General features: G+C 31.4%; 1 protein-coding gene across 1 annotated transcript; it reads left to right on the top strand.

The window, feature by feature from the left end:
- Nucleotides 1-23,574: 23,574 nt before the first annotated feature.
- LOC148605225 (receptor-type tyrosine-protein phosphatase kappa-like) lies at nucleotides 23,575-68,275 on the top strand. Its single transcript, XM_088548004.1, has 24 exons — nucleotides 23,575-23,683; nucleotides 39,720-39,956; nucleotides 41,263-41,508; nucleotides 48,131-48,328; nucleotides 50,511-50,681; nucleotides 51,163-51,363; nucleotides 52,431-52,545; nucleotides 53,939-54,036; nucleotides 54,295-54,512; nucleotides 55,380-55,467; nucleotides 56,516-56,589; nucleotides 57,150-57,186; nucleotides 57,401-57,498; nucleotides 57,882-58,007; nucleotides 59,755-59,903; nucleotides 60,167-60,302; nucleotides 60,689-60,838; nucleotides 61,435-61,534; nucleotides 61,816-61,889; nucleotides 63,136-63,267; nucleotides 63,909-64,031; nucleotides 64,765-64,916; nucleotides 65,936-66,071; nucleotides 66,791-68,275. The coding sequence occupies exons 1-24, from the start codon at nucleotides 23,626-23,628 to the stop codon at nucleotides 66,863-66,865; spliced, it is 3,192 nt and encodes a 1,063-aa protein (XP_088404130.1). The 5' UTR covers nucleotides 23,575-23,625; the 3' UTR covers nucleotides 66,866-68,275.
- The last annotated feature ends 1,803 nt before the right edge of the window (nucleotides 68,276-70,078 follow it).

The raw sequence follows: 70,078 nt of genomic DNA, 5'->3' as shown, positions 1-70,078 counted from the left end.
GGTCAAAGATCAGACATTGAAAACAAACACATACAACAAAGAACATAAAGTAACTAAAATCATACATACAAAGTAACAAAAGTAAATGAGTAACTCGGACTCCACTGAAAACTGGGAGCGTGAACCAGGTGCAACGGCAGGGCAAGCGTCCTCTGCTTTTCTAGAAACACCCGTCGAGTTGCTCATAAAAAGTAAAATCCGGTGTAGACAAACGTGGAAAGGAAAAACTATGGCCCGTTGAATAAATCAGTTTTTTTTATGGTGCTGATGGATACACTATAATGATCCAAGAGTTCATGATGACGACCATACAACTTCTGTAGTGATGACTTCACCTTGTAGCAACATAACCCTGTTCCAGAAGCCTATTTGTTAGAGTTCTAGCGCGATACAGAAAGTCTACGTAGTTTTGGCCAGCTCTGGCATAACGTATGAGTTGTGATATGAACACTCCATACGCAGGAGCTGAAGGGATGTTGCCACAGATGAAAGGAAAGTTGACAATTCTGAATGAAAAGTCATCACGTTTGTCGTAAAGTTTGGTCAATAGTTTTCCTTTACCATCGATTTCTAAGTGTAGGTCAAGATATGAGGCTGACTTCACAGTGTCTGTAGTATCCCTTATCTCAAGTTATTTTGGGTAGATGCGATGTATCAAATTCAGATTGTTTAGAGATAATATGTAATCTATATAGCGGAAACTGAGATTGAAGGATCTAGCCACACGATATTCTTTCTTTTTTGATCAGATCAGCAATAAAGCTCGCCTCATACAAGTGAAGGAATAGGTCAGCAAGTAAAGGAGCACAATTTGTTCCCATTGGAATGCCGACCGTTTGTTGAAAAACACGTCCACCACACTGGACAAATATGTTGTCGATTACAAATCCCAGCATTTTGTAAACATCTTCCTCTATATATTTGGAAGATGATGTGGAATTATTTCTTACAAAGTATGAGGAATCTCTACCAAGAACTATATATTTGTGTCTAGGTGTACCATCTTTTTTTTTTTGAAAAAACAACGATGTATAATCTTTTTTAGTCGTGATTTTAACTGAGGATAGGGAATAGAAGTATTAAACTCAGATAATAGTCTTGAACTGATTGTGCCCAATAGATCTTTCGAATTTATCAGGATCCACATTGAATTAATACACCTACGGGAGTAACAAGTGTTGTGGTAGGACTGCCGACCCTCTTTGACAGTTGTTAGTATAGAAGTTAAAAGTTTTGAAAGAGGTTTGGTGGTACATTTTGCAGATTCAGCTATGAAACGTTGTTTTTATTGATTCTTGTGAAGTTTAGGAATCCAGTACATAGACGGTAAATCACAATCATCGTCCTTTGGTAGAGAAACCAAAAATGAATAGCACAGATTTATGGTTTTCCACAATCTCTTCTCTGGTGGATCAGAATAAATATTCACATTATAAATTTTACCTTTCTGCTGTCTAAACTGATATCTGTACTTTTTCTCACGAGACACCAATTTGTATAGAAAAAAATCAGATACTACTTTGTTACCGTTAATTGAATATGAAACTACTGTATTTGATCAATAAATTTCTTTTTCCTCACACAAAGATCTAGGGATCCACGATTAAAACTGAAATCTTAAAATGAATATAACCATATCTTATGTATATGCTTGCATCAAACATACTACCATTGGTTTAAATGACATGCTTCGGAAGACCAATATCAAAATGATTTGGATTGCACATGTATTAGTATTAGCCAGGAAATTTAACCGTTTCACAAGGACGTTTTTAACAAAACTTGGAGCATGAACCAGGTGCACCGGTAGGGGTAAGCGTCATTTGCTTTTCTAGAAAACTCGCCGAGTTGCTCATAAAAAGTCAAGTCCGGGTAAATAATATATCACATAGTCGATTCTATGTGGTTTATAACACAATTGTGTGTACATTTTATTTTTTGTCAATATATCCCCTGGAACACCTCATTGATAGTTTTCAAGATGAGTTATGTTTGGTATTGTGTGACAAGTCTTGAAGATTGTTTTTATAAGAAATAAACTATAAACTTAACATAATCTATAATTTCAATAATAATAACACCTTTTTTTTAATTTTGTGAAGATTTTAAGGTATTTGATTTATAATTAAAACAACATCGTTCTTTTTTTTTCAATAACGAATATATTTAGAAATGCAGTGAATCATAATATTTAAATTCGTTATTGTTTCTTCCTACAGGTGAGGTTTTTAATTTAAGCTACAAGTGCTGTATATGTAAACGTTGGCTAATATATAGAATAAATTTCAAACAGTATGAATCTGCTCGTCTTTTAATGAATCGGTATATGAGTCTCGTTCTAGTAATCGTTTTTCTTACGGCAATTTCCAGTGCAGAACGTATTAAAATCCATGACAGCATTTTAGTGCTTTACTTTATGGATCTCCAAACGTTGTTTTATAATGCAAAGTTTTCTCGTTTATGCTTTCGATTTTTGCGAAACACTTGTATCAGGAGGTAATAAATAGTTTTGGTTTTAACACCAAAAGTTGTTGTCTTTAAATACTGAATTCAATGTTCTGAATATGACAAATATTCATGCATTGTAATGAAACTATATGACCCCTTTATCCGAAACAACAGAGTCACATTAAGATACTTCCATCTCCAATTTTAAGAGTGAAATGTCCAAACTAAAATGTTACATGTATTACTTGAAAAGGTGCTCGGGGATATTGTTAAAACAGTGATTTGTTTTTTTTTTTTTGTTATCTTATTTTTTTTATTTTATTTAATTTTTTTTTATTTATTTTTTTTTTGTTCACCAGAATTATCGTGTTTGTCTTTTTTTATACTTTATTTCATGTACAGTTTTTTTTTTTTAATATACCGCATACATTGGTGTTTAATTAGGTGTTGAGTGTCATAAATTTCGTTTCAACATTCAGATGTACAAATCCTGACCAAACGACGGTTCCCAGAGCAAATAAATATATCATGTGATGTTAGTCACTATTTAAATGGAGTTACAGAAATTAGTATTTAATGTGCAGAATCTGGCAAATGGAGTAAACAACTAATATGAGATGGTGAGTTCATAGTTTGCTTTGCTGATTTAAATAGACAATAACCAAATAATAGTTTTGCAATACCAGCTTAAATTTTTATATTTACCTATTTCTACCTAAATGCTTTATCAATTTTATGAATCGAATCATGTTTCTGAGTTCAAGTTATCTATTATGTAAAACTAAAATTCAAATGGAAATAAATGTATACATACAAGTTTGTTTGTTTGTTTGTTTGTTTGTTTGCTGGCTTTTCAGTGTCTGTAGTATCCTTTATCTCAAGTTCTTTGGGGTAGAAGCGATGTATCAAATCCCCAAAATTAGGTTTGTTTAAAGATAATACGTCACCTATATAGCGAAAACTGAGATTAAAGGATCTAGATAAACAATTTTTTTTTTCTTTCGGATCAGATCAGCTATAAGTTCAGCCTAAATAAGAGAGAAGGAATAGGTCCGCAAGAAGAGGAGCACAATGTGTTTCCATTGAAATGCCTACTGTTTGTTGAAAAACACGTCCACCACACTGGACAAATATGTTGTCGATTTAAAAAAATGTGAAACTTAAATGTAATTTAAGCTTGAATAAAAAATGTTTGCAAAATGTATACTTCGTTTGTTTTTAGCAATCTTACACCCATGACCCTCAAACATTAAGGTTTATGGTGTATTTTCAATATACGAGTGTAGGTAATTTGAATAAAACGCAACCAGTGTGCGAGGATGAGTTTATATATTTACTCTTTTTAACCCTTATTTATTTTATTTATTTATAATTCAAATTGTTCCAAAACAAAAGTGCTATCCAAACGATGATTGAAATTGCACCAAAACGAAGATCTACAAAATCTAAATATGTTATTATGCTGGTCGATCCCTTCAGCGAAAACCTTTTCAAATTCTTTTGTTTTTTAATATATATTTTATTTTGCTTTGTTTGTTAGGTTTTTTATATTTTACCGTGTCTTGTTTTCTATTTGGTTGGTTGTTTTTTTTTTATACTTTTTTAAGGGGGATGTTTTTTCTATGGTTTGTTTTTTGTTTTTTGTTTTCTTCTTTTTTAGTTTTTGGTTTTTTTTTTAAGTTTGGTGTGTATGCGTGTGTGTATGTGCACCATTAACCGTAATGTATATAACTGTCCTAATAATTTTTCCTGATGTTATCAAGGGTCTGATGAGGTTTGATTCTGAAAAGAAGTAGCATAAGTTACACGTCAAATATGATGTAAATACTGGAAAATTTGACATAAAAAATCTATTTTAAAACGTCGTGTATAAAATAAATTAGTTAATCCCATTATATGAGATGATATAAAAACCGACGTAAGTTAAATATGTCGTCTAAAGACATGTTATTTGATTAAACCACTAACGAGAGTGTAGGACGAGATCTAGATAATATACATACACGGAATAGCGCACAAACGTAAACCCTTTTTTAACCCATTATGTGTTGCTTTATTTCAAATTATAGCTGCTGACATCACTCCTCCAGAGATTTGACGACGATGATTTTTAGAAAAGACGAAAATGCTGAAAACAAGAAAAAGAATAGATACAATGATATAATTTAGACAAGACATTATTTTTTTAACTGAGGTGATTATTTGCAGTTTGCTTAACAGCTAGTATTATATTGGTTTATCCTTTTTTTTTCGGGAGGAGTATAAAATTAATTATGTCAACCTTGTTTGCAACTTGCACTTTAAAAGCTGCTATTCACCTATACTAAATATAAGCTAAACTTTGCACCTTTTAAATACAAAACATTTTTCCATAAAATGAAAATTAAATATTAATTTGAGCTATAATGATATTAATGATATCAGAAATGCCACATTCGATTTCATCTGTTGAATGGCACAATGAGTAAGTTAACGGTGTTTTCTTTCCTGTGTACCTACATATGCATTTAGATTAAAACACACCTTCTTAGATATGCATTTTGAGTCACTGTTTCAACCCTTATTCGTTTTATTATTATTACTGACCCTAAATCACACCACAAACATATAACACATTTCAAGTAACATTCAAATATACGATATTATGATATGGATATGGGATTATCTGTATCACTTGCCGTATTTACCATCCACCTACACTGTGGTAATAAAGGAGCAAAATGATAGAGAATATGATCCATATTTTGGCATGTTATATTCAGTATATAAAGCGCTTATAAATCGGTCAATCTATATTTATCTATATTTTTTTTACAAATATTTAATGACATGATAATGTCATTTAGTTCTTCCAATCTTTCATCGCAGCAGAATCAATAAAATATGGGGTTTTTTTAAATTGCATTGACAGTAATGATAATGCTAAATTTATTTTGTTTTCTTAAAGGACCTTTGTAGATAGGATTTATGTTAAAATATACAAAAATAAATCTAGTAATTACGTAAATATTTGTAGAAATAAGAATACACGAAAAAGTATAATAGTGTTTGATTAATTATTTATAATGGTATTGTTTGTTTTAGCAAATAAAGATATAGGAGTCCTCGTATTCACATATGAAGTTTAGCTTCATTGGAATTAATGTATTTTATGAAAGAATAATCAAGGAAATAAAATAACACTAAAATTAAAACCAAACATAACACGCCATGCAACTAAATTGATATATTAATGCATCAAATACCAAAACTTTTCAGATCATCTCATAATTATAAAATATGCAGATAGGACAAAAGCCAGTTCTTTTGATTTCGGTAGATCTTTTAAGTATACAATGATTAAAATAAGTATATTATCTTATCACTTATGTTTTTTCCTGTCTGACATGACAATAATAAAACACATCAAAACCGACAACACAAAAATTAATTAAGACGAGATTATTAACTCTTAATTGAAACCAATGCCAATATGAATATGAACATATTCCACGTATGTTTCTGTTGCTGATTGGGTGCAAAGACTTCACTAAAAACTGGGACCATGGACGAGGTGCACCGGTAGAGTAAGCGTCCTCTGCTTTTCTAGAAACACCCACCGAGCTGCTCAAAAAAAGTCAAGTCATTGAAAGAGGAAAGGAAAACTATGACTTATAAAGTCCTCTGCATATTTACTCAGGGTACAAGTAATTAGTGTATTTACCAGAATAAAAAAGAACATTTTTTTTCAGATGTTATTTAGCCTCAAAATCAGCATAATTTACTGTCTAAAATAACTCACCATGCAGTTGCTAATACTTCTGGTTTTAATTATGTCTACAACGTGAACAAACCTTCAAAATCATGGAATGTTTCTTTGATTACGTGACCAAGAAAAGAAACGCACTTATCAGTTTTAGCGCAAAACACGAGTAAGAATTCTCAAGGGAAGTATAATTCTAGATTCTAGTAACTGAATAATTCCCTCGGATTTAAGGTGGCGTATTTCATAATTGATTTATGGTTTAAACTAATCTAACTCTGCAATACATCTCTCCCTTTTAACACTTTGATTAGCCAATTATATGTACCATTTCACCTAAGAATGTCATATCAAAACGAAAAAGAATTCATACTTTCTTTTAGAATAAACAAAATGAAGGTGAACAGTATCAGCAATGTTTGTTTTCCTAGTATGCCAAGGAGCAACGTACAATTTTGTTAGCCTCTACACATATTATTTGCACCAGAAATAAAGGCACGTGTACATATTTGCTCTATTTTAAAGACTGAACAATAAAAATATAAATTTAAATCCAGACCTGGATACTTTTTAAGGAACAGAAAAGTGTGACCCTTTTCCAGCAAATGTTTTGGAATGACAAAAGAACCGTACCGGACGACATCAGAGATCTGTTCTCCTTTATAACTGTCATAGAAGAGGTACATGGAAGGTAAAGTAAAGAAGGGCCCCTACTTGTGCATTGCATGTAAATTAACAAGAATTCAATGTGTGTCTGGAACTGAACTTCAAATTTAAAGCACACTTACAAATTTAAAAAGACAAAAGTTTATTTTATTTTCTGTTTTTAATACTTTAGATGAAATTATATATAAAAAAAAACAAAACATATTAAATCAGCAACATCAGAAATAAGGATAGTAAACTGGAAACAGTGAATAACCACAATATTATCAGGACTGCAAAGGAAGGCTTAGATTCAACGAGCGACAAGTTATCTCTTAAATGCATTCTTTGCGCCAGTGATTATATTTTGATTATTCACTAATTCCAAGTTACTATCCTTATTTCTTGATAGACAAGTTTGTAGTATAACAAATTTAAAAATACCTAAAACACCATGGCTTCATTCCTTGTTTTGAAAAATGTAGAACATCTCGGTGATTGATTTAGCTTCCTATTTCGGTAGTTTGGGTACTTCTAGTTTACAATCAAGTGTTGGATTAAGATCTTTCTATATATTTGATTTGAATTCTGCTGATGAGAGTAGTCTCCTTTTAAGGCACAGACAGTATATCGAAATAATTTGCAATATATATCATTGGTTTCTTTTATCAACTTCTTCATTATTTGAAGGAACCCAATACCTGACATGACCCATGTGGTTGCCAAAGAATAAATGAACTGTTCATATCTTATTTGGCTCTTCTTAAACCTAATTGCATTCACATAAAATTGTGCTGTGTTTTAGTTCTTATGACTTTCTTGTTCTTCGCAAATTAACACGAAATATCATGCTAATTTAGACACAATTATATTTAAAATTATTTCTTTATATCGAAAATTGTTCTGCTAATATATTCATTCCTTTGTAGTAACAGTATTTTTTCCTGTCTGAAGCTGTCATTGATTAACTAAAACAGCTCAATACCTTCGTCAGGTTCAGTTAGCAATTTTCTAATAACAAATAATGAAAAAAAAAGACACTGCAGTTAACATAAAGAATAAAAGCTTATCATTATCGACTCATTATTAACTTTTAGCAATTAAAATATATATTAACCAGAAGACTCACTTATTTATGGCAACATGTCATAATAACTTGTGTTCACGTTTGTGGCACCTACTTAGATTTATGTTTTTGAAATGTATATCCCATCATTTTTGCCGCTATAGTATTGTAGCGGATATGCATGCAAAAAGGGATTTTAAAAATGTATGTAGGATATGATTAAAATAGAGGGCATGTTTTTTTTTTTACGTGTACCATCACATAGTAAAGCAACGTAGCATCTAAAATAGTTGTTTCAAGTCAGCAGTATTTCGTTACTTGTTCTCCATATAGTCCGTAATTCCTCTTAATTATCGGAAATAATAATCATGAAAACCAAGGTTTTAGCGGTAATAAAAAAGGATGTAATCCAGGTAAAAAGACCAGACATAAAAAAACATACATAACAAAGAACACAAAGTGACTAAAATCATATATAACAAATCATATATAAAGTAACAAAAACAAATGAGAAACTCGGACTCCACAAAAACCTGTGAGCAATGACCAGGTGCACCGGCAGGATAAGCATCCTTTGTTGTTCTAGAAACACCCGCCAAATTTCTCATAAGAAGTCAAGTTGGGGTAGTCGACGGAGAAAACGAAAACTATGACACGTTGAAAAAATCAGTTTTTCTAGCGTGGCTGGATACACCGTAACGATCCACGAGTTCATGATGACGAACATAAGACTTCCGTTGTAATGACTTCAATCTTGTAGCAACATAACCCTGTTCCAGAAGCCTATTCGATAGAATTCTAGCGCGATACAAATGGTCAGCGTAGTTTCGGCAAGCTCTGACATAACGTATGAGTTGTGTAATGAACACTCAATGCGCATGTGCTAAAGGGATGTTTCCACAGATGAAAAGAAAGCTGACAATTCTGAATGAAAAAATCTCCACGTTTGTCGTAAAATAATAAATTGATTTCATAATTATGCTTCTTCTAATTTTCAGTTTTCAACTTAAGATTGCAAAAGGAAAGGTATAATCTGATTTTATGACTAAACACATTTTGTACATTTAAACATTTTCAATATATGTTAGAAGGTCAGTGATGAATGAACCCCGGCCAAGCCAGTCCCGCACATAGTTACAACCGTCTTTTATCAAAACAAAGATAACTTAAAGTAAAACGCACCCAAATTTGGAGAATTGGTTTACAAGTAACATGTATGATTTCAGAATCCATCGATGATTGAAGTGTAATGTCTCAGTAAATGCAAGCATGACGTCTCATTTGTTTACTACAGATCCTCTGATGTTTCAAGCTTCTCTGTGACGTCAAAATCGATACCAAAAAAAAAATGTTGCCAGTTGTGTTCTGTTGTGCTTCTTTATCAAAATGTAGGATTATTCAATCGATAATGTCATATATTAAAAGAACTGAGGTTTTTTGTATTTTGTATGTTTTGCTAAACTGATATGAAATGCATCTAGTGGAAGTGTGTTAACAATTATGATGATTATGAGTATGAGTAAAAGTTATCTGTCATCTTCCGAAGTATAGGTACTTACATTAACAGAGATGTAAATAATCGGGGAATCTGATAATCAAATATCTTTAAAAGTTCGCATTCAGTTCCACCTTACAACAAATATGACTGATTATTGTTGTTTTGACATTGTTTTTTTTCTTGTTTTTTATTTGTTTTTTTTTATTTTTTTTTGTTTATTTGTTTGTTTGTTTGTATGTTTTTTTTTTGTTTTTGTTTTTTTTTCTTGTTTTTTGTTTTTTTGTTTTTTTTTGGGAGGGGGTGTTATACATTGGGAACTTATTAAGATAAGAAAAAAAAAGAACCAAAATCTTGTATTGTTTTCATATACAATACTAACTTTGTTTTAAGTAAACGTAGCTTATTGACCTACCAATCTTGTAAAAGTCGTCAACACTTCAATTTGGTAAAAAACTTTTTTTATATGTTGGTGTACAGTGTACTTTGAATCTGAAATTGACGGTTTATAACTTTTACTGCAAATGCTGATCGCAATAAAGGCATATTGACGATATATTCTCTACAAAAAAAAATTGTGTTATAGGACATATCGAATAAACTTGTACAGCATCATCTCATCAGACATGCTAAAAAATGCTATTTTATATTAAAATAAATCGTGGTAGTATATTAGTATAGCGCTGTCGTTGTCTTCCGTGTCGTCGTCCCTGGAAATAGAACACAACTAGATGTACATATATATAGTAAAAGTATAGATAATTTATAAAATTACATGTATCTATACCACATAGGTCAAACTGGTATTTATTGTTGGGATTTTATAACTTCAGGGCCAAGGCGGGTGGCAGATACATGCATTGTTTCCTGATATCCAGATAATAACTTGACTACTAGTGAATTAATAGCTTTGTATTTGAACCTCAAATGCTATACTTTAAAGGATGATTTGGATTGATTTGGGAGGTTTCGATTTCAACTATTTAGGAATATGGTTTTAAAAAATCTGGTCAATTCTGAACCTGAGTCAAAAATCTAATCAAGACCAAAATTCAACGCTACATCAAGCTTGAAAGGTGTTTCCGTACTTGCCCTAACTGTTTAGGGTTCACACTCTGTGGTCGTATTAATTACTTTTTTGATAAAAGTTAAATCAACCAGAATAATGTCTTTAACTGTTTGAACCATGATATAGTGTAATTGTACGTACATATGTGCTCAACTGTTTTATTTTAAGAAAAACGAGAAAAAAACACCACTATATATCAATCTAAGGCCCTGTGGTAGATGGTTATTTCTTTGCTTCAACGAGGACATTGGAGTACCAATATAGCTGGAATGGGTGTGGGGAAGTTAATGTGTCCATTGTTTGTATCTTCGGAATGTTTTCTAAAACATCTAAGACTTTTGTGTTATCTAGAAGTTGTACAGGTTCGTTAACAATTCAACTCATTCAAAAACATATTCTTATGAAACGATTTAGTGATGACAAAATTTGCCTAATATGTACTTGATTCATTCCATTTTTTCAAAAAAAGTAGATAACCTGGATGCAGTACGTTTAGTTTGGAATCGTACTTGGTTGCCTATAGTTTGCCTTCCAATGGGCTGTCACTTGATATTAAAAAATCCCATGTACATATACACGCATAATATGTTTCAATTTGTAGTTGAACTTCTATTTGTGATCCTGATATTATGCCAAAAAATATTCAAATTTGTGTTAATTTGTTTTTAAAACTCGATCACCATTTTATAAAGTGCCTATCTACAAATGCTCCTTAACAGCTTAGCTTGAACCGTCGATGGTATGTAAAGTAGGGTTGTCTCCAACCACTCTCGCCATCTCTGTGTCTGTTTCTTTTTCTTATCTTTTGTTTCCTCATAATAATTCATGAACTTCTGCTCATAACTTATAGACAAAATATACCCATCAATATAAAATAGAAAATGCATTTCCCAAACATTTACAAAATGTAGAGGTACAAATGCATATTTCACCGAGATTTCTCATATATCCATGGCAGCACCTCCTCAATGTCCCCGGACAACAATTCTACTAAAGAAAATAAAAAAAAATGGACGAAAAAGAACGTCTTAAACATCATCTTCCGTTATACAAGCTACTTAATTAGGGAATATATAGGCTATTGTAGAAATTTCCTTAAAAAAAACTTCCATTTAAGAAATAAATCACGGAAACTCACTTTTTCTTTGCTTTACCATGGACTGGCAATGTTGCATTGTTTTACCGCGATAAATAACGACATAAATGGCTAGCTCATGGTAAAAATGATAATATGGAGTTCCCGCCATTTATTTCTGTTTTAATATGGCTTGTTTCTTTATATTGTTTTGATAGATGCAGCCTGTGTATTGCAAGAAATGTTGATCATGTGTTAATCACTTTTTTTAACATGGCGGTAAACAATACCTGTCAAGCACATTATATTATAAATAATGCTTTCTCGATAATAAGTACAGTGGATAAATACTAGATCTTAATCAGAGCCATACGCATTTTTATGCGCGTTTCACACATGATTATACATTTAACCGAATATACATGTACATCAACGCCATTAATAGTCTTCGTTTAATTATTATTTACTAAGATGTATGCCAACTAGACTCACCGTGTTTCAACAATGGCACATATGTATCGAATAACAGTGACACTATTAGATATTTATGTATGAATGGATTCAGTGGTGACAGGTGTGAGTAAAGGGAAGACGAATCGAATTAAGTCAAAACTTTACCTGGTAAACTCTATTCAGTATTGTGTACAATTACACTGATCTTAACTATCAGAAATGGAAATGAGCTTTTTATCAATGGATATTTTCCCAGTAAATCCATATCTCATAACATGTTCAAATGTCTTTAAATGGGTGTATATTATTCAAATTACCATTTTGTATTCTATCAAGTATTTGTTTGGTTCTTTGTTTTGTTTTGTTTTGCTTTGGTTTTGTTTTTTCATTGTCGATTTGATTTTCGCGCATTTATCATCTGATTTCAATTTAGGAGCTGAAGCTAACTCTGGTGTCTTTATTGTAATCACATTTGTAGCTGTTATTCTAATCGGATGTGTATTAGCAGTAAGCATAATATATGTACGGCGAAATAATAAGTTATCAATCATATATAAACAAAGTCAGTTAAGTTCTGCAACCAAAATTACTACGACAAACCCATATTTGAAGAAAGTTGAAAATAAGCAAATTGTAATGGTGACTAGTTTTTTGTTATGAAATGTTCAATAATTATATCATGCTCACAGTTTTGTGTCCGGGTTGCTCATTTACTCCTGTTTCTTTGTACATGACATTTTGGTTATTTAATGTTTTTTTTCTGCGTAACTGTTTTCCGTGTGTATTTGTTGTCTTTGAATTGTGTTAACTTAGTTACATCACCGTTAATCTAAATAAAGGAAGAACTGTGAGTACATGTATATCGAAAACAAATGTTAAAATTGACTGTATGTAAAGCACACAAAATACAAGTATGATACAAAGAAATTATATAATCAATTGAAGTATTTCGTTAGAGCAAATTAATTTTCCATGAATTGAATAATAGCGTCTAATGGTTTGGCGATGTTTGTCGTGTTTTCGTCTATATATTATTGTGTACTTGGTTATCTTGCGAAAGTTTGAAAATTAGTTTTTTTAGTCAAAAACATTACAACATTCAATGCTAAAAAGAAGATTAGAGCAGAGTTGTGCTGTAGTGGCTACAGTCGCAAATGGTTGCATTCCATCAATTTAATTTTATAGATTGTAAGTGTTTTTACAATCTATGAAATTGTTATATATGGTTATATATCAAAATGGCTATACTGGGTATAATTTCCTAGAATATGGTTTAGAATTAAAAAAAACACAAAATTCTCGTTTATTTTGTTCTTGGGATATTGTATTTAAGGTAGATGACCTGAGATAAAGGTGGTTATCCAAATATTAAAAAAAATGTGTAGTCACTAGATCGTTTGAATGACTCCCGATATTCAACTTTCAAAGTGATACTGATATAAAAGACAATAACTCCAACTTCTAGGACAAGTGTTTTAGCCTTCAGCAACTTTGTACTCTGCTAAGTAGGAAATTGATGTATTGGATTAAATGTTTCAAATACATACATTGAGGAATATATATTTCATAAGGTGGGAAAATGTTTGGAATAACACCATCTATTACAAGATTCCTATAGATAACATTTTCAAATTAAAGTATAAAATCTTAACTAGGTATAATGAATTAGATAGTACGGCTAACAAATAATATTGCCAATTTTATGACTTCATAACTTTTTTAGAGTTACTATTATATAACTTATGGGATTGCAAGCTTTCCGCTTTCATTATGTATCTGCGTACTATTTTCTAGCATACAAATGTGTCCAACGCACAAGTTTGTCCCATTGTGCCGTGAAAGCTTTTTTTGGGACATTATTTTTATCATTTTGTGCACTTGACAATGCTCTTTATTTAATATAAAACATTACAACTTGATACATGGTTTAAGCTTTATTGTCCCCCGCCGCAACGAGGAGCGGGGACATAGAAATGCTGGTGTCCGTCCGTCCGTCCCAAGCTTGTGGACGCAACTCCTCCGAAACGGCTGAACGGAATTTGACCAAATTTTGTAAGATTGTTTGTCACCATATGTAGTTTACCATACTTAACTACTATTTTTATTCGACAATTTTATGTGAGTTATGGGACTTTGTTCATTTTTCACATAATTCACAGTATGAACACCTTGTGGATGCAACTCCTCTGGAACCACTGAACGGAATTTGACTGAATTTTGTAGGATGGTTTGTCACCATACGTAGTTGAATATACTCAACTGCCATTTTAATTAGGCATTTTTATGGGATTTATGGGAGTCCTTCAATTCGTACCCTAACTTAATTTGATTCAATAATATACATTAACCTTGAATCGCCACATGGACTTATGAAAGTACATAAGTTTTGAATCTGCTATATGACTACGCGTAGCATTCTTTTATTTGACTGATAAAGACATTTTTCCAATGCTGTACCCCATGATAATTTAAACAATTAAAATTGTATTTTCGGTTTCGTACATACATATAAATCATTTTTTTTTTATGACAATCAAACAATAGGTTTTTGCAAAATAGAGGTTTGGTAACATAGAAGCCGGTCACTGTTATACAAGATAATTAAAATTAAAAAAAAAAACCTTATTCAATTTTAAATATAGATCCCTTTTCAGTGAATTAATCCTAATGTTTGGTTGTTTGTTGAAATATTCTGTAAAAAATACCCTAAAATACCAGATATGGTTCAGTTTGGCTAGTGATTTACATATTTAAAATAGCAATCCATTATTTTTTTCAGTCCTTACTATTTAAAATCTGCATGGTAATGTTTCTTTCATATGTTCTACATTTAGTGTTATATTGTGTACAAATTTAAAGAAAATTGGATTATGGGAAAATTTACTACCTTAAGTTCTACACCATGAAAAATGATTTATTCAACGGATATTAATGGAGTCTACATAGTCATTAGGAAGATATCTTTTTTTGTGTGTCACTTGTTTTAAAAAAAAATCACATATTTTTAAGGAAGTCAAAAGAAAGATGGAATCTCTGATATAGAAAACTTGAAGAAAAAAATCCCAGAACCATATGAATACGTTGTATTGTAAGTTATTTTGACCTACACTTAGAAATCGATGGTAAAGGAAAACTATTGACCAAACTTTACGACAAACGTGATGACTTTTCATTCAGAATTGTCAATTTTCCTTTCATCTGTGGCAACATCCCTTCGGCTCCTGCGTATGCAGTGTTCATATCACAACTCATACGTTATGCCAGAGCTTGCCAAAACTACGTAGACTTTTTTGTATCGCGCTAGAGCTCTAACAAATAGGCTTCTGGAACAGGGTTATGTTGCTACAAGATTGAAGACATCACTATAGAAATTTTATGGTAGTCATCATGAACTCGTGGATTGTTTTTATGTATCCATCAGCACCATGAAAACTGATTTATTCAACGGGTCATAGTTTACATTTTCTCGTTTTCTACTCCGGACTTGACTTTTTATTAGCAACTCGGCGGGTGTTTCTAGAAACGCAGAGGACGCTTACCCTACCGGTGCACCTGGTCCATGCTCCCAGTTTTTAGTGGAGTCCGAGTTGGTCATTTGCTTTTGTTACTTTGTATGTATGAATTTAGTAACTTTATGTTCTTTGTTGTATATATCTCTTTTCCATGTCTGCTCTTTGTCCCTGGAATACATTCTTTTGATTACCGTTATAACCTTGGTTCCCTTGATTACTCTTTTAATAAGTCTTAATATAATGTTCATAACAGTTCTATTGGGTGGACAACCAAAATAATAAGCATTTTCTGACCAAAATTTGCTATATTTTACTTGCATGCAGTATTGTGCTTGATATACCAATTCCTTTACTAGAAACTTACTGGACTTTTATCAGCAACATTAACAATCGTCCATGTCTGAAATATCTATACAAACTACTAACCAAATTTGAAATCTATCCATCTAGTGGGAGTTGAGGTTTTGTGATTAAAAATGTCATTCCATAAACATGAAAAAATGGGTAAAAGACAGAAATGGTTGCATTTTGTATAATAGGAAGTAGATGTCTGATAGATTTTAAACGATATCGGACCTATACCTGATGCTGGATACCAAATATCAAGAGGTTGGGATTAGTAAGTTGCTGAAGGAAGTTATACAAAAATTACTCTATAGTCAATAGCCCAACCAACATTCACTATGACACATCCCAATTTTCACTATTTGAAATTCAGCCAAACAGGAAAATCCCCATTAAACAGGGAATAAACATAAAACAACAATTGAAACTGTTTTCATGGAATGCCCAATCCATAAAACTCCAGTTCAAGCCAATGTTTTTATTTTAGACGGACATAATGTTTTGAGTTGACCACACACTGGTTAAGTAGGATTATAATATTCCTCATTGAAACAAGCTACATTCTAAATTCTTTAAAGTGTTTGGAATTCTATTCCAAATGGGAATTTTCATGTACATTATATGCTTATATATTTGTATAACAGAAAAACACACAATGGCTTTTGTTACTGGGTTTGATAAGAAAAACATATACTAAAACTTTGTCTTTATAAACAATCAATTAGTACATTAGTTACCTGTGCACAATGCAATGGCTCCTACAATTTTTTTGTCAACATGTTTTAGCAATTATATTTTTAAAAGCACGGAAATTCATCTCTCTTTGTAAATAATAGTTATAGTCATGGTAAGTACAAAAATGAAATAACCTTGGAAAAAGACTGCTATATAAATTAAGTACAAGACAGAAAAAATGAAACAATTATTGACTTTTACTACAAGTACACGATGTAGGACCCAACACTACTTTTTTTTAAATTCATCATATGTGTGATAACTACAGGATCATAAACGTATAACTGTATTTACCTTTTTTAAGCTGAAGCTGTAAGGAAAGAATGTCACTTCCCTTATAAGAAAGTGGCAGATGGCGAGGTTAAAATCACAGGTGTTCCAACTAAGTTGCTTCCAATCAGGGCCATGTCAGGATATGGTAGAGATAAGTTTCTCAAGTTGATGTCTGTTAATTATATTACAGTAGACATGTGAGGCCTTAATAATACAAACACATTTTATACTTTTGTACAACTGACATATGTATTCAGTAATCATGCATGACTTTTGAATTTGCCACTCTACATGTGTAAAAAGAATCTCCCCTACATTTCTACATGTTTGTGTATTTTGGTTACTGTCAAGACTTTCACTTAGTAATCTTTGGAATGTCCTAAGAGTTGGTTTATTGTATATAAATGTATATGTACCTGACACCAAGCAGTTAATAACATGTACTACTGTATAGTAAAACATCAATTTCTTTAATCATCATTGTCTGAAATAAGTCAATTTTTACATACTTAATGCACTTTAACGATTGTCCTCACAATAAATTTACTAATATTTCTTTTAATGATTGAAGATTTGTTAAATACATGTACCTCTACTTCCAGACAAACCCTTTCTCCATCCCCCCCCCAAAAAAAAAGAAAACAGACTAATTTCGTTAGTTAGCTCTCGAAGGTAATACATTCATCGAAATATAAAGCATTCGGGCTTGGAGGAATATATATTAATTGACATTATCACAGTTGTTGTACTCCATATTATTTGGTTACGACTGAAAAATAAAAAGAGAACAATTAAAATATCAGAAAATATATAAAGAATGAATATGTTAATCAATCTGTATTTAATCTACTGCTTATGCAATCAATGATTTAAGCTAGAGAGCCTATAGAATGAGACTCCCATTTAGCAAATAGTTAATTGTACGAGGGTCATATGGCATTATATTGACTGGTATGTCGGCCCGAAATAAATAAATGGACCAAAGCGGAGCTGAGGACAATATAATTTTTAAGGACGACATAGCTGTCCAGATAGTGCCATCTGACCTTCCGTACAATTAACTATTAGCTATGTCATACTTTTCCAGTTAACAAGCTTCATCCAAAAGGTACTCAACAGCACTTTGTGATGCTGAATATATCGTTTGTCTACAACATGCATGCTAAATTTGTTTGGAATCTTTTGACTCCTGTATAGCCTTCAATGCATCTTCATCTAACAAAGCAAATCCGCCACACAACATTTTTGTTTCGATTGAAAATCCAATAATGGAATCGAATCTGGAACAAGACTGTCAATGAAAATAAGCCACGCCTACCGGTCCAATATAATTTCCATCCGGCATATATAGCATTGTATGGACTTACACAGTTTAAATACGGAAATAGACAAATAATTTCTTAAAAGTATTGCATTATAATTTAATATGTTCTCATTATACTTTTGGATTTTCATTTTTTTTACTCAGTCAGATGTATGTTTATCAACTGGTCCATATAAGTTATACGGACCATAATATGGACCACCTAACTATCAAATAAAGAGTATTACATCATTATTTATGAAGTTGTTTTTCTCTTTCCTTCTACAAAAATCATATCTGAAAGGTGTAATATAGCAATTAGCTATGACAAGTTACTTTGGGTCAAATTACAATATTGGAGAGTTCACCAACCTCATTAGTGATGTCATATTCACTTTATTTCTGATTGCATCCCATTAGATGTCAAATTGACTGGCAAATGAACAACATAATAAACACATGTTTTTTTTTCGGGGCGACTAACCAGCCAATATATATTGCCATATGACCTTCAGCAGCCTGAACTATTTGTCATTAAGTTATTGTTTTCCTCCAGTATACAATATTTATATTAAAAACTGCTCTTTCAATTTCTATGGCAATTGTTTTTTAAATAGAAAATGGTCATTAAGTTTTTAGTTTGAAGTGTGTTAAATCATATGCTTTGTACCAGTATATTTAATGCTTGAAATAAGCTTTCCAATTTCAGATCTGACATCATAACACTTACCCAAGAAGAATACATGTAAGTAAAATGAGTTGTCAAAGTCTATTGCTTTTGTCAAGTACATACCGGTAATTTTCAAAATTGTAAGATGATTTTGTTATGACAGCAGAAATATGTCCATGTGTGCTAAAACATATAAATCTATAGATTTGTATAAATATTATAACAACTATAATCTAAGTGTTTATCATTTCAGGTCCTTACAGAAACAAGATGATTTTGTAATGGTAGAATTACCAAATGATTTTGGTAATTTTTAGTTTTTGTTTAACCATTTTACATTCACTATTATTTTAATGAAACCTACACATCATGTATAAATCATATCTTGTCAACAATTATAATAAAAATTATGAATTATACAAATACAACAGACAAAATTGTATGTAATGATTGCTTGAAAATGAAAACCATTTCATTTTCGGATCAAATGGAATGAAAAATGTATAGCATTTAAAAAAAAATAAATATTTGAAGAATAAAAACATGAAAACAAGAAACTAGATTTTGAGCACATTAAGGATTTCAGATGTCAGATCATTGGGTTCCTCTAATATCGCTTCCTTTCTTTTCCATAAGCAAGATTATTTCAAGTTGTTTTATCGGAGTTACATGTACATATGTGGAATACTATTATATTTTCAGAACTGCTAACATATATAATAATGCCAATTCCAACAGAGTAAACTACAAATACTGGAGTTCACACACTAGAAAACCAACCAAAGCCAACACAAAAAGCAAACATTACAATGAAAGCTCTAAAATCCAAACAATTAAAACCACCAGTAACACATACTTCAGCAAAACCTTAAGACACACTTACAGCTATAAAACCTGCATTAAGCACATACTCAACAATAAAGTATCCACATACACACACAACTTCCCAAGCAACACAAAGACCAATAACTGTACTACATTTTACACATTTACAAACAATAACAAAATTGATTTATTTGTTCAAAGTAATGTTTCTGTTATATGTATGGGAAATAGTAAAAGCGTCAGTGGATGGCTCAGAAAACGATTTGAATGTTCTCTTAAAAAAAAAATATTGTGCATACAAAGTTATCTCCCTTTTTCAAAGAACTTCAATGCTTTATAAGTATTTTTCTCTATAACCGTTGCATGTAAAAAAAAGACCAACATTCAACATTAAGAATTTTTAAACAATTTTTATATGAATATGACGAACATTTTTGAAAAAAAAAATTGTCATGGATTTAGCATGCACACACTTTTAAATAGATCATTCAGGAAAAAAACATAGAAAACAAACTTACGACGCTTTCGTGACGAATTTTTAAAAGCAACATAACTAAATCAAATATTTGTTATTACCTCATGTTTCCCAGACTGACAGTTGTTAATTTTACGTCATATAATTTATCAATTTTTCGTCCTGAATATGTATACACGATTGTTTATTATAAAAAATAGTAATGTTTTATATGTCTATAACATATTTTATTAAAATATCACAAATCAAGTATGTAATACAGGCATTATTTTCGTTACATGTCTGTTTATTTTCTGCCTCCAGGGTTGGAGGACAGATTACAAGGCCTCTTATGAGCTTCACTTACATCAAATGCGTCCAGACGTTCAAACCTTCTTCTCCTTTTACTGCTAATCGGGTAACGTCGAAGTCTAATTGGCGTAGCGTTTGACAAATGAACTATGAACGTTTGGTATGAAATAAAAAGAGCAGGAAAGCACGTATCCGGGAGCAAATTATGGGAAAAAACAATAGGTTTTTCGTAAAAGATCACCGAGAAAAGTCAAATGTAGCAGAAGGATAAAGAATCAGCACTGACAAGCACGCAATGCAACAACGATCTATGTACGATTGTTAAAAAAAAAAAAAAAAAAAAAAAAAAAAAAAAAAAAAAAAAAAAAAAAACAATTGGCCAAATATTTAAATTGGTGTAAACCTAGAATATTTATAGAATAAACAGATTGATAGATGGCCCTTTTCATATTGCTTTTGTTACATGCATTATCCCCTCATTTAATGAATGAAATGGATATTGATATGAAGAGTAGAATGATATTTCTCTGAAGCAAAGTTGTACTGGTTATGAACAAAAATATGTTATATGATGATATTTGTTACTTAAGCAAATTCAACACTTAATGTTGCCAAAGAAAATTATGTGTACTTTCTTGTTTTCCAAACATTTTCTTAAATTGTATGCATCCTCCGTAACAAGGACAAGGATGTATTTATTAGTGCAATATACATACAGTTTATATTCAACAAGTTGGTCGTAACGAAATGTCATACCACTCTTCTATCATTCACTATCCAAGCATACAATTGAAAGGGGCTATGATTTGTATAATCAATTGTGTGTTTATATGTTTCAGTTCATGTCGGCATGTTGCTTTTTTTTTTTTTGTTTTTCTTTTTGGAGCATGCACATGTATTGTGGAGTAAAAAAGAATATTCAACATTTTAACTATTATTTTTTATTAAATAAAATACATTTTTCATATCCATAAATACTTCAAAATATATTTTTCCATCATCCCCTTTCAAAATCCCATTGCTAATTACACTATTCCCCCATTTTCCATTCCCAATGTACCATATAATGGGACGATTTCCTGATACGGTTTATGGCTCCTTTAATGGGTTATATGTCAGAAGTATTGACTTCCTGAGACATATCAAAAACAGAGTGATCTTTGTGTCTTTGTGTCCTGTTACACATATGTAATGTCTACTACATAAGTGCTGTTGTGTGGTCAATCATATAATTCAGCACTTAATATACATGTAATTTCGGGTGAGTGAAACCACACAATACGTATTCATCACATTTACACATTGACTACACCGATCAGCATTACTGTTAAAGCGTACAAAAAGAGTAAGCAAGGGTCCAAAATTCGAGCTTAAATCGAGGGCACACAATCTAGGGACTAATACCAAGCAACAAAATGCAAACCATAACAGAAATAATGCGTACGAAAACATATGGAATACAAAGTCGTAGCATCAAATTGTTTTTTTTTTTTTTCAACTAGTTATTTGGTGCATTTTTTATTTAGCAATATGAATATAAATAAAAAATATTTTTCATCATTTCCAAAATTCTGGGAACAATTTTCTCGGAGAAAAGCTAGTGACTTGTTTATTTTGTGTAAATCGATTACCAAAAAAAAAGGAATACATTTTAAATGATGTAAAGGACTATTTACAGTGTTTCTGGTTAAGACTGATATATAGACACATGCCACAATAAAAGTTGTTCCACCGGCAGTTTTTATAAACACTCGTTGGCCTTTTTTTCAAATAAGTATGAAATTCATATGCAATTCCAATTCCTCATTCTCAACTATATCAAAAAAAAATGTAGTTTTTTATCAGTAAAAAGTTATTCAACCAACAGTCTTTATATACACTCGTTTGCTTTTTTCTAATACTTATGAATTTATTTGTTTAAGACAAGGAAGAAACGATACGAGCCATATATTACAAGTTTTTTAGTCTGTTTAGTCACGGAACAAATTTTGTTTTAAACGGTCTTGCCTTCCAAATTCAAGTTGTTGTTTACCCTCCCATCAACATATTTTCAGCACTGAAGGTAAATTCCCTGAACACTGAAACGTGTCTTTTTCCTGAATACCTACATCAGATGGTGCATCTTAGATTGTAAAGTGACTTACTATAATTACTAAATTTAACGTTTACATGCCCATCATTTCACATGAGAAAAATTGTCTACTTTCACAATTGATATGCAATTCCCATTCTTAATTCTATATATACACATGTAAATGAAAAATTAACCGAACACAAATACTTTAATCTATCTGTTTATATTTTGTATCATTGAAATTTAACTGTCGTGTTACGTCTCTTAGGCACTAAAAGGGCGCTCAAATATACTTAAGATATGAAGGTATGTTTATTTGATTATCTTAATTGAATATAACTCTCTCATGTCTACACCTTCCGACGAGAGAGAAGAATTTTTTGTTTAGATCTGTCTTGGTAACATTTCAATCATGTACTTATCTTAAAGTTATCATGACTATATAATTCCTTCTGATTTTTTAAACTGAGGATTTAACATCAATCGTTTTATTGTGTGCATGTATCATACATCCTTCCCGTTGAGTATAGCATGTTGATGACACTTCCTTTATGCGGTTTATGTAACACAATTCTCGTGTTATGGTTGTACACGTAACCGCAATCACCATAGATCATAACTGATTTTTGTATACATTAAATTTGACAATTACGACTTTTATAATATCGCACAAATTCTCTTAAATAAAAAAAGGTAAATCGGTTACTTATTATCAAGTAGACCAAACAGGAAAAATACTTAAGCCAAAATGATAGGTCAGGCTGACATTGTGAAATATATTGTATTTGAGTTATAATGTCTTACTGTTTTTTTTTGTTTTTTTGTTTTTTTTGTTTTTTTTTTTTTTTTGTTGTTGTTTTTTTTTACTTTATTTTCTTTATTCAGGTATTACTTTCTTTAAACGAATTTCATTTCATTTCTATTTTGTATTACAGCAAACCGTCCGAAATCCCTTTGGTCGTATGTATATGTATCAGATACCTTATTTAAACAGTGTTATCTTAAATTCAATATTTACTGACGGATTGGGTGTTATCTACAAAAACAAATATCCGAAAGGCCTCCATTTCCTTGTATTATCTTTTAGATAAATGTGGGGTCTTACATGAACTGATTCGATGGAATAACAATGCTAACACATTTTGTGATATTTATATTGAATGCTGGACTACTCACAGCAGCTGAAGGTAAGATCTGAATATAGTATGAAACGATTGCACTTATTATGAGTGAACAATTTGAAACAGCTGATGTACTTTCATTTAGCGCTTATACAACACTGTCATTAACTGTACTGCATCACTAGCAGGTCGATGAAATACACATGTACAGACATATCAATATAAATAAAAATATAAATAATGGTAAGTCCTATAATCTTCTTGCATTTTCGAACGTTACTAAATAAAAACATTTTAATATAAAAAAGTCAGGTCATTCATTAATGGAAATAGTGTAATGTAATACGTTTTAAATTAAATTGTATGTTTAATGTCTTCTAATGAAAGGTGTTTTACTTGGTAGTAAAAAGTCCAGTCAAATATACAACAACTACGCAGGTTATTCGAAGTACTTCCGGGAAAAATATGATGGAATTTACGGGTCACTTTAAACCTCTCTTATTTCTACCACAAGATAAATATGTTTCAGTAAAAGTTGTGATATAAGAAAACAAACGACCAAAATTACTTTATGCATTGTTTCTATATTAAGAATCGAAAGTAAGCATGTCAAATGACACTTAAAGACATAAGGACGAAGTTCACATAAAACCGAAAAGTCCTGCGTGATAATCCCAATAGATCCATATAACCAATACATTATAAAATGCGGTGTTAAATGTAGTTTTAGAAAAGTGCTATGCCTGCGATTGTTAACAAGTTTTAATATTTTATTTTTTGATAAAATTCATAGAAAAAATCGAAAATTTTGACTTTCCCGCTGTTCAATTCGCTCTGCAGACTTTATACTTGGTTAATATCCATAGGCATAGCAGTTTTTTAATTGCCATATTATCGGGGATTATTGGAACATGATGAAAGAGTTAATCTTTAGGGCTTATTACCCAGGAATTTTTACTTTCATTCATTAAGGTGGCAAAAAATCGTCCTTCCATATTTTGCCAAGCGCACAGGTGATCATTTTCTAATATCGGATCTCGATATGAAATAACTACGATATATGACATAGTACCATATCCGGCGTATCTCTTCAATTTGTTGAAATAAATGTTCACTTTTTAAATAACTAAATTTTTAATACAAACTCATTAAAACACGAAGGCAGAAATAGGATAATAATTAAGTTCTAAATGAAATCAAAGCGCTCATTTACTGAATCAATTTATGTTGCTTGTTCGAAATTTTACTGCAGAATAAAAAAGAGATAAGATATACAGAAGAAACCGGAATCAACGCATCAGAACACAAATTTGTTGTATTAAATTAATAAAACCCACTGATTAAATATCACCATGATGCTCAGCATTTTAAAATCCCTTTACACTCGTGTACAGCTCTATTCACTTATAATCCAAGTTACATCTAGTTTTAAAATAACTTAACGTTTAAAAAAATGAGGCCAAATAAAGAAATATAATAATAATTACAAGTTATAATAACACAAAACCGCAGACTTACACAATTCGTTGAAAAATTGCATTATTAAAGTAACCAAACCACTCGTTTATTTGTTATTAGTCTCCGACTCCCGATGTCATGGATCGATAACTGTCCTCCAATTGCTTAAAATTGAGATCAGTTTCAACTTAACTGTCTGCTTTAAGTTTGTTTAAACTGGCGTGTTTTTATTTGTCGTTACTTTTTTTTTGTTTGTTTTATTTTCCTTCTGAGGGATACAGGGATATGGCAATGGCAGATCGGGGCAGGGCGTGCGGACCCCTCCTGGTTTTATTATTATTTTTAATGAATTTAATCGCGAAAAAATGTAAGTACAGACCTAGCATCCCCCTTTTCTAAGGAACCCCTGCTGGCAACCCTCCTTTTAAAGAGTCAGGACCCGTCCCTGTATGATATAAGAATGTTTTCTGTGTCTTCCATTGCTAAATAATAGGGGAAAAAAACATTCCAGCATAACGGTCGAATACAACGAAATACTCCCCATTTTCATAAATGCTGAGCACTGTTCTAAAATGTGAGAAACTGTGATGGCTTCGGATGTTGGGTCACCCTTTTATTAGTACGCATTAGTAGAATGTTGTCAAAAGGAGGAAATGGATCACAGCCTCCTTTTTGTCAACATGAGGATAAACTTCTGCATGAAATGAGAAGAAAGTTCATTCGATTGTCGTACAGTATCACTCTTAAGTCATCATTGTTCCTTTAGGACTAGTGAAATGGTGCAATCTAATAGGATTTCTTTGTCTAGTTAAACATCAGATGGCTTTGTATGTGTCCAACATTTATAGACAACTTGAATATCGAAAGTAGTGTAGTCATGCAAATACATGTAATTAGAAATGAGCAACTGGTACTGATAAGAGGTTATACATCAAGTGCTTTTTATTAAAATCTTATTAATTCAAACCAAATAATATGCTATTCCATGGGCGGATAGAGATGGTCCAATGTGGATATCTGTTGTGATAAAATTATCGAGATATTAAGTTTTAATCTAAAACAGCCAAAATCTACCCTTGACAACCCATGCTTGGCAAATTATATGGGAGAGGCGCATGCCCGGCACGCCCCGCCTGAATCCACTACTCTGCTATTCAGATTAACAGGTTTTCTGTTATGTTATTTTTTTTTTATTCCGGTAAAAAATGCGGAATCTTGTTTGATTTTTTTTTTAATATAGGGATCTATTTTCTTGCAGCGGTGTAAGAGATAATTTCATGTGCTAACAAGCTTTACATATCTTCAGGTTCTGGTGATTGCTTTATCATTTCTGATTTTCAATCTAAATTGATAAAATGATAGAGCTTGTGCGACCTAAACATGCCTCGAATTTTATGACACATGTAGGAAAATCTAACTGTGAATAAATGATAATCATTAAACTGGTGTATTGATTATTTTGTTCTCTTTCAATAAACTTAGACACCCTGTATGGTTATAGATAAGCTTCGTCGCAAGGCACTGATAGCATGCTTAACTAGTAATATTTATAGTTTGTATAGTTACAGTAACTACTATTCCCTTTACATTTACATACATGTATGTAACAATCAGACAAACCAGTTTCCAATACATGGTTTCACTGAGGAGTTTACAATTATTTGGAGTGAAAACTATGTAACTTTTGAAGAAAACTGATTTGTTAATTTGTAATGATAATAGTGATTGAACTAGTATACAAATAAGAAAAAGATCATACTTAGAAAATTAAAATCAATTAGTTCATTATTACATGTTTGATATACATGTATTTAAAGGAATCATACCTCTAGTAAATCTTCCTTTTGCCATATTGGAAGACACCCATTCTGGCTTTTGTAAGTACATGCAGTAAATAAGATGTACATGTGTTGTTGTCTATAAATAAGTGCAAGTGTCTTCTTTAACATTGCCTCTTTAAGCCTCATTCCTCCTCATACTTTGTTCTAGTTTCAAAACATGAAAATTTCACTTCATGTGCATCAACAAACAACACTGTGAAAAAATATCTAGCATCATTTGTTACATGGATTTTTATATATGTACATATTTACATATATATTCTTAATCCCATGTTATGCCATGTGGCCAAGACAACTCTCAAGAGTCAGTAGAAGCAAGCTATTATTCTATTGACCTATCCAACATCATGGCATCACATAATGAATGGTTGGAGTTATCAGCTTGAACTCAACAATTTACTTTGGCGCATCCTGAAATATATAAATATACATAATATAGTTATTCATCTATACTTAGACTTTCACTGTAATGGATTACATGCTATGATTGGCATGTCATCTTATATACAGCATATATCAGGGTTCTCTAAAGGTCATTACAATCTTTATATTAAGCTATTAACTATTTTCAATTCATAAAACCATGTCCACACATCATGGTATAATTATGGACCAAATATTTAACAATTAAGCTAACAAAAATGCATGCAACACTATTACCAGAAAGACAAGATGATTGTAATTGCGCTTGTATATTTGTAAGAAGGGTACATGCCTTATAAATTGGGTAACCAGTACATCCCACTATTTACAAATTTGCTAAAATCAAAAAAATGAAACAATTGAAGACACAGCTAACTATTTAAAACAAAAATCCCATTGTATATTTCTTCACCAGGTAATACATGTATGTACATTGTACATGTTAGTTGTAGTCTTATTTACTACTGGTACCTAGATACATGTATTAAGAAGATGTTATCATAGAAATATTAATAGACAGTGCTACAATTCATCATCACCCATATACACTTGTGTGTGTCAGTGAACATGTAAAATGCACTTTGCATTATGAAATATATCAAACCATCTGGTTGTACTGGCAAATGTCGTTCATATTTGGTCATCTTCTACATCATTTGGATAATGCATACATACATACATTTATGTGTATGTATATAATCCTTGTTACAGAGTTGAGTTACAGTCCTTGATCTGCTTGAGGATAGCTCCGACAAAAATTGATTAATTACAAATTCAATTGAGTGTTGTTTATCCAGATTTTCTCTGGAAGTTCCTAAGACATTAACGTTTACATGTAAATGCATTTTGATACATTAGAAGGCAGTATTCTGATTGTAAAATAACTTTTTTCGTTGAACAAAACAACAATAACAAACATGGCGGCGTCCTATTCTGATGTTGCGAGAACAGACACTAACGCTAGTGGTGATAAAAAAGTTGATGACGACCCTAATTCTGTGAAACCAATTTTCGTAAAAGACAGTGATATATTTGGTTCTGTAATTCCCAAAAAAGAATCATTTGTCACACATGTTGAAATATACAAGGCTATCGGCGAAGTAGTAGACCCATGTACAATCAAAGGTATCCAACGTATTCGTCGTATGTGGCGTATATATATGGACAACCAGGAAGGTCGTTTGTCGTTGTTAACAAAGGGCATTGCGCTGAGGGGTAAGCAAATAAACATTCACACACACAATCCAAACAACCCTTTGACTTCAAACCTGGCCATAATGAAAGTTGTAGTGAAAGGGATCCCTCTTAGTGCTGATGATGGCATTATTAAAAGAACAATAGAACTTAAAGGGGTAAAAGTGGATTCCATAACAAGAGCACATATCAGAGTTGATGGGAGACTCACTAACTGTGAAAATGGAGACAGGATCCTATTGTGTAAAACCTTTATAGAACCTCTACCTAAATTCATGAAAATGGGGAGATACAGTGCTATAGTCTTACACAGTGGCCAGCCTACAGACAGTTATTCAAATGAGTCAAATGTTAAAACATGCAATAAATGCTTTGAAACTGGGCATATGATTCTAGAATGTCCAAATGATTGGAAATGTAAAAGGTGTAATGAATCAGGGCACAGACAAATGGATTGTCCAGAAGCATTAACACCAGAAATGTTTAGTGACAATGAAGGTAAAGATGATGATGATGATGTTGAATTAAGTGAAAATGAAAATGATGATAATGATAGTACAAAAACTGATGAGCCTGAGGTACAACAAGAACAATGTGAACAACAAAAACAGACAATAAAACAACAACAGACAATAAAACAACAACAGACAATGAAACAACAGCAGAAAGAAAAAAGGGGTCAACAGTCAAATGGACAGGCCTTTGGGCAATCTGACAAGACACCCCATCAACAAGAAAAACCAAGAACTTGGAGAAATCAAAACACTTCCAAAAAAAATGAAAAGTCTGTTTCTTTTGTTAAATCTCAAGGTACAATCGACGCTTCTGTAAACACACCAGAAAGTAGAAATCAACATGGTAAGGGTAGAAACAAAAATCAACACACTCCTCCAACACCTGAGGAGAGGGACAAAGGTAAAAAAAGCAAATAAAGGTTAATTACTATGTAAAAGTGTAATTTTAATTAAACCCCAAAAAAAAAAACTTTAAAAAAAAGATAAAAATGGTATGTAAAAACAAGCTCTTCAAAAGAGTAAACATTGAATTGTGTTTTTTTTTTTGAAAAGATATTGATTCTTTTCTTAAAGTTTGTTGTATTGAATTTAATTGTGATGTATATTTCACATAGAGATGATATTAATATTTGTGTGAAGGATTCTAATATAAAGAAAATCAAAACTTGTTTTAGTTTTTCTTTTGTATGCAATACATCTTTAATGTTGTGTAACATTATAATTAAGTTGTACCGTACAGGCACTTACTTTATTAAGTTGTTACAAACTATGAAAAAATGTAAAACAATACAAGGTTCTGATGTAAAATCAAAATATTTAATAGAAAGTGGTAATAAGAGAGTTGCCAAAATAGAGTTAATTATGTCAAACTATGTAGCTGATTTAATTTACAAAAACTGTGAAATGAGTTTTACCAACAATAGCTTATTGAATAATTCGTTTACAAACAAAAACGAAAGAATAAAATATGTCAAGATCACATATCCTAGTTATGTTTACAAACGTTTATTAAAACAGCTGAAGTTTGTTTACGTTTTATTTTGGATTTTACCTATTCTATTTTTAGCACTAGACAAACTATATTTGGGTTTTTGTCTATACCGTTTTATAGTATGTATGTACGACACTGTCCATTTAAATTCTGATTTAAGACCAAATTTTGGAAATTTACTTATCACTTCATATTTCATCCGATCTAGAAGTGGTTACAATATTTGTCTCAATCGGTGTTTTCATAACATCTTATACGTGTACTTGCATATGTTACACGATGTCTGCAAAAAATATTTGCTAGCTTATACTGAAGAAACTTATAAAATCGAGAAATACTCACAGTATTTTATCCGTTTGTGTCTCGAGCTCCACGTCTTTGTAGGGTTTGCTGTCTCGGTGCGTTTCAAAGAACACATTAATTATTTGTATCTCGTTTTGAGTAAGGAAACACTTGTTCAATCCGATTTCATCACATTTTGTTCCAAAGTTTTCATCTTACAGCTATCTTTCACAAAATACGCAATTGTCACAACTTACATTTTTTATATTTCTCAGGCTAATACCCATTGTCACTTCAGAACAATAATTTTTCCACTTTTTACGGATGTTAATGTTATTTTAGATGAAAAAAGTGAATATCCAGGTAAAATAGCACACGCTCTCGACCACATGTTTTTTGTCTATCATTATAAAGCTTTGACCCAGACAAGGTCAATAGGTGCTATCAGGTCACGTACACTTTACCCAATGTTTGTACCCGTTTTAAGTGTGTTGTGTAACTATATCTGTGTCATCGTTTGTGTAAAGTTTTTTGTTTGTGTAAATGTTAATAAATGTTATATTGATATATACGTATTTAATATAAATATTATTATCACTATTTACAATGGGATCTGAAAATGTATTAAATCTAAATACTTTAAATGTAAACGGTTTGAAATGTAGAAATAAACGGAATAGAGTTTTTGAATGGATTAAATCACAAAAGTGTTCGATTTGCTTTTTACAGGAAACACATTTTGATATTAATATTGAAAAAGAAATGTTGAAATACGACGAATTTAAAGTTTATTGCAATAATGCAACAACAAACAGATGTGGTGTTGCAATAGTAATTAAAAAATCATTAAAACATAACATTATTGATACATTTTCAGATGAGGAAGGTAGGATCATTTTGATTAATATTGAAATAGATAATTGTATATTCTCTTTATTATGTTTATATGCGCCTAATTGTAAAACTAGTAGAAATGCATTTTTTAAAAAAGTAAATAGTATGCTTAAAGAACATGGGATTGGAATTCCTATATTGGGGGGGGGGTGATTTTAACGATAATTTCAAAAGTATTGATAGGAAAAGTACTAGAGTAGGGACACAAAATAACCAACCAGTTAATAGTCTTAAAGTTTTAATAAAAGAAAATAAGTTAACTGATATCTGGAGACTTTTAAATGAAAATAAACAACAATTTACTTGGCGGAGAAAGGATAAGTCTCAAGCGAGTCGCATAGATATGATATTGATCGGAAAAGATTTTATCCCGTATGTAGAATGTTGTAAAATTAAGCCAGCTGTCATTAATTATACAGATCATCAGAGCATATTTTTAAAGTTTAAGACCTTTGCGTCAGAAAAAGGGAGGGGTTATTGGAAGATAAATAAATCGGTTTTAAATGATGATGTTTATGTAAATACGATTAATCTATTAATCGATAAGTGTTTTAAAGATAAACAAAATACTAATGATATACAATTGGCATGGGATGTTTTCAAAATTGAGGTAAGGGAGATAACTGTTGAATATTGCAGAAATAAAGCAAAAACAACTAGGGAAAATTTGAAACTTCTTGAGAAAAAATTGGAACATAAGTTGAAGGTAAGGGATGAACAAGACGTAGATTCAGATATTACAGATAAGGAAATTAATAATCTTGAAATTGAAATTGGTAAAATTTACGATGAAAAGGCAAAAGGGGCACAAATCAGATCTAGGGAAAAACGGATTGAACTTGGTGAAAAAAATAATTCGTATTTTCTTGGTTTAGAAAAACAGAGACAAATTAAGAAATCAATTAACAAATTAACGTCCGGGGATAGAAACATTCTAACAGATCAGGGGGAGTTGCTAACAAATATTAAAAATTATTATGAAAAGTTATATTCATCTTCTTACCCAGACAAGACCAGTGACTTAGTGACCAATACATATTTAATACTAATCTTGATCCTAAAATAGGCGAAATCGACAAATCTAATTGTGACGGAGAAATAACATTGGACGAATGTACTAACGCTATCTTTAAAATGAAGCTTAATAGGTCACCTGGTTTAGACGGACTAACTGTCGAATTTTACAGAAAATTTTGGGGGAAATTGAAAAATATTATAGTTTCGGTTTTAAATACTGGCTATAGAAACCAAAACCTCACATATTCACAACGTACAAGTGTATTAACACTTTTATTTAAAAAGGGAGATCCTTTGTCTTTGGATAATTATCGCCCAATTTCGCTCTTAAACGTGGATTTGAAACTTCTGTCATATAGTCTGGCTCAAAGGTTGAAACAAATTTTACCTGATATCATTAATGAAGATCAGACTGGTTATGTTAAAAATCGTTTTATTGGTTTCAACCTGCGGCAAATACAAGATATTATCGACTACACAGAGTTATATAAAATAGAAGGGGCAATTGTATTTGTTGATTTTTCAAAAGCGTTTGATTCCCTAGAATGGAACTTTATGTTAACTGTTCTTAAACATTTTGGTTTTAATGATTCATTTATATCGTGGGTTAAAACGTTGTATAATGGTATTCAAACTTGTGTCACTAATAATGGATGGATTTCTGAAATATTTAAAAACACAAGGGGAATACGCCAAGGATGTCCTTTATCTGCTCTTTTATTTGTATTATCTGTAGAAATAATGGCATCACGAATACGAAGTAATAATGACATCAAAGGTATCAATATCAAATTAGACCAAAGAAATCATAGTATAAAAATTTCTCAGTTAGCAGACGATACTACTCTGTTATGTAGCTCAAAGCAAGAAGTAGAATTTGCTATGAACGAAATTGAAATTTTTGGGTCTTTTTCTGGGTTAAAATTAAATCGAAACAAGACGGAAGGAATATGGGTAGGGAAGTTAAAATCTTGTAAAGATAAAGTTGCAGGAATTAGTTGGACTATAAATCCAGTAAAAACTCCGGGGGTATATTTTGGCTATTGTAGGGAACAATGTGAAAAATTAAATTGGGAAAATAGAATAAATAAGATGAATAGACTTTTTGATACATGGGGAAAGAGAAACCTAACAATTTTAGGAAAAATTTTAATAACAAAAACACTTGTCTTGCCAATTTTTACATACATAGGGTCCACTTGTATCGTACCAGAAATGTACATTAAAGAAATAGAAAGTAGATGTTTTAAATTTATATGGGATAATAAACCCGATAAAGTAAAACGAAACACAATTATTGGTAGATATGAAGTAGGGGGATTGCGAATGGTAGACATAAGGAGTTATTTTTGTTCATTGAAAGCCGCGTGGGTGCAAAAATTAGCTATCGGAGAAATTGTAAATTGGAAGGTTATTCCTCATAAATATTTTAATGGTATTGGTACAAATTGGTTAATTTTTATGACGAATAATGATAATAGTATAAAACATAAATATTTTAAAGATATTCCTGGTTTTTACAAAGAAGTATTAAAATGTTGGAATTTATCAGGTGGGGGCAATCAAGAAAAACCTACTACATTCACAGAAATAAGAAAACAAATATTATGGAATAATAAATATATTAAATTTAAAAATAAACCTGTAATTTTTGATAATTGGATTTAAAGTAATATAATTTATATAAATGACATAATAGATGCAAATGGATGCATATCTCAAGAAATCATTTTAAGTAAATTGAAAAACAAATCTAACTGGATAGCAGAAATTCAAACTTTGAAAAAAGCCATACCTTTCGAATGGAAGCAATCTTTATCATCAGAAAATTCTGTAAAGAGTGTGGTTCATTTTAAAAGATTTCAAATTTGTTGGAAAAATATAGATATAAATGTAAAAAATATTTCGAACAAGGTATTGTATGAATCATTTATAGTTAAAAAATTTGAATCCTCTATTGGAGTAAGCAAATGGTTCAGAATTTTTGATATAAAAGACGTGTTTTTTATGCCAAACATTTATAATTTTATTTTTGGTTATTTACAAGAAAACAAATTGAAGATGTTTCGATGGAAACTTCTACAATTCATAATTCCTAACAGAAAACTATTATGTAAGTGGAAAATAACTCAAAATATTCAGTGCAATTTCTGTAATGAAGACGAAGATTATCTTCACTACTTTATATCCTGTTCGTGCTTAGATAATTTTTGGACAAAAAAGAAATTCTTCGTGTATGTAACATGAATTTTGAGATTACTTTGAAACATCTTGTTTTGGGATATAAAATATTTGATGTAACATATTTTTGGTTAAATCTCTTATTAACTATAATAGGTTTTTCTATTTATAAAGCATACTATGTATCTGAACATAGAACCAAACATGTTAATACTTTTGATATCTTTGTTAAAGAATCGAAGACTACAATTAACTCAGTTAATAGTAATTCAAAATTAATATTCATCAAAAATCATGTTTAAAACAACTATTAGAAGTGATATTGTATGTTAAGTTGAATGTATTTATGTATTAGTAAATTTATGTTTGAAATATTTTATTTTGACACTCTTTACTACCCTGGGTAACTAGTGATCATGAACAGGGAGCGTCAGAAGGTGCTTGGACTTCTGACGTAAACTGTAACAAGCTTTATTGATAATAAAGAATATTATTTGTTAAAAAATATAATCCTTGTTCAAACTGTTGAGGTAGTAAGTGAGGGTCCTAAAATCATTAATGCAAATTGTGTTTTTTAAATATATACTTGTGAACTGATTATACAATTTTGATGATAAATAGCAAACATGTATGAAATTGGTTGTCATAATTATATCGTGTGTTCACAACAGTTACATTTTGATGAAAATCAAGCAAACATATTACTCTTTCAAAATTTTAATGACTTTGTAACTATAAGAAATCAGTTGAAAAGAACATACACTCCTGAAAAATTGTTATGAAATCTCAAAGTGCATTTATTTCTGAATTCATACACATACTGCTAAATTTCCCATTTGATCTAAACTGTTGTTCGGTGCAGAACGAAATTATATGCATTATAAATGCAAAATATTGCAAGAATTTTCCCAAAGTTTCAAAACCATTGGTACAGAAATTTCAAGCAGATCAAACATCAAAATCAAAGATTTCTATTATAGACAAGTAGACTAGTGCTGAATTGTAAACAAGTAATGATCACAGAGAACAGATCAGAATGTAGCATGACACATATGAAAAAATAATTCGTGCATATGAGATTATGTGAAAGTGCTGTGTATAGTGTAGAAAAATCAAAAAATTGAACTTTTGAATAGATCCGGAAGATCCCACATTGGCATATATTTATCAAGCACTTCAGGCTAACTTATAAAACTATAAAAACAGTTTATCAAAAAAATTTCATAAACTTTGTTACAAACATTTGTAGGTAGAATGTTATAATACTGAACGCACTAGTGAGTAATAATAGAAAGTGTGGTGAACAATGATTTGAAAAGGACATAAATCAATATTTATAGGGTGATTTGATGTCTGGGAATACAGTATATGTATTTTTTGTATGAGGAACTTTAATTAATCTAGGCTCGATTTGTGAAGCCGTTTATATTAGTTCCCCATATCAGCCTTTGAAAATTTAGTCAGCTTGAATGTTGGTGAATTCGTAACTTAATTGAGTAGAATTGAAATATACAATATTCCTCAAATAATAACAATATTGTTTGCAGCATTATTATTAAGAATAAAAAACAACTTCCATGCCGAGTTCATTCAACTTAGGGAAATACGGTCTTTATGTTTACATCAGGAGTAAAGTGGTCTTCAAATATTTAATCTGTATATCTGAATAGTGAATATATAAACAAATCAAATTCCATTTATGTGCTTCTAGACAAATGAAATTGAACTGTTTAGTAGACTGTATACAAAGCATATTAAAACTTAAAGAACCGTATCAAAATTAGATACTACAATAAGTAAAGATACCTTAATTGGTAGATATGGAAAACAGAAGGACAATGGAAAGTGTAACGAGACAAAAATTTCGCAAAAGACAGTAGTTGGCCCTCAATTTACAGAGACTTGACCGTGATCGACGCAATTTGGTACATGAACAACGATCGGGTGATTGTAGGACGATGATCTATTCTAAATTACGTCACATAGAATAGAAAGATTTAGTGTAAGGAACTGTCCAGGGGTATGACAGTTTAGAACAGCTTTTCGTACTTTCTTTGTCACGACCTAGGACAGTTTCTGTCAGGTTCTGTCAGGGAATAGGGCAATATGTGTTCTGACCCAGGACAGCCTCTGTCAGACCCTGTCAGGATCTGTCATGATTTCTGTTCTATCTGCTGTCGTAAAACAGAAATCCTGACAGATTCTGACAGAATTTAAGAGAGGTTAGAAGTGATCGCAACTGTAGCATTTAAGAGGAGTCCAATCCAGATTTCTTTCACTCCTCGAATGGCTTACTGCAGCGAAGATGGGGATCAAATAATATGTATTTGAAAATTTGGGTGGGTGAGAAAGAAGGAGTGTGGCAAAGTTTGTTTAATATTGAATTAAAAGACTAATGCGGTTTGAGGGGAGCCTTTTCTTGAGAAAAGGTAAAGTTATTAGAAGTATTATAGAATATAAACAATCCAGATAAAAATAAATAGCAACCACGATCAATTTATGCATTAATAATTGAGTGAACGGATTCGTATACCCATTTAATCGTAATTTAACAAATCGTAAGGCGCATAATTACTCGATAACACACAGTAATGCAGAAATTTAAAAAAAAAAGGGTCGACGTGGGTTCCATAACCCAGAATCAGCTGGATCCGCCACTGTATTCATTAAATGACGGTCAAATATATTCCAATGCATACTTTTTATTGTTCATTGCAGTTGTACACTTCAATGCGTGAGTCCTGACGCTATTTTACACAAATATCAACATGTATCGGATTACAATACTGGCGAATTAAACCATAAATGACGAATAACTACTTAACCTATACTTGTATAAAGTTGAGACAGGCAGACTAATGAATTCGCCACTTTCTAGTTCGAAGGTTGTACACGGTCTTCATGTTACACAACTTACTAATTTACTCTAAATGTTTTCAATGTGTAAGATGAGTATAATCACTATATTGGAAGTTGACATGTAACATCATATAACGCGTGTATATTGTGATCGTTGTGGTTATATACGATACAAAGCGATGTCATTGTATTTATGATATAGTGACAGTGCATGATAGAATGTTCCTCTGTAACAAAATTTGATATTTCACATGACTGTGAAAAAAACTATCGGACTTTCATCTGCCAAAACACTGTAAAATTTAAAATTTATCTGAAAATTGCTACAATGTATAAAATGTGTAGAAAATCTGTATAAGAGAAAGGATAATCAATTGGTCATTTATTTTATGAACTAAAATACACTGATCTTCTATATAGTTTCAAAAGGTTTCAAAGCTAAATGAAAAACTAAGTATCAGCTGCCCCTAGGGCATATTGTGCAATATTGAGTAAATTTTCAAGGGTTTTGTTTCTTTTTTTACATTTCAATTTCATACAATGATAACAAAGAAACATCAAACGCAGACCAGAACTTAAAAGTCAGACCAATGCTTATTAGATTAAAACCTGAACGCATCATCGACTGTAGATGCCAACGAGTCATGGTCACGGTCAGTTACTAACGTGATTGTCGACAAGTGCCCGGAAGTCATTGCACAAAAGACTTAATAACTAACCTTTTTTTTACAAATAAACTTTACACAGTGTAAAAATGACTTTCATGGTGTGTTCTGAAGTATTCTAGATGCCTTGATATACAAACGTTCATTCGATACATGGAACACAGCGCCCTATCAATTTGAGAAAATTTCATAAATTTGATAAATATGAATAAATGAAATTTAAAAAAAAAATGTTTATTCTACTCCACAACCTATATCTGTCTGTAAATTTGATAGTTTCCCGACGTATTTGTGAGGCTTATTTTAAACTTATGTTGTGAAATGTTGTTTTTCTCTATTTCACGATTTGATTTTAGTTAAAGTAATATCAAAATCCCCCAAAATGTGAATACACAGCATTTAATGCAGCTTTACATGACATTCCGACTACTGCTGTTTAGTAACGTAATATTCACATGCAAACATTATGTAATATATTTTACTATAATTGTTTTACTTATTTAAAAAAAAGAAAGGTTTTAGCGGTGTACATTTACCTGCTAACTTGAGAGAGCACTTTTTTAGAAACAAAAATGTCAAACGACTTTTTTGAAAATAACATAGTAGTTTGATCAGAGTAGAGACTAAAACCATCGTACTACAGCCTGACACCGTCTTAATAACATTTTCGGCGCAAGTCTGAAAAAGTCTGAGCGTGACTGAACAGGTACTGGATAAGAAAGACTGAACTGATTAAAAAAAACTGGACAAGACTTAAATGGTTACGGCTGATAACAGTCTTAACATCTATTGAACGACTCAACTAGTCTTAACAAATTTTTTTACAGACAGGTCAGACTTGTTCAGACCGAAATGGCCGTTTAAGACTGTAACCAAAGTACTAGTGTTAGCAACAAAATTTAACACTTAATATGTTCATAAAAAAAAACATATATTAAATAAGAATCATGCAATAACAAATCGAGCAAATTAAATGATTATATCAAAATAAATAATACCTAAAAGGTATTACCAAAAAGGTAACATTTGACATTTTTAAAAATAGATTGCTGAATATCATAACATGAACCTTTCATTTTCACGAATTTACAATATATATCAAAGGTGCAAAACGTTTCGTCAATAATTAATTATAAATGCCAACGGAAAAAAACAAACAAACAAACAAACAAAAACAAAAACAAAACAAAGACAAAAAACACAATTTTACGTCATAACCGCATAATCATGGCTTTATACGTCTCACATGAAAAACAGATTCAAATATCACGTGCCAACACATGTTAATGCTATGTGTCGCTGTTAATCATGAAAGTTGCGTTTCACGTATAATAGTTTTGTTTTTAAAATGTTTAGTATAGGCTACAGTCAACGGTAAACTGTTGTTCAATTCAATACACAATTTTCTATTGAAAATTGATAAGCATAATAGAAGTATAATTCTTGCAACGTGCTAATCCTAAGCGAATGAGAATCTGTAGAATGCATTATTTTTCATATAATTCAATATTTAACATACTTTAAATCAGCTATTTATTGGTAGTATTTTGCTAACAAGTTGATGTTCAAACTTCCAGATTCATCTATTTATATATACATGTAAATGTCTACGTATTAAAAAAAATCATTGCACGCTCATTTAAGCATATCAAATGTAAGAAGAATTTTTATTTCAATTTTAAAATCTGGAACTTTAAATTGAAACAAAACGTTAAATTTTCCAGATAAGCAAACACATTTCTAAAGATCAAAATAAACTCTGAAAAAAATAACTTGCTGTAGGAAGTCAAGAGTGTATGCAATCATATCCGAGTAACTGGGAAGGAACTTACAATGGTACTGTTCATACAACTGTCACTGGTAAAACATGTGCGATGTGGAGCACAACTATATATCCTGGATATGGACCGCTGAACTATTGTCGTTCACCAAAAAATGATAAAGATGCTTCTAAAGGACCTTTTTGCGTTATTAAAGGGAGTAATAGTCATTGGGAATACTGTTTTGTGCCACTTTGTGGTGAGTATATTTTAAAATACTAATAAGGACAGTTTTATTTGTACTTGTTTTGGATTTAAATGTTTCCATTTCACAAGGTAAGCCGAAAATTACTACGACGACTTCTCATTTCCAGTTGATAGTTTTCATTTTCTTGACTGCATTTTCATACGGTACGTGTATATATATTTTCAACTATTTCCATATACATGTGTTTGTAGCATTTTTTTTCAGTTTAAAAAAGAATTCGCTGTGTAACAAGTTAACTCCTAATTCAAGGTTTTCGTTAGAATACTTTAGTTAAGAAGTTTACTTAACTCTTTTATAAAATAAAGATTTGATCGTACTTGTCGTAACTTAACCAAAATTGGATTTCACATCTAATGTGTTAACGAAATGCTTTTACTCTGGAATAATATTTGAACAAACTAGTGTATAGGGCTTATTTTTACCGTATCCTTGTTCAATTTTTGAATAATGTTTTATTGTTTCCAATAATGACTATTTTGTTAATAATCTAAATTTTAATGAACGTAATCACAATTTGTCCTATTTCCTGGCAATACTTTTTATGTAAATTGCTTTTGTTTGAGTATACAACGTGTGCTTATCAGTTGCTTTTGGATATAAAACTAGCTTACAGAAACCACATGTACTCATTCGAGGAAGATATAGTTTGTCGTCTTTTGTTCTACATGTTACGTTTTGTAATGTGCTTGTATTCTATATCGATCTCAAGAGTAAAATCTGGATTTGAATGATTTTTATATTCTTTTTTTTTTGTATTTTACCACCACTGTCCATGGTGAGGGGGTTGAGTGCTCACAAACATGTTTGAATCGGCTTCATACTTTATGTGCATCTTAGCCAGGAACCTGTTTTCGTCTTTATGAATAATTTCAAATTATTTGTTCTCGAACTTTTTTTACAGTCTGCTTATTTGTGGGTTTTATACCCGTTAAATAATAGCATTCGATATGCTTTGACACATGTTTTTTTTTTATTTATCAACTGGAGACACAGCTGTTTTATTTATGAAAAAAAAGGTTTGAAAATAACTCCTTCAACCTATACTATTTCAATCCAGGGAGAAATTGGTTTCTGCTTTCAATCAGGTAATATTTCAAAACAATGTGCAATCGTTTTAAGAAACCAAGATTGTTTCCCTGATAAATTATTACAATATGTGTCGTTAAAGGTAAAAGTATGATACCTTATGATAACACTATACATGATCTTACAATATAACACAGATATAAATATACCTTGAAGGTGGATATAGTTTTTCTTATTTCTCTAATCATGATTTTTATTATATCATTTTAAGATAAAGATTGTAGAAAAAACGTAACTGACAGAAATTATAACGGAACTCTGAATGTGACGGTTTCTGGATACAATTGTCGATCTTGGAAGTTGGCGTCTGATGTTCTAATTGGTGGCACTCAACCAAGCTATCAAGGGGAGACTTTAAACTACTGCAGGACACCACACGATGATTCAAGGACGGCACCATGGTGCTATATTGACAATACCGAAAAACAATGGGAAATGTGTAACGTATCCTTATGCAGTAAGTTTATTTGTTGCTGAAGCCTTATATAATGCATATCTAAAACTAATGATAACTTTTATAAGATGTTACAGTGTCTTTCCTACAACCATGATAGTCTTTTCTTACCAATCTGGTTAACAGTTCAACGGATTGACAAAGTTATGGGGACATTTAAACTTATCAGTTGCTATTGTAAGAGTTGATGAATAGGTAGTCACTCAACCATGACAATTTACATGGTCAGGTGTAAGGCAGCCAATACTGGCTAAGTTTCACATCATATGGAATATAACTCACAATGTGCTTTGAGGGAATTTAATGTGTTTTTCACATAATTTGTATTTTTTTAACTTGCTAACGCAGGAAAAGTACTAATGTGGAAAACTATTGCTTGTGAATATTGTATATATTTTTCCAAGGAAAAAATATTTAAACCCACAGGTCCCCAAGTGGATAGCAAATATGAAATGGCAAATTAAAGTAAAATTGAAACACTTTCATGGAATTAACAATAACTTGGAGTTACAATGTTATGCTACTATTTATTTATTTGTCCCATCTCAAAGCTGAATCCGTTGAAACTGGTTTTTAAATATATGCGTTGAAATATACTCCTTCAAAGTATCTTCTTTAACAATAGTTTGGATTCTTATAAATTTCTTGCACACTTTTTTTTTTATATTATTTAAAATATATAAACATGTACAAATTGTATATGTAGTTCTGATGACATTTAATGGACTTCAGCCATAAGTATAATTCCAATAAAATCATTTTCACACAAAACACTCAAATAAGAGCTGTAAATCATAGCACTTAATCCGGAATGAAAATGAAATTAAAAAATATTCTCCATATCCAGTTACATGTATATCATTGCACTAGATCCCAAGCTGTACTTCCAATGAAAAAAAAATTAATCCAAATCTTTAATTTACAAATAACCATTGCACAAGATCCCAAACTACATTTTACGGTTATGAAAACCATTGCACTAGATCCCAAACTACATTTTACGGTAATGAAAACCATTGAACTGGATCCCAAACTACATTTTACGGTAATAGAAATCATTGCACTTTAAAAAATGCACTAAATCCCAAACTATTATATTTGAATGAAAATCATTGCACTTTAATAATCTACAACAATTTCAAGGAAAACAGCATTTAAATCCAAAGCTATACATTCAATAAACAGCAGTTAATCGAACGAAGTTCCAATGTAAATAACACTTATTCCAAATCTTAAATTTCATTGCACTTATCATCCCAAATTATAATTTCAATCAAACTCAATGCACTAAATCCCAAACTATAACATAAATGAAAATTATTATTAACATGAAAGTTAATCCCAAACTATGAAAACCAGTGTAGTTAATCCGGAACATCATAATTCGAATGGAAATCCTTCACAATTGATAAAGCACTTAATTCACTTTTAAGCTTACTCATACTCAAAATTAAATAACATAAACTCATAGCACTATTTCAAAAATTGTTATTCACGTGAACCTCAAACTGTTTGCATTTTGTATAACACTTGTTCCTTAACTATAGTATGAATCATATATTTTCCATTAAAATGGCAAATTGTTAAACCTATTCCAGTTTTATGAAGGAGGGAATAAATACTGATCGTGATCTCATTTTTACAATAATATTTAAGATTTCCGTGCAATGTATTTAAGATAAAATAAGTACTTTAATATTCCTTTCTAAGTCATGGTTTTCAACTTTGGCAACAAAATACAAAACAAAATATAATTTATTTAATTTGAACTCCCCTTACCAATGATAAGTAGAATACCCCAGGTAGCTGCTTCAGATTTTAATAAGTAGGAGCTAGCTATGAAAAGATTCATAAGTAAGTATTCATAAACTCTTTCGATAGCAACTTGTCAGTTTAAATGTCCCAATAGCTTTGTCAACCCATTGATTTGTTAACCAGATTGGTAACATGACTGTCATGGTTGTACGAAAGTCATTGTAATATGAGTTTGGCCTATGTATATGATGAACGGAGCCCAATGTGTGCCCTCAAACCATGAAACTATCCACTTTCGTCTGAGAGAGCTTAACAAATTTCGAAACATCTGGGCGCCGTGTTGTCGAGTGCTTTAGTCATCGCTTTCTTGATATAAGCTTTTATTCGATTTGTATTTAATCATCGAAGCTAGCGAATATTTTTTTCGTGACTGGTTTAGTATTCAATTACACTTGCAAAGTACACAAAAATGAATCAGTCATAACAACTGGATATTGATGCTTTGTTCTGGCCATGAGTATGCAGAATCCAGTTAATAATACAACCATACGGAGCTGGGCGTATTAATTAAATAAATACATATATAATCGTATCCATCGACGTAACATACAAGACAGCACTCCATCCACCCCCTAGGCCTTCACTTGTACAATTATCTATTTCTGTGTCTTCCATTCTTCATATGTATGACGTCACGGACACTCCATTTAGATAATAACATTCATTTTAATGTGTTATAAAATACGGTTACACAACATAAAGACGTGTTTATTGCCAGCTCTGAGCTAATATCGCATTGTCCCTATTTTAGACGAGCTAACTAATATTTGATGTCAATGTTAACCCACTGCGTGCTTAGATTGAGAACAGACACAAACATCATGCATAAATCATTTTGATCTGTTCTTTACGTAGAGTTTTATCCATGACTCATGCAGTGTTCAAGGGCTGAAGAGATAACAAAATTTAAAATGCTTCTAAAGTTTTGCAACTTAAAATATTTATAAAACTGCTTAATGTAGTCCAAAACAGTTCGTCCTTTTATATGCACAAAATCAAGCTTCATATTCTTTGATTATTTATATAGAATTTGCTTACAATTACAATTCGGGAAATGAACGGAGGCACTGGTTTGGATATTACTTTTACGTACAATTATGATGTTTGTAATTGGATGTAAATGGAACATATATGAATGTTTTTATTCATATGCATCTTATAAGTTTCAGTTTATATGCTTCTTTTAGCGAAGACAAAGCTTTAACTAACTGTTATGCTTGACTATCAACATGTTTGATACTCCTACTACAGTTCATGTTAAAGACTAAATGATTGATTGATTGATTGAGTTTTGCACCCAACCAGAAATATTTCTGTATTATACGGGCGATGAACATGACATGGATGTAAAAATGAAGATGAATTTATGATGAATTATAAAATAGCATATGACACAATGATAATAGGGTCAAAGAGTTTCGATTGCCACTAAGTATGGGAGACGGTCAGGGTCGGGAAATTTAAGCAATTTTGGCGGAGCACAAAGGTTCCTATTCCTATCTAATGCCACATTAAAATTATTTAACGTTTCATTTTTCACAATGCGTTGCGACACCATGGTTTTCGGTCAGGTTTTCTGTATTATGGCCTGAGAAACCAAGCATGCCAGAGGTACACCATTCCATCACCTGGGGCACATAACCAATTTACTCCGTGGGCAGAGCACCCTATCTCCAGCGATTGTTCTGAGAACTATTTAGTTGCCTTTTTTGACAGGTTAAGCGCTACTGTCAGTCTATTCTTTTTATACCCGCATCCACACCCGGCTTTTAACGGCTAAATTAAAATGATAAAAACGCTACTAGCGTGTTTCTCCGCGTGTTTGTTTGTCAAAATCTGACACAAACACAAACGCACACAGCTATACACAAAGTTTTACGGGGAGATATATATCATGATATAATCTACATTGATAAACGCGGAAAATTATTTTTCCTCCCTTACTTTGTGCACTTCGTTTTTTTCAGTTTTAACTTCGCTTGTTTTTTTTTTTTTTTTTTTTTTTTTTTTTTTTTTTTTTTTTTTTTTTTTTTTTTTACAGAATCGTTTGCATTTTTCACATTAACAAATAAATCTTATCGCTTCGCCCTCTTATGTTGTAGCAGTAGTTGCACAAAGGAATTATTCTAGACCTCACTTAGGAAAACCTTGTAAATGCACTCTATATTATACTATACAATACAATATTTAATGTGAAAAATGTCTTTTTTCAGTTATCTAAGGAGTACAACAAATCATCAACATGACTTTAACAAAGCTACATAATTTGTCTTGTAACACTCAAAATAAGAACTTAATGTTGTTGATCAATAATAGCGTGAAAAACATCAAACCGTTGTAAGTTAATGTTCATTTCATTATTTTATATATATATATTTTTTAACTTGATACCCTGATGCAGTTCAAAATCAATGCCAATAGTGTAAAAAAGAAACGGATGGGAGATGTTTCTTGTAATTTTCACGAATTTTTACAACAAATCAATATTTTGACTGTGACAACATGCATCAAATATCTCATGCAAACATATTTTCATCCTTGAGTCATATTGATATACACTGATTAGATTTGATTTTTTTATGTTAAATGATTTAAGTCAATTCTTTTACAGAATAAAATTATTCTTATATTTTTATCATTTCCTTTTTAGGTGATATCAGATGTAAGTTTTTGTCGAATATGTTTTCAATATAGTTGTATCTGTGATGTTATAAAATCAACTGTCGCTTTCGGTAACAGAGTAATCAAGGGAACCAATGTTATAGCGGTAATAAAAAAAAATGTAATCCAGGGACATAGACTAGACATGGAAAACAGATATACACAACAAAGAACATAAAGTAGTAAAAACATACATTGCAAGTAATAAAACTCGGACTCCACTAAAAACTGGGAGCATGGCCCAGGTGTACCGGTAGGGTAAGCGTCCTCTGCTTTTCTAGAAACACCCGCCGAGTTGCTCATAAAAAAAATTAAGTCCGGGGTTGACAAGCGAGGAAAGGAAAACTATGACTCGTCGAATAAATCAGTTTTATGGTGCAGATATACCATAACGATCCACGAGATCATGATGACGACCATAAAACTTTTCTATTGATGACTATAACCTTGTAGCAACATAACTCTGTTTCAGAAGCCTATTTGTTAGAGTTTCGCCAATGACGTATGAGTTGTGATATGAACACTCCATACGCAGGTGCTGAAGGGATGTTGCCACAGATGAAAGGAAAGTTGACAATTTTGAATGAAAAGTCATCACGTTTGTCGTACATTTTGGTCAATAGTTTTCCTTAACCGTCGATTTAGTATAGGTCAAGATATTGAGGCTGACTTCACAGTGTCTGTTGTATTCTTTATATCAAGTTCTTTTCGGTGGATTCATTTTATCAAATTCCCGAAATTACGATTGTTTAAAGATAATACGCCATCTATATAGCGGAAACTGAGAGTAAAGGATCTAGCTAAACGATATTCTTTCTTTCGGATCAGATCATCTATAAAGTTAGCCTCATAAGAGTGAAGGGAAAGGTCAGCAAGTAAAGGAGCACAATTTGTTCCCATTGGAATGCCGACCGTTTGTTGAAAAACACGTCCACCACACTGGACAAATATGTTGTCGATTAAAATTTCCAGCATTATTTATACATCTTCCTCTGAATATTTGGAAGATGATTTGGAATTATTTCTTACATAGTATGAGGAATCTCTACCAAGAACTATATATTCGTATCTAGGTGTACCATCTTTGTTGGAAAAACAACAATGTATAATGTTTTTAAGTCGGGATTTTAACTGAGTATAAGAAATAGAAGTATACATTGTTGAAAAATCAAAGGTTATAATGATATGATAGTTTTAATTCAGATAATTAAAGATTTTTTTTATAACTTAGTAAGTTCCATTTGACTTTAGACATCTAGTTACAGCTTGTCTTAATTTTGTATTGTAATTTGTGGCAAAAATTGAGTTTAAAGTGTATGCTGCAATAATAATAGCGACATACAAAGCGAAGTCACAAACACGGTTCTTCTGGAGTACCGACTACTTTCTCTGCTCCGACGTCTATTGCATCATTAGGCCTACAACGGCAGACCATTCATACCGCTAAGCAATATTCTAACTTACCTTTCATTTATCAAATACTGTGAAAATATCGCCGTATACTAACTTCCATTATTTTCCTGATAAACACAAAAGTGCAAAATCAAAGTAATGCACCATATTTTGTTTCATTTTTTAATGTATTTTAGTGTTGGTCTCTTGCCTATTATTACTATGATAATATGTTGAACCAATATGATGGGTATTTTATAATATTGCTAATGTTTTACCGAATGATATTATTAATCCTAACCAAATAATTATCTCTGAATGCAGTTATGCTTAAAATCATTATTTTAAAACTTGAGTGAAATACCACTTTCTTTACAATAAACTTAATTTCGCAAGATACTTATTTTCCCTATTGTCGCGGTAAACAGTACAACGCGAAATATAGTATCCGTGCAATCGAGTTTTAACACTGTACAATGTAAGTTATTTTGTGAAACTGCCAAAATTGATGTTTTTGTATATGTGCAATAAACATATGATCCACGAAAATTAATACGTTTACAATAATTCTTTGTTTTTTTCGGAAAACTGATATGCCTATTCCGATTACATAATTTATAAAGTTTGTTTTGCAATTTTAAATGAAATCCTCTTTCGGAATGTATAATAACGAAGCAGCTTGGGGTATGCCTTTTTTTTTTAAATTAAGCCATTGTCGCTATAGTCAATGTTGTATTCACACATCATATATTTGAAGCTACCATTTGCCCTGACTTGAAAGGTTCTGATCTGTTGATGGAGCCAGCAATTTTGACAGGATATAGGTATGACTCAGAGGTTTCATTCAAATGTAAGAACGGATACAAGTTGGAAGGACATCCAGCTATAAGGTGTACGGTTGATCCACAAAAAACGTTTAAAGGTCATTGGAATGAAACACAGCCAATTTGTATAGGTAAATGTATTATGTATTTTACACAAACATTTTTATCAAAAAAATAATCCTAACAACTCATATTTCTTTGCTCAGCAGTATGAAAACAAATGATATTTGACCTTGTTCGTAAACACTTCAAAGGTAATTTAGTTTGTAACAAAAGTAAAAAAGAATAATAACAAGGATTCTGAAAAAATAAATAAATCTTGAACTTATAATAACACACATTTCTTTTAATTTTGTTTTTTCGGTGAATTCAATTGTATTTTGTTTTATTTTAAACAGATGAATTTTCAAAGTTATTTATACATTACAACGGGGAGACTATATGTTATTGCGCAAGGTGTAAGCGATAACAAGTTGATCGTATCCTTGTCGCCTGAAGATACGAAGTTTACTCAATTTGTAAGTTTAACGAAGGTTATAGTTATTTGAGACATCAAATACAGCGTGTATTTCAGACAAAAAATAATCCATCAATTATTGTAATTGATTAAATAATTTGTGTAAATATCTCGAGAGAAGTATTGGGAATTCGATCAAACATGTAGGATATCGGCAGCATTATCATAACAAGAGTACAAATAATATAAATAATGGAGGTTTTCAAATACATGTTCGCATTGATTTTACCCATTACTCTAAAGATACAAACCCAATTGTGTTTGTTAATAACTTATATTTCAGTAAATATAAAAAAAGTGTCGGCAATACACCGAATTTTGTATGTCGGCTACACCCACTTTGCCGTTCTTTGCAATACATTGGTTTATCGTGGTACTAGATTATGTAGATATTCGGATATGTATGTTAAATGGACATTTTTATATGATTTTAATTTCTTTACGGGTGGTGATTTGGAACGTTTTCAAAACTTATCGCCTACACAAGTTAAGATTGGTTTCTCTTTTAACGCTGATTTTATATTAAAAATTGTCATTTCCTGTGCACCAATACCCCTCCATCTCCTGGATATGGTGTATATATTTCACGATTAATTCGATTTTCTGGGGCAAGTTTAAAATTCCCTTATTGCCTTGAAAGCCATAAATATTATTTCATAGATATCAGTCCTTGGTTGAAAAAAGTCCTTCTTAAAATAATGAGTAATGATTGTTTTGTGTATATTATGCTGATGATGTGATCGTTGATTTGCCGATTATGTCGCAATAGCATGCAAATACTATTTATTTCATCATCACTGGTTTATTCACGCCACATTGGAAGAAAGAAGTGTAGCGCGCTGTAAAACCCTGATTTAAACCCTTTATTTTGCTTGCAATGCTTGAACAAAGTCAGAACCATTGTGGAACTAGCTGATTCGGCGGTGCAATTTTTATTTTGGATTGAATTAATTATGAATTAGATTCGGCAATGTTGTTAGCATTATTTACATCTAAAATCACAATGTTTACTCCATCTCTTACATAAATATTAAACCACTTTATTGATAAGAAAGGTAAATCGTGTGTGAAGGACATCTTCAAACTTTAGTGTGTTGCCGACACTCTTTTTTGATTTCAAGTCATTTGACAACATTTTGAAGAATTTGTATATTGTATCCGCATTTTGGAGGTTTATTTTCATTTTGAACATGTTATTTATTTTAAATAACACATTGTTTTTCTGTTTCTCGTACTCTTCTTATGAAATTGCTGCCGGTATCCTACATGGTTGACCGAATTTCCGGATCGAGTATGGAGGTGTTTACAAAATGTACACAACCTCATACAATGACTGATGAATTATTTTGTTCCTCAATTGATGATTTATTTCCATGGTGAACTATCTGAAAAAAAAAAACGTAACCTTCGTAAAACTTACAAAGTAAGTAAACATCTTACATTCAGTCGACACTATGACGGTTAATATTGTATCGATTACACGCTGTCTGATTACGTACATAACCCCCATGTATCAAGTCAATAGTCAATATCTTATAAACAAGCAATGTCGTCTACATCTCAAAAACTTCCTTTTAAATATACATTAAATTTTGGCAATTTAGAAATGTACACGAAGACAATGCTATACATGTTAAAGTTAATTGTTTGCATTTTGTTTGTTTCAAATTCGTAGGGTAAAATCTCATTTATATCTAATTATTTTCGCCACATTTGCTGAGAGTGAATAAACAGTATACAAATTAAAAGATTTTTTATCAGTCGTCAATATTCGATACTATTTTCTGTTGAACTAGGTATTCGATGTCCACCCATTTCTTTAAACAATTCAAATATTACGAGTGTGGGCAACAAAAGATTTCCTGATAACATACACATAAAATGTGATACCGGTTACTTTTTAAATGGAACACGGAGTATACAATGTACAGAATCTGGTAATTGGAGTAAAATTCCTACGTGTGATGGTGAGTAACAAACTAAACACTTTTTTTACATGCATAATGAACACACAGTTACAATATCTGAATTATAAGTGTAAATCTTATCAATACTTATTTATCAGTTTCGGAACACTCTAGAATCCGTAAAAATGATCGATTTATCATCTCCGTTTTACTCTGCGTTTATTGGATGATCGAATAATAAGAGTCCTCGTCGTATTTTTACATAAATTTAACAAAGTTTTGAATTTGAAAATAACGTTGATATCTTTTCTTCTGTAATTGTTTTTTTTTTACTTGAGGTGTAAACATTAACATTACCTACATGAGATTTTTTTACTAAAACTTAATTTGGCTAAGAACTGAGAAGAAGTAAAATAGTCTGAAGGAGAATCAGTTTATCCTATGGAATAAATACAATAATTTGAAGACAAAGCAACTGCGGGTAAACTCTTGCAAATATTGTGATCAGCCCCGTTTAAAATGCTCATCCTTACCTTTTTAGCCATCCTTTGCCCAGATTTGATCAAATCAGACCATCTGTTGATTGAACCTTCGAACCTCACAGGATTACAGTATGGCTCAGTGGTAACATTCAATTGTGAAAACGAATACAATCTCAAAGGTCCCAAAGCTATTATATGTGAAATGGATTCACAGAAAATGAGTTTAGGTCGTTGGAATTCAACACAGCCAAAATGTATTGGTGAGATATTCAAATATACATATTTTGAACAAACACTATATTTGACTACCAAAGCCATTGCATGTATGATCTAACAACATCAGATTTTCTATTTTGTGTTTTTGTAAGTATTATTCAAGGAGAAAACCCTGAGGATTCTGAAATATTCATATAAACAGGAAGTATAATGGGGCGACGTAAGATCATATATGCAGTGCCTGAACGGAATAATCGATGTATGCAATTTTAATAAGATTGTTGTATATAGCTTTTACGATTTGGTCATATATTTTATAAAATAACGGATCCAACATTCCAATATTGAATAGTTTTGACTTGTTTGTAGAACGCTGTATTTGCTTAAAGACCTTTGATTAAAGAGAATGACTTTTTCATTATTTTATTATTTTTTTTTCTATTTTCATTTTTCTTTTATACGCTAAAAAGAGTAACAAAAGGAAGGTATGCTGTTTTATTATTATGATAAAGAACACAAAAACATAACTAAGAAATTGTACGTAATGCTAAAATCATCTGTTCGATACAATTTCTTTCTTGCAAGTCTCTTATCCTCCTCTATGTTTTTAGATGCTCAACTATGCATTCAAATGTTAATGTGTATTTGAAGTTGATATGTGTTACTATTAGTTCTTGATTTTGATGATAGCACCACGCATTGTTTCAATATTGTGTTGTAAACATTGTAGCAATATCAGCCATTTTTGAATCCCCCTATAAATTCGACGCATTTTACTTCTGATCAATACAATGAAGCCTGTCCAGACAGAACTTATTTGGAATGAGAAATAATTCGGATTTGAACAAGTTTGCTTTAACTTTGATTCAAAACATTTTTACTCATATGACACACCGTTGTCTTTTTGGTTTGTTTTTCGTTTATTAATTGCATTATCTATATGCGGTAGATTCATGTTTTCAATGCATTGAAATCCGTGGTAGGAAACTGAATTAAAAAATCAATCGCGTCTTATCAAGACAATCAAATAATACACAATCATTACTTAGATAATATTTTGTATAGCGTCATTATGAAATGATTCTTGTTAACAGCCAAAATAATGTTTCAGCAATTGTTGGTACTTCTACACAAAGTTCAGGCACTGGAGCAGCTATAGGAGGAGGCATTACTGCAGTCATTCTTGTTGTTGTCATTGTGATAATTGTTGTTATTTTCATTCAGAGGTAAACTGTTTCCATGTTACTAATTTCTGCCGTTAAATATGTCAATAGAAAAATCATCCACTTTGGATTGTTGTATAACAATGTGTACCCTTGCATAAATTTGAACATTCAAAGTCATTCGAGTTGCAAATATGCGTGCTTGGTCTATTCGATGCATGTGAATAAGTTTTATGGGTCCATTCCAAATCGATATGTTGACCTCCTGCTTACTAAAATAACAATCCCTGACTCGGCCTGCCTCAACAGCTCTCAAGCAGTTTTTTTAACGTTTTATTTTGTATATTTCGTGTCATTTTTTTTTCTACTATTTGGTTTTGATTTTTGATTTCTTTACTTCAGCTTTGTTTGTGAATGATATTCGTGTGTATTTAAAAAGGTTACCAAGGGAACCAAGGTTATAGCGGTATTAAAAAAATGTAATTCAGGGACAAAGACCAGACATAGCAAAAACATACATACATAACAACGAACACTAAAATCATACATACAATGTAACAAAAGCAAAGGAGCAACTCAGACTCCACTAATAACTATGAGCATGGAACAGGTGCACCGGTACGGCTTTTCTAGAAACACCCGCTGAGTTGCTCATAAAAAGTCAAGTCCGTGGTTGACGAAAGAAGTAAGGAAAACTATGACACTTTGAACAAATAAGATACACGAGTTCATCTTGACAGCCATAAAACTTTTGTAGTGATGACTTCAATCTTGTAGCGACATAACCCTGCTCCAGGAGCCTATTTGTTAGAATTCTAGCGCGATACAAAACAATCCACGTAATTTCGGCAAGCCTGGCATAACGTATATGTTGTGATATGAACACTCCATACGCAGGTGCTGAAGGGATGTTGCCACAGATGAAAGAAAAGTTAACAATTTTTAATGCAAAATCATCACGTTTGTCGTAAAATTTAGCTTATAGTTTTCCCTTACCATCGATTTCTAAGTGTAGGTCAAGATAGGAGGCTGACTTCACAGTGGTTTTAGTATCCTTTCCCTCAAATGTTTTGGTATAGATGCGATGTATCCAATCAATTGTTTAAAGAGATTACATCTATATTGCTGAAACAGAGATTAAACGACATTTTTTTTTCGGATCAGATCAGCTATAAAGTCAGCCTCATAAGAATGAAGGAATAGGTCGACAAGTAGAGGAGCACAATTTGTTCCCATTGGAATGCCGATCGTTTGTTGAAAAACGCGTCCTCAACACATGACAATGATGTTGCCGATTAAAAATTCCAGCATTTTGTAAACATCTTCTGTATATTTGGAAGATGATTTAGAATTATTTCTAACAAAGAATAAGGAATCTCTTCCCAGAACTATATATTTGTAAAAATGGGTCCCTTTCTCTTTTATTCAAGTAATAATAATCATATTTTTTTTTCAGAAGACGGCGTGAAAGTAATGGTAAAGAAGAACCCACTCACTATAAACATACGAACGTAAGCAAAAAGGAAAACAACGAATATTCTGAAATCAGTTTATTATTTTTTTATATTGCTTGTATGGTAAGACTTGTATAATATGAATTAATCATTCTCTTACTCAAAGCATGTTGTAACATATACATGGTAACAGTTAACTTTATTACAGATGTAGTAAAGAATAAACAAATATCAGGTTTGTGTAGGTACGTCGGTCGACGAAGCTAGATATTTTACGTTAAATTATATCGTAAACCATAGCTTTATATAGGATTTTTCGTGTACAACTTAATAACATCACTTAATATAATATTAAATTCAGGTCTTGAATTAGCTGAAGAAAAACAAAGTTCTATACCTACCGTAAGCATTGCAAATAAAGATAGGACTTACAATAACGAACCAAATGAAGATGGTGGATATTATGATTTCACTGAAGGTCCACAGATGTCAAAATCAGCTATTCTAGTTAAGGATTTCTATAACTATGTAGATGTTGGTCGGGTAAAAGGCGGGAAACTTGAAGCTGAGTTTTCGGTATGTTTTGTTACATTTTTTGTTTCCATAGTTTTACTATGAAATTTTCTAAATATTAGGTTATTCGTGTTACTAACATTAACGTTTATGATAAAGGCTATGATAACACTTTTAAAATAAATTATTAAGGTTTTGAACACAACATCAAGTTTAAGCATGACAATCAAGGATTTGGAGGATTGTATGTATCTTTGAGATGTGTGATAAAAACAGGTTTTATAATATCAGATAGATATTTATGAATTTTTTTTATACGTTTTAATCTGTCAAAATAGAACGTTTAATCTAACTGTGAAAGTCAACACAAATTTATTGTAAGAAAACTTGATGTTTCTAAATAACATGTGATGAAGCAATCACTTTATGCAGATGTTTTAATTTTTCAATGTTTTTGAGTCAGGAATGTAAAGTGCTATTTATCCCCAGAATATCATTTAAGTACCTAAAACTTGTTTAAAATATTACAAAACTATCAATAAGACACATTTTGAATGTTGGTAAAATGTCTTATGTTGACATTATATGTATAGGTCAATAATGTTTGTAAGAAATATATCCACTTCCGGAAAAGTCTTATATCGTAATCCGTTAAGCCAAATTTGCTAATATTTCCCTTAATGCAGTCTTGATGTTTTTCCATAGCTTGTCGTGTGTCACTATCATGATTATGTTGTATGTGTGTGTGTGATTTGTTTGTTCGTTTTATTTCGTGTTGATCTTGTATGATATTTTCGTACACTAATTCTTTATTTAATTGTGGCATTTTTTTTTTCCGAAAAACGCACATTCTGCCTCAGAATGTGCGTGAAATAAGGAAACTTTTCTCCGTTTAAAAAGGGGGATTTTCTTGTATCTTATGTATTTCAGAAATTTAAGACTGGTCTCCAATACCCAACAACTGCAGCACTGAAACCTGGAAACAAAATGAAAAATAAGTACAAAAATTTATTCGCGTGTGAGTATTGTTTAATTATATAATACGTTCATAAGTTCAACACGTGTATGGTATACGATATCATAAGGGCATAACATAAACTCGATAAAACCTATAAAACGTGAAGAGGAATCGAGAGAACCAAACTTCAAAAGATTGTATCCCACGGAAGAAGCATAAACTCGGAAACAGATACATACGAAAAATAACATGGTATAACCAAGATAACGCGTACAAAGAAATTTATAGAAAATTAAAGGACAATCCCGAGACACCAGAAACAGAACTCACGGCCAAATCATGAAAACGTTAATAAGGCAATTAATATACACAATGTAGACAGGGGCAAATTTATCTATAAAACTAAATACCATAAAAGACAAAACATAGATGTGCGAAATCAGTTTTCTATCATTTATAGCGATGTGTGTTTAAAATATGACGTTAACACGAACGTTGTGTCATTAATGCTGACAACGTTACAATTACATATGTAATCAAATACAATAACATTTACCAAGATATGAATATCTAATATCTTAAGTAGCAGTCTTTATAACGAGGTGATTAATGCATGTCAAAAAACATTGAACTTACTTTTACGTCTTGTTCAGAACCAGTTACAAATCACATGACCAGTCCTCCTTTGTCATTTGGACTTTGCGCTTTTGATATGAAAAAAATATATCGATTGTACTTGAAATTAACACTTTAAAATAGTTATGGTCTATGATTTCGTTTGATTTGATTGATGTTATATAAATCAATGGTTTTCTCAAAAGTACAGATCAGAATATGGAAAGGACAATTGTTACGTAAAATAAAGCATATGTTATTTGAAAAGAAAAGATCATTTGTTCGGTGGGTTTCTCTTCACTATAAATCACTTTGATATTGAAACTTTCTAGATTTGATATGGACTGGTACTGAATTAGATTGATACAAATCCCTGTTTTAACTTATTATCTTTTTTCTGTAAATAAATTATAATAACTTTTTCCCTTTAATGATACAATCTGACATATTTTCGTTTAATATAATTGATAACTTCACAATTTTTTTTTCACAGACGACGAAACTCGAGTTGTTCTGAAGACAACACCACATTTAATGTCCGACTATATCAACGCTTCTTATATAAACGTTAGTTAAACAATTTGTTTCTCTCTCATAAAATATTCTAAATAAACAAAAAAACAAACAAAAATTAATTTGTTGCTGTTTTTTATATCCGCTTATTGGTTTACAATGTACAAACACAAACTGTTTGACGACACGTTTTAGATTAGGAAATGATATTACATGTATTGGGTATTGGCTTAAAACCCGTCCATAACAGAAAATGTCTAAATTCAATAAAAACATATTCCAGTAACAATTGTATATATACAAGTGAACATATATCTTTAATTACAATTAAAATTACAAGATAAAGCCTTCCGAAGATAGCTACAACATGTTTGATTCTAAGGAAACCCATTGCCTCTTTAGGTGGAGTGGTCCGTTACTTTGTTCATTACTCATTTGGAATTGGAAAAAAGCAAAAAACAAAGCATTTCCCTCATCAACATGTCTTTCAGAAAAAGAAACACTTTCATCGTTCATTGGTTTTCGTGAACAAATTAAGTATTACCTAATATAGATTTGCTTAAACCGATTTTTATTTAATCGAGTGAACGTACGCAATTTCGTCTTTACTTCAGGGTTATGGACAATTAAAGCAGTACATTGCAGCACAAGGTAAGTTAAAATATGTAAATATTGCACGTATAGCTCTACATAAAAATCATGCAAATGAAACTTATTAAAAAGAAAATGACAGTTAAAATGAATTAAGCAAACAACTAGTAGCTTAATTTATGTAATGAATTTTGATTCATCATAAATGGTAGTAGTATTACTAAAATTTATACATGTTTAGGTATTAATAATACTTTAAAAAAATACATTGTAGGCCCACAGGACAACACTGTCAATGAATTTTGGCAAATGGTTTGGCAGGTTGATTGTTGTAAAATAGTAATGCTGACCAATGTTTTTGAGGAAGCCAAGGTACAATTTAAATTATGCAAAGCAATAATTCTCATCATAAATAATTGTATTTAAGCAATACATTAATTCAAAACATGTTTATGCCAGTTTAACAATCTTTGGATTTCAGTATATATACAATTGCATATAATTGTAGTTATAAGATACACTGTTTATTAAATGAGTGTTTTGTTTCGTCGACGCTTTATTATCAGTAGTCATTTATATGGTAAAGGAACAAAATTTGTTAAAGCATTGAAGTCTAAAAGATTTCTTCAAGATTTCTTTGAGATTTGGGAATAATCGTACTTAATATATCACATATGGAAAAATGCAGATATATATACTGAATAAATGGTCTAATTTCGTTTTTTTCATGTCGACTGTAATTGTGATTCGTTTAGCAAAAATGCAACCACTACTGGCCGGAGACGGTTGGAAAATCAAATGACTTTGATGGAATTGTGATAACATTGAAGAAGGAAGATGTATACTCAGATTTCACCATCAGGCATATAAAACTTCAAAAGGTAGCCATAATAAAAAATCATGATTTGCATTATAATTTGTTTGAGGAATTGATCAAAATGATCTCTTTTGTTAATTTTCATACGCGTATGCGTCAGTTCTGTAAACCTATGTGTACAAGACCATGTCTTACAGGCGTCAGTAGTATATGAGCGCTAAATATTTAGGAAATCAATTAAACTTCTGTTTGTCATTGAGTAAGAACTTTTTGAGTCTAGTGACTGCAGGTTCGAATCCATTATTTATATTTAAGGTGTTTGGACTCGCTGCTGGAATAGGTACACTCTTCTGACTTGCATATATGTGAATAGGTGGGAAAAACTTTTTAAGTAGGTGTCTTTGTAAGAATCATGCAAAATCAGAAAAATGTGATACACCCCAAAAAAGGCTACATATTTTTATTTTTGTAAGTAAGTTGTTTTATGGGTCTATGAGTAATCAAGGAAACCAAGGTTATAGCGGTAATCAAAGAGTAATCAAGGGAACCAAGGTTATGCGGTAATCAAAAGAATGTAATCCAGAGACAAAGACCAGACATGGAAAACAGACATACACAACAAAGAACATAAAGTAACTAAAATCATACATGCAAAGTAATTATGAAATATGTAATTAATCTGCCTGCTCTAAAGAGATAATCAATATTGAAAATCCAAAAGATTATGTTATATTTGAGTGTCTTATATCCATTAATTTTGAAGTCTACAGTACATTCTATACAATTCTTATCTCCTATGAACACGGGTTATATGAAAAATTGAATGTTTATTTCTGTTTACTATGGCAATTCAAACAAGATATCATAAACAAAAACATGTAGGCTTTTAACCCATGAATCATATTTTGCATGATTCATAGCTAGAGTTCTACTGAATGTTTGCATTGCGAATTATATGGATAGTCAAAACATTGTTGTCTTATCATATGTTGCAACTATTTTCGTATTTTTATATACGTGATGATGATAAATATTGCTATTACATGTCGTAGTATATCATTATTAATATATTTATGAGATAAGGTATATATATATTTTTTCTGACAAAGTATGTGAAAGGTCTACATTTTCTCAGAGACAAAATTTATGAATAGGGCAGCACTTTTTATCAAGGAAGTATTCGAAGGGCCCTGTGACATACAGTAATGAAATAGATTCGTAAATTGTTGAACGGTGACTTTAGTGTAACTATCATTACTTTAACAGCGAGGTGACAGCGCATTTAAACTGTACTCTAACGGTAAATAGAAAATAGTGCATGATACTGAGGATCATACGACTATATATGGACCGTTTGGTCGTCTCAAAAAAAAATATTTTCTTATATAATAGGATGTAGTGTTAACAATTATGTTATTAAATTTTTTTAAGAGAAATACAGTTAAATGTGTGAACCTACAGAGCGATATTGATTTCTACACTGCTAAATCTAACTAAATATTAGATGAAACTACGAGAGGCCGGCTGTTCCATGACTCTCGAATTTCTCAGTTCAAAGTTGACATTTTGTTAGTGGCAAGTTGTATTTCTCACTCCCAGGCTGGAACTGAGAAATGCGAACAACTTGGAACTGCAAAATGTCATCTAAAACATGTAAAATGCAAAATTGGAACTGAGAAATGTCAAGGTACATGTACAATTGCAAAATGTCTCGCATCAATGCGGAAATATGAAAGATCCATGGCACTTCAGGTCTTTTGTATGAAACTTCAAGTATTTCAAATTTAGTATTTCTCTTCTCATGTTACAAGGAAAGAACAAAGAAGTCCGTCGTACAGTACCATTTCACAGCTTGGCCAGATAAGGATGTACCGAAATATCCATCCTCTCTTGTACATTTTCGACACAAGGTTAACTCGACGGAAAGTACATCAAGAGACACAATTATCGTCCATTGCAGGTAAAAACACTCATTTGCATGTTCAGAGTAATGAAGTAGCAGTATGACGAAAACAACTCTTACTTTAAACCAAAAGTTTCTCGCCCTTCTTCGTTAACCTTAAAATATATATTTTTGAAGTGTATTGAAATTTTAATGGAGTGGTAAAATAACAGTCATTCATCTCTGTTTGGTAAATTTACAAATATAAGGATCTAGTGTTGTGCATTGTATTGCTGCAAAAAGAACTACCAAATTTATCACTTCATTAATTTATTTTAAAGTGCTGGGATTGGAAGAACAGGAACATACATAGCTCTTGATTACGCTGTAACCGAGGCAAAAAAAGTGGGCTATGTTGACGTATTTCGTTGTGTTGAGACATTAAGAAGACAGAGGGTAAACATGGTACAGACCGCTGTAAGTTGAATCTACATTTAAACTCATTGTTGTTTGACAGAAGGCAAGCTTAGTGTCTGTATATGAATACAGGGTTATAAATTTATTGACTACGTTTACAAATTAATGTATAAATAAGCAAAAGATATGTTTCACATATTATTGTATCATTTAAATTATCAATAATAATCAATGTCAGAAATTGGTATGTTTACGAGATTAAAATTCCCTTTGTAAATAATCTTAAAGAAATTAGTAAGACAACACGTTTGGTTGGATGTAGCAGATTGCATCTTCTGTCTGACACTAGCAAAGGATGTGTACCCTCAAAACCAATTAACAAAATGTTCGCTCAGCAGGAATTTTCAACGTGTCGTTTTCTTACATAATCAATTTTGTCATGCTAGCGCCAGTACGTATTCCTTCACGATGCTGTCTTAGAAGCATTGGTTTGTCCTTACACTGCGACACCTACTAAAGATTTTCCTGATATTTACAATGATCTAATGAAGTTTGATTATACTAAGAAAAAACATAAGTTGCAAGTGGAATATGATGTAAGTACTGTGGTGTTCGGAATGAAATTGTCCATTTGAAATCGCAATATTATTAATGACACATTTAATCTTTTGAAATGGTTTGATAATGATGAAATGATATAAAAGTAGAGTTAGTACAATATTACCGGATTGATTAAATCAATGTCATATTCAAAGAGAAAGTCTATCAAATTGCTATATCAAGGCAAACTCCGGAAATAAGAAATAACAATAATGACCTCGACTGTGTACAGGCATTTCTGATGGAAATGGTGGGTTTACATTAAGTTTTATAGATCAATAAACATCCCGATTGATTAGGGTTAGTTACTATTTGGTATATTATAATTAAATGAGTACAAAATGTAGTGTTGGTTAATACAATTGTCAAAACAGTACAGGATATATATATATCTATGATATAATATATGACAATTCATCGCCTATATTTTTTTAGGGAGTGATTCTATTACTTTAGATGAATGTATTGTATTTTAACCAAGTTTTTATACTATATTTTACCGATGTAGATGAACAAGATAAAAGCATTATAACCCACAATGAAAAATGTGCATTTTATGCCTTTATCCATTGTCGTTATTCCAATTCTTCAGCTCCTTACATCACTGTCGACGAAACATGACAAAGATGATTTTGAGAAAGGAAAGAATCCTGAAAACAAGAAAAAGAACAGATACAGTAATATAATCCCAGGTATAAAATTAATCAGTTTAATTTTAATAACGTACTGTGCTTGAACATCAGTTTGTGTCATTAATTTGTGTGTGTGTGGGGGGGGGGGGGGATGCAGCTTATATCAATTATGTCAACATTGGTTTTCACTTTCATAGTCTTGTTTTTTTTAAATGTCTTGTTATTTATTTGTACAATGTACTAATTTGAAAGTTAGTACCAATAAGAAACAAATATTTTTTTTTTCAGTAAATGAAAAATAAAGTTTATTTTGAACTACTATGATATGATTTCCTTTGTAGTGGAATCAGAAATGCCACGTTTGATATCAACTGTTGAAGGCCACAATGATTACATCAACGCTGTTTTCTTGCCGGTAAGGGGTACTTTCATATGGCATACTGATAATAAAATTTACGTCTTTAGTATATACATTACAAGTGATGTAAACCCTATATTGTGTATCCTATATATCATGACTTTTATCACACCACAGTATCTATATTACATTACATAGGTTCATATTCCACACTTAAACTATAGTTAAAATATATGTAACGTCTCAGAATGTGACGACTCTATTCGCTACACTGCTCCATCGGATCAAATTAATACAGGGAAGATAACGTTGAATTATAGAAGGGTCTGAACAATTCCCAACGATGTTAGAACTGTCAAATTTGCGAAGCAAATTTCTTGGTCGTTCCCGTCGCGGGACTCGAAATCGTACCGCTGTGACATCTATGGCAACACCGCCTGCACTAAGTCCAGAGCCCTAGACCACTCGGCCAGCTAGGCTATATAAAATATAGCTTTCACTGGCCGGGTCATTCCTCCTCGTACGATTAATCTAGGGCTGTAACTTAGTACACGATATATATATTATTTTGCGTAGTTTCTCATTAAACGAATTTACAAAATGTTTGATAACATTGAAAATTGCTCAGCATTATGGTGGGTTTCTAATCTATTGTTTTTAAACAGACTCAACAGAACAGGCAATAATTCAATCTGAATAAATATGTTGAAAAATTTCAGTCGATTAAAATTTTGTTTAAATCTTATAACAATCAACCTGTATAGATCGGATTTATCTTGAAGAATTTATTTAGTTACGAATGGTAGATTTTTATTTCTAATGGTATTCCAGAAAATAAAGAGTAATGAATTTCTCTGCATATACATATTTAACTTCCGCTTCACTTAAACAATAACTCTAATACATTTTAATACATTTAGTCAATCATAACACGTGATACAAACTTAACTGAAAAATACAATTATTTGTCACCAACACTCACACGATTGCCTCATGACAACTAGATATGCACATGGACAAATATTAAGCCAGATCCAGGGTTTCATAAAGTATAATAAATATGATGTAATTAAAATACGTATTATGTAGATAATTACTTCTATTCTTCAATGTTGCATAGGCATTGCAATAACACATCACAGACGACAATACTAAGATTAAGCCGAAATTTCAACTCTTAACTGGAAAACAAAATGCTAATCGGCGAGTATGAACATATTCCATATGGATTTTGATTGTTGAACTGTTGAGTTTTCCACGATAATATAATTCTTAAGCAATGTGTTTTCATGAAACATTACAGGGATATAAATGCAGCCGCGCGTTTGTTGTGACCCAAATGCCGATGGAAAACACAGTGGTAGATTTCTGGAGGCTGGTTTATGACTATGGAATATCAGTTGTCGTCATGCTTAACACTGAATATGAACAAAAGGTAAATACCAATGAATCGTTATTAAATTTTCTTAGCATTTAATCCCGTTTCTTTGTACGTATGCGAACAATATCATTGCTGAGGTTTCGACAGGTTTTGCCAATATTTATGTAAAGAAACAACGTCTTATAAGTGGTAACGGCTATCTGCTTAAGTATCTACTATGTAGTTCCAGTTATAATTATAAAGACAAATCTATGCATATTATCACTTAAGCTCGGATAATAAATAGTTTAATCTTAACGCTTCGTGTTTAAAAGAAAGAGCTTCAGTGCATGCAGTAAAATACTATCTTCTTGTAAATATATCGTGCACAAAAATGTAAAACATTAAGCATCACATACATTACAAACTGTGTAAACAAAACCCATTATATATTTTACTTCGGATGAGACAAGTGTTTGATTTATTGAGATGCAAAATGTATTTTCAAAAGCTGAAGTTAATAAGATTTCTGAAAGGTGTATGCTTTGCATAGGTTTTTGAATTGTTCAGTGTTCGGTTTAAACAGGTTTAACTATTGAATGTTTCACGAATAGAAGTTAAAAAATAACATGAATACGAAACCGTCAGTCTTTCATAAAATAGGTAATAATGATGTCATTCTATCGAAGATTACATTATTGTGTTTAAATTTACAGGATGTGTACTGGCCTAAGCAAGACGATGGAAATTTAAATTTAGGACCGTTTGAAATCAAGCATCAGAAGTTAGTCAGAAAGAAACATTATGTAATGATGGAACTTTCATTAACTTCTAATCATGTAAGTTCTAAAATTCCAAACGTACATTTTGGTAATTTTCAATGGTCGTTGAATATTCACTTTTGGCAAAAGTAAGTAGTGCACTACTAAGCATCTATTAAAATCATTTACTAAAACATTTGTCGTATATATTTCATTGCACAACTAAGCATCTATTAAAATCATTAACTAAAACATTTGTCGTATATAATTCATACTTTTAAAAATAACCTGCCATCTTATATATAAACTGACGAGAACAATTCCGTTTGTATCGTGAACAAACATTCAAAGGCATGGACAAATTCGTTGATTACGTGACTGAAACACTTCTTAATTTTGGCGCTTGGTAACAACATCTTTCTCTTGTTTTTGACATGATGTCTTCTTACAATTCACTTATGGTTGAAGCTTACGCTTTAATACGTCTCATTTTTCTAACACTCGAGTAAGCCATTTTGATGCACCGAATACATTAACATTTAAATGAACGATATATTTTTTAAATATGTGTTAACAGACACACGAAATTGTATGTTGCTCTGAAAGCACTTTTGATATTGCTAATTGTTTCTAATTGGATCTACAGAATACTTCCCAGTGTAATTAAATATATGTAAATAAATCAATGTATGCATGACAGAATAAGATACACCAACCATTGACACATATGTACATAGTTGAATAATTTGCTTTGCTTTAAATATAACTGAACAATAAAAATGCATCCTTAAAAAGTTGACACGTTTTCTAGGAACAGAAAACAGTGACCCTTTTCCAGCAAATGTTCTGGAATGACGAGAAAACCATACCAGATAACATCGAAGTTTTGTTTTCCTTCATCAGTGACATAGACGAGGCACATCGAAGGCAAAGTGGAGTAGGCCCTCTTCTTGTCCATTGTCTGTAAGTAAACAAGAATCCAGTGCATATTTAAAACTGAACATTTATCGTAGAACACAACTATTAAGATTTTATATTAAACATGTTTAATTTTCTTTAAAAGGTAAGTACATGAACATTTTAAAATAAAAGGTGTTAATTTTAATTCACACACACACACACACACACGTATATACATATACAAACATCTTAGAATGTGACAACTATATTCGCTACACTGCTATATCTGATCAAATTGATACAGGGAAGATATGTAAACGTATAACAATGTCTGCCAAATTCCCAACGATGTTAGAACTGTCAAATTTTTGGTCGTTCCCTCTGCGGGACTGGAACTCGTACCGCTGTGACATCTATGGCAACACCGCCTGCACAAAGTCTAGCGCCCTAGACCACTCGGCCAGCTAGGCTATAAAAAAAGATAGCTTTCGCTGGCCGCGTCATTCCTTCTCGTAGAATTAATCTAGGGCTCTAACTTAGTACACGATGTATGATAGTACGTGACAGTTAATCTATGTGTTACTATGTAGGATAGAGGATCAAATTAATGATGCATGTCACAACAAATCAATATTGTACAAACGTCTAAGAATGTGACGACTCTATTCGCTACACTGCTCCATCGGATCAAATTGATACAGGGAAGGTAACGTAAACTTATAGAAGGGTCTGCAAAATTCCCAACGATGTTAGAACTGTCATATTTGTGATGCAAATTGTTGGAAATCTTTGGGATACCCGCGCGGCTGTCTTCTCCATTAAGTATCATTAAGTAGTTGTAGGTTCGAAACACTCATTTCAATTGAGCAAGAACAGGTATACAACGTACAGCTTCGTTTGTAAATTCTTTACGGGATGTCATTGGCAGCGAAATTCGTATATTGATCTGATTGAAATAACTTTTTTTTCAAACAATTAAAAGCAATAATGATTATTCACATTTTATATCGCTTTTATCGAACTAGTCTTTTGTCAGTAGAGCTCTTAGTAGTTTGTAATAACAGTCTTTCTAAATATTTCAGAAATGGATGTGACAAGAGTGGTCTGTATTGTGTAATGTCAGCTGTTATAGAGAAAATGAGGATAGAACAGGATGTTGACATACAACACACCATCAAACAGATGAGAAATAGAAGACCTCAAATTATATCTAACTATGTAAGTGCATAGACAATTTATATAAACATATACATGTGACAATCTTCAGAAAACTTCAGATCATGCAAAGGAAAGTAAGGGCAATGAGAACAAACACATCTATTAAAACAAATACAAACCAACAAATCATATTAATCATTAAAAAGTAAAAAAAAAGGAGACTAGATAACACCATTATAATGCAATCAAGTAAAACACATATATGGACATACTGGAATCACTATTGAATATTTGAAAGAATAGGCAAGGGAACCAAGGCTATAGCGGTAACCAAAATAATGTTATTCAGGGACAAAGACCAGACATGGAAAACTGACAAACATAACAAGGAACATGAAGTAACTAAAACCATACATACAAAGTAACCAAAGTAAATGAGCAATCCGGACTCAACCAGTACAGAAGTACAGAACACCGTATATCATTACTTCAAAAACATTATAGAATATAGGCTAAAGTAATTTCCTGTTCACAGTCATTCCCACAACATAACCCCAAGTCAACTTCATGACAATTTTAAGGTATTTTAGTTTTTATACGACTCATTTTGTTGCCAATAAATTAACTATAGAGTTCATAACTTTAGGTCTATTTTACACTTATTCGTGTTCCCAAAAAAAAAATGAGTATACCGATGAAGACAGACAATAATACATAATATTAACCGCATGCTTATGCATCAAGGAGACAAACATATCTTAATTATATTTTTTTTGTAGGAGCAATACCGTTTCCTGTATGAAGCTGTCATTGAATACCTGAAACAGTTCGAGACCTATGCCAACTTTAGCTAGCAGTTCCCAATAACAAATAATGAAATATCAAACGTGTACATTTAACGGGAATTATATAATTTTATGTGTATGACATATTCACATATCAACCAATTCAACTTGCTTTTATCATTGTTTATTATTAGCTTATATCACTATTGATTTATTTTCCTCTGCTATCACGTTCAGGAAGTGCACCTGAAAGATTATGTATATTCATTGTCCAGTTATTGACCGTCGGTATGTATTACCGATTTGAATTTTAAGATATTATTTTGAAAGTAAGAGTAGGGTATAAACAAAAGTATATGCTTGTTGTGCTTTATTGTTTTAACTATACAAAAATTTGTTTGCATTTCTTTAAATTTATCATGACCCAAGCTATGTTTAAAAAGCACGCATAGTAATAAACAACAAATGCAGTTTTTTCAACAATATTAATAAGCATTTTTTCCAACCGTCTAGCAAAGTCATATAATTATTTTTTTAATTATGTTAGAACACTATTCTCCACAGTTACGACATTGCCCAAGGGCACAACCAAATATCACAGGTTCCACGAATGAAAAAAATAACACATTCCATTTTGTACGAATCTGAAATACAGTTTGTGTCTATTCAATTACCACTATTTAAAAATTAAACTAAGAGTTGACTGGCTCTGCTTACTTATTTTTATTCTTTGCCGAAATCATTTTGGTAACAGCGGAAGACTCATACTGAATTAGAAAAAAATAGTTGTCCAAAAGCCATGTTATATTGAATTTACGTTCCAAGATTTATTTTTAAAATGTATTCATGTATAATATTATATATTGTAATGTTCAAAAGTCGCACTAGTCTTCATCATACTAGTCAAACCTCTTAGGTAAATAGCACGGAGAATCGGTGAATAATGCTTTTTTAATGTTTATTTTTTTATATATTATATAGGTGCGCAATTGAACCAAATTAAATTGGTATATAAGAAAGAAACTCCATTTTATCATTTAACCAAGAACATGTCAGTCTTTTATACGTGATGAAGTAATGACTAATATGATTACTTTCGTATTTATTTATATCGTTTAAAAAACACAGCTTATACCAGATCTTTTACAATTAAAAAAATGGTTTCATGTCCGAAATTATACACGAAAACCTAATTTTATCTTTTTACCACGGGCTGGTTATCTTTGTCGGATTATTTATCACATGAAAAGTAACGACTGATAGGACTATTTCTTTATATTGTTTAAAACACAGTCCATATTTGACATGAAATGGCACTTATATTGAGCAAGATCCGGTGTAGTGTGACATCGGTAACTTATTGCTGACTTAGAAAATAAGTCTGTCATATGTCAATGACGTTTGTAATATGTTTATTAAAGGTTTTTCAACGACTGTGTACTTAACCACTGTCAAAGCACGCAATGAAGTTATATTTATTGTGCTTTTTTAAATATGTAATATATTTCCTTTTCAAAAAACTTTATCAGTAACAACAGTTTAAGCACAAATTTCGTGATTAAGATGTTACATCTTCTAATAAAGGGTAATAACACAATTACCCTATTGATAAATTTTTGGCAGTTCTGAAAAGGATCAGACAAAAGCGAAATGTAACCACAAATTACAATATAAGGGTAAAAACCGGATAGTAACTGCATTGGTCCGTAATTAGTACAGACATTCCAAATTAAGGTGGTTTAAGCCGGTTTTATAGCCGGCTACACCGCTTGCTCTCTTTGCAGTTCAATAATTACTAAAATATGTCAACACCAGTGGGCAGCAATTAAATATCAGCGGTCAAAACAGTACATACAATATGAATGATAACAAGTGAAAAACAAATAATGAACTAATTTGTCGGGAAGGTGCGTCAAGTTCAAGATGAAATAATGATAAACAGGTTAAAAACTACAAAATATAATGTGAAGACATTAGGAACGTCATCCATTTATAATCTGTCAGAATCAAAACATTTTTTAATATGACAACTAACCAACACAACTGTAAAACATTGTATAAATAACATATTTTTAATCCCTGGCATTAAAAAACCATTGTCTGATATTAAACGTAGATTAGACCTTAAATCGTAAATTACAGTGTTCTTATCATCTCTCACTTGATGATATCAGTGATAAGTGACGGTTAACAAATACATTATTTGATACTTTGTACATTGTTGTAATTATTGATTTGCATTCCTGTAAACTACAACAGAAACAAAATAATGTGTTACGTATTCTAAAAGCTAACACGTTGCTATAAAAAAAACCTCAGCCTTGTCATGGTCTTTTAATAATGAAGGGTCTACGTTTTTTTTTACAGCGCGATCATTGAAGGCACGCGCAATTGATAGAAAAAAAAACATTTTAATGACCCAATTTTCAATTTTAAAAATCATCAGGTCACTATGATCAACATACCCAATAATTGATATGGGGAAATTGCGACCACCAATATGATAATTCATGAGATAATTCATCACGTGACCAGTCGTCCGATACCCGACATCTGAAGAACCACAACCTTTCAGATATCCATAATTTACGGAACGTTTGGGTTGTTTCCGTCATCTTTCTTAGGTTTATTTATACTGTCCTAGTATGTGACTCGTGAAATTTAAACAAAAAACAAATAAAACAAAATTGGCCATTTTTTTTACATAAAAACCTTGTTTTTTATATGCATTTTGATCTGCAATCAAGCTATTTTCAGATGTCGTGGGAACTCTTTTGACAGAGCGCACAAGGTTGGTGAGTACAAAGAGGAAAGAAATGTACTTTAAAGTTTAATTTTAACAGCTTGATTTGTGCAAAACAATGTGATTTAAGTGCACATTACGTCTTTGAAAGTCAGTAAAACACGAAAGTCACCTTTTGCCTTTAGTATTTCTGTAAAGAAATGTATGTGCTCCCGCTTCAAGATTTCATTTGTGTTGCCTTTTCCAATAATCCCCCATCCCAATCTTAAATTTGAAGCTCAAGATTAAATATACAAAATAGTTTAATATACTAAGTCCCAATACCATCTTCATCAACTTTAAATATACTAATCTAATTAATTGAAATATAAAGTCACTCTTCATATAAGTTGTCACTTATTTAAAAACAAAATTCGCCATTTTGATTTAGATCATAATGGTCCAGTATTGATGCCCTGTTTTGAAATTCGTAATGCATGGCTTTGATTTTATAATGATCGGCTGTAGGAATTTCCGGTTTGTATTGACCAGTTAACGAC

The sequence above is a fragment of the Perna viridis genome, chromosome 10 (genome assembly GCF_037379345.1).
Source record: "Perna viridis isolate PV_CMFRI_1.1 ecotype Kerala chromosome 10, ASM3737934v1, whole genome shotgun sequence".
Taxonomy (NCBI): Eukaryota; Metazoa; Mollusca; class Bivalvia; order Mytilida; family Mytilidae; genus Perna; species Perna viridis.
The sequence above is the reverse complement of the archived record's forward strand: the minus strand, read 5'-3'. Positions and strand labels throughout refer to the sequence as shown.

What these genes read in the sequence shown, in the direction of transcription:
- LOC148605225 (XM_088548004.1), top strand. Translation starts at nt 23,626, where the DNA reads ATGCTAACACATTTTGTGATATTTATATTGAATGCTGGACTACTCACA. An exon ending in ACTACTCACAGCAGCTGAAG is followed by an intron (nt 23,684 to 39,719) that starts GTAAGATCTGAA and finishes AACTTGCTGTAG; the next exon opens with GAAGTCAAGAGTGTATGCAA. An exon ending in TAAACATGGTACAGACCGCT is followed by an intron (nt 60,303 to 60,688) that starts GTAAGTTGAATC and finishes TTGTCATGCTAG; the next exon opens with CGCCAGTACGTATTCCTTCA.